This window comes from Rattus rattus, chromosome 2, assembly GCF_011064425.1.
Source record: "Rattus rattus isolate New Zealand chromosome 2, Rrattus_CSIRO_v1, whole genome shotgun sequence".
Taxonomy (NCBI): domain Eukaryota; kingdom Metazoa; phylum Chordata; class Mammalia; order Rodentia; family Muridae; genus Rattus; species Rattus rattus.
In genome coordinates this window covers 8,507,896-8,568,843 of record NC_046155.1, presented here as the reverse complement: position 1 = coordinate 8,568,843, position 60,948 = coordinate 8,507,896, and the positions used below count along the sequence as shown (strand labels likewise).

General features: G+C 48.5%; 5 protein-coding genes across 6 annotated transcripts; 3 read left to right on the top strand and 2 right to left on the bottom strand.

Moving 5' to 3' along the window:
- The first annotated feature begins 3,091 nt into the window (after positions 1-3,091).
- Nlrp6 (NLR family pyrin domain containing 6) lies at positions 3,092-10,438 on the top strand. Its single transcript, XM_032891511.1, is given in 9 exon segments — positions 3,092-3,316; positions 3,850-4,121; positions 4,340-4,375; positions 4,586-6,335; positions 7,077-7,169; positions 9,128-9,298; positions 9,374-9,541; positions 9,919-10,010; positions 10,013-10,438. Coding segments are annotated over 9 exon segments (2,703 nt in total). The 5' UTR covers positions 3,092-3,287; the 3' UTR covers positions 10,105-10,438.
- A 19,196-nt stretch (positions 10,439-29,634) lies between these two features.
- On the top strand, positions 29,635-34,944 carry Pgghg (protein-glucosylgalactosylhydroxylysine glucosidase). 2 transcript variants are annotated; one of them, XM_032891508.1, is made up of 13 exons: positions 29,635-29,923; positions 30,342-30,552; positions 30,624-31,059; positions 31,941-32,060; positions 32,241-32,372; positions 32,543-32,654; positions 32,740-32,812; positions 32,911-33,047; positions 33,170-33,303; positions 33,398-33,493; positions 33,622-33,719; positions 33,784-33,995; positions 34,076-34,944. In XM_032891508.1, the coding sequence occupies exons 1-13, from the start codon at positions 29,668-29,670 to the stop codon at positions 34,339-34,341; spliced, it is 2,283 nt and encodes a 760-aa protein (XP_032747399.1). In that variant the 5' UTR covers positions 29,635-29,667; the 3' UTR covers positions 34,342-34,944. The 2 variants fall into 2 exon arrangements, with proteins under 2 accessions (XP_032747399.1, XP_032747400.1); XM_032891509.1 differs by having other exon boundaries at positions 34,071-34,244.
- Positions 34,945-36,660: 1,716 nt separating this feature from the next.
- Ifitm5 (interferon induced transmembrane protein 5) lies at positions 36,661-37,723 on the bottom strand. Its single transcript, XM_032891507.1, has 2 exons — positions 37,429-37,723; positions 36,661-36,873 (listed from the first exon to the last, which is right to left on the bottom strand). Exons 1-2 carry the CDS (start codon positions 37,618-37,620, stop codon positions 36,661-36,663), a joined length of 405 nt encoding a protein of 134 aa, XP_032747398.1. The 5' UTR covers positions 37,621-37,723.
- A 4,360-nt stretch (positions 37,724-42,083) lies between these two features.
- LOC116890891 (interferon-induced transmembrane protein 2) lies at positions 42,084-43,346 on the bottom strand. Its single transcript, XM_032891506.1, has 2 exons — positions 43,010-43,346; positions 42,084-42,415 (listed from the first exon to the last, which is right to left on the bottom strand). The coding sequence occupies exons 1-2, from the start codon at positions 43,253-43,255 to the stop codon at positions 42,227-42,229; spliced, it is 435 nt and encodes a 144-aa protein (XP_032747397.1). The 5' UTR covers positions 43,256-43,346; the 3' UTR covers positions 42,084-42,226.
- A 14,894-nt stretch (positions 43,347-58,240) lies between these two features.
- LOC116893624 (interferon-induced transmembrane protein 1-like) lies at positions 58,241-59,540 on the top strand. Its single transcript, XM_032895337.1, has 2 exons — positions 58,241-58,622; positions 59,227-59,540. Exons 1-2 carry the CDS (start codon positions 58,437-58,439, stop codon positions 59,368-59,370), a joined length of 330 nt encoding a protein of 109 aa, XP_032751228.1. The 5' UTR covers positions 58,241-58,436; the 3' UTR covers positions 59,371-59,540.
- Positions 59,541-60,948: the final 1,408 nt, after the last annotated feature.

Genomic DNA, 60,948 nt, shown 5'->3' with positions numbered 1-60,948 from the left:
CTGAGTGCTGGGACTAAAGGCACATGCCTCCACACACACAGAATTTAGAACATTCTTATTCACTTCTTCAACTGTTTCACAGGATTCATCAGAAACAATAGCAGCCTATGCTTATGTTTGGAAAGTTACAAGATATTGACCAATTTTGTTTATCAATGGATAAAGCTATATTAGTAATCTGTCCACTGCTGTGATAAAACACCATGACCAAGGCAAGGATCCACGATGTTGGGGACAGCAGGTAGCAGACATGGCAGCTGAGGCTGGAAACGAAGAGCTCACATTTTAAACTGCAAGCACCAACCAGAGAGAGCCAACTTGAAATAGTTCTTAAACCATCCCCAGTGACATGCTTCTTCCCCCAAGCATCCTGCCTATACAGGGCTGCCAAAGGGGGGCTAAGCAGTCAAAACTAAAAACTATGGAGGACACCTTATTCAAACCACCACTTGTATGAGTTTAGAAGATTTTATTCTTCAAAAGAACTCGGGGCTGGAGAGATGGCTCAGCGGTTAAGAGCACTGACTGCTCTTCCAGAGGTCCTGAGTTCAATTCCCAGCAACCACATGGTGGCTCACAACCATCTGTAAGGGATCTGATGCCCTCTTGGGTGTGTCTGAAGACAGTGACAGTGTACTCATATAAAGTAAAATTTTAAAAAAGGCCTTATTTAGGGGTTGGGGATTTTGCTCAGTGGTAGAGCGCTTGCCTAGCAAGCACAAGGCCCTGGGTTTGGTCCTCAGCTCCGAAGAAAGAAAAAAACAAAACAAAACTGGTGCATAGCCAGGCTTGGTGGTACCTGTCTTTAGTTCCAGCACTTGGGAGGCAGAGGCAGGTGGATCTCTTGTGTTCAACACCAGTCTGATCTACATAGCAAGTTCCAGGTCAACCAGGGCTCATAGTGGACCCTGTCTCAAAACAAGAAGAAGGAGAAGACTGGCACATTTTGATAAATTTATAGACAGAGGTTGCCCACAGTGCTCCTTGAATAGTCTTTAGTTCATGGAATCAATTGTGATCAACTCTCTCCGGCTCGAATTCTGGTAACTTCTATCTGATCCCCTCTTTCTACCTTTGTTTGGATAGGATTTTATGATATTCTTCCCGAAGAACCAGCTTGATTTTTATTAATTTCTTATTGTCAGTTTCATTGATTTCTGCTCTGATATTTATTATTGTCTTTGGTCCCTAATTACTTTGAACTTAATTTGCCTTTGCTTTCCTAGTTTCTTTTTTAAATCACTATTATTTTATGTGTGTGGTCATATGTGTATGCCTGTGCCTGGTGTCCATGGAGATCAGGAGAACCGGCTGGTCCCCTGGAACTGGACTCCCACAGCCGTTATCAGCAATCCTGAGCGTGCATGGGACACAAAGTTCATAGGGCTCCTCTAAAGCAGGAGGGGTCTAGCCACAGTCTCGGGGTCCCGGGTCCCAGACATCCTGTGGCAGATGCCCAAGAGCCAAAGCAGGGCTGGTGTTCAGTCTCAGGCCCAGCCGTCTCCGTCTCTCCGACAACGGAAAGAACATTTGAAAGACAGCGCTAAGGGCTGGTGAAGTAGAATGAGAACTGAGTGAGGTTTAGAAACCCAGCGTTCTTGGTAGACCAGAAAACACAGCTTCTAAGGAACAGTGTGGGAGAGCCACCCAGAGACTGTCACTGTTATACTTCATATCTGGTGGCTACCATGCCTTTAAAAATGGGTTCTGGGGATTCAAACTCTGTTCCTCAAGCTTATGCCAGGCTTACAGTGAAGCTGCTTAACAGGCTGAGCCGTCTTCCCAGATCTTATACTTCAGACCATGTCATAGGAATACAGAAGCGTTTCTTTTCTTATTTTATATGTATGTGTTTCTTGTCACATGTACGTCTGTGCACCATGTGCATTCCTGGCATCTGCAGAGCCCAAAAGAAGGTGTCCAATCTACTGGAACTGGACTTACAGATAGTTATACACTGCCATGTGGGTGCTAGGAATTGAACCTGGGTCCCCTGGAAGAAAAGTCAATCTTTTAACAGCTGAGCCATTTCTCCAACCCCCTGTGAGTGAGTGTTTTACTTCCCAGAACAAGAAATAAAGGCATAGAGGTTAAACAAACTGTACAAGGTCACACATCTGTTGAGTGATATATTCGAGACCAGCTTGGCTTTGTATTTCTTCCTTTTTATTTAGACATGTGTGTTAGACACACACACACACACACACACACACACACACGAGTCCCTGGAGAGACAGTTGAATAACCTGAAGCTGAAGTCATAGGTGGTTGATAGCTACCTAATGTGGGTTCTCGAAACCAGAGTGTAGCTCTGCACGTGAGACAGATAATCTTAAGTGTTATCTATCTCTCCAGCCTCCCTCCATCACCCCGAAACATTTGTTGTTGGAGGGGAGGGTGCAATGCATTCCATGGTTAGGGTGTGGAGGTCAGAGGACAACTTTGTGGAGCTGGTTCTCTTTCCACCTTCATGTGGGTTCCAGAGATGGAACTCTGGTTGTCAGGCAAGCACCTTTAACCTACAAGCCGTCTCACAGGTCCTGGCTCTGCCTTTTCTACAATGATGACAAGGGGACAAAGCAAACTTGTTCTCGAGAATTTATAAAAAATAAATAAATAAATGTATGCGCTGCAGAGCAACACAGCCATGCCTGTGTGAACTGTGTCTCCACGGACTTTATTTAGTCTACTACAGCAGTCACTTAAGTACAAGGTTAACTTAGCCATGAGGGATATATATGCCTGCCTATATGCACGTCCCTGTCACCACAGTGGAACTCCATTTTCCTGCAGTCACTTGCAGGTCCTAGGGTCAGAAACATCCAGTCTCTGCCCTTTAGCTGGACATGGGAGGATTAACAGGTTACAGAGCTGAGGGCCTGATTCCCCTTCTCTATCCACCCTTATCCTGCCCACACACACACCTGCTCCCTTGAATTTCACACCCTGTCGGCAAATTTTAAGGCACCATAAGACCATTTCTGAAGACCCGGTTTTAAGTCAGCCACTCAGTCTGAATCATCTCACAGCTGCATGGGACGCCACACCCAGTGGGAGGAGTATTGATAGAATAAAATAGAAGAAAACCAAAGGTCACTAGTCCAGCACATATATGATGTTACAAACCGTGCTTGAGTGTGGGAGCCTCTTGACTGTCAGCAAGACGCCGCTGAGCTAGAATGAACAAGACTGAGAAACACCCCCACTCCCAGGATGAGACAATTTAGCCCAGGAAGGCCCACCTCTGTTCCCAGCCTCTGCATCTGAGAGCTAGATCCTGAGACTCCATGGATGCCGCTGGAGCCTCCTGCTCCAGGTGAGTGTGGTTTCCAGGGAGAGCTTTCAAGTTAAGTGGCCTCACCCCTGCAGCCTGTTTTGTGCTAGGATTTCAAGCCCATCTTTTATGCCCACCCTGCAAACGAAGGCATTTATGAGTCTGCTCCTCACAAGGTAGTCAGACTTAGCTCCTGCTGCAGGTGGTCCAGAAAGGACTCATTCAAGGGTGCTATGTATGAGCTTGGAGCAGAGAATTCAGGAACCTCACTAGGGCCTGGCCAGTGCTAGAGCCCTATCAGAGGATGTGACACGGGAGAGCACAGACAGGTAGGGACCTTAACTGGCTTTATCTGGTGTGGCCAGAAAGGAAAGATGCAGAAAAACCATTAGCCATGGAGTGTTCCCCTTCACCACAGTTAGTAATTTGAGGTGAAGCCTTGGAACACCCGGGTGGGTCTCTACAATATATTATTGTCCTGGGGCTCCGTGTGGAGAATGTGCGATGTGTGACCCGGGAGGTTCAGGGACAGGTCCCATTCAGGTCGCCTGAGTGATAACCCTGTCCATCCCCAGCTCGGAGGCCGTGGCAAGGGAACTGCTTCTGGCCGCACTGCAGGATCTGAGCCAGGAGCAGCTGAAGCGCTTTCGCCACAAGCTCCGGGATGCGCCCCTGGATGGCCGCAGCATCCCGTGGGGGCGACTGGAGCACTCAGACGCTGTGGACCTCACTGACAAGCTGATCGAGTTCTATGCGCCAGAGCCAGCCGTAGATGTGACCCGAAAGATCCTGAAGAAGGCGGATATTCGAGATGTGTCGTTGCGACTCAAGGAGCAGCAGCTGCAGAGTAAGCTGGGTAGAGGAGGATGGGGTCGAATCGGTGACTTGATCCTTCCTGCTCTCCTTGTGAAGATCAACTTTGTCCACATTACCACCTCCTGAGACTGTACCGCTCCCTCCCCTTCCCGGGTTTCATGCACAGGGGGATAGTTCCAGAAGCTCCCAGGCAAATTCCTTGCCACATCCCTCATGCTTAGAGGTCCTCATATCAGGTTTGCCTTCCAGGGCTCGGCTCCAGCTCGGCGCTTCTCACCGTGTCGGGTAAGTTCGTTGGGGCACACAAGGTCCTTACTGGGCTCCTCGTGGAGCCCAAGTTTCCTGGCGCAGCTTGGGAATCCTTGGGTGTGAGATGGCTGGAGGAGGAAGCTATGGCACAATAGAGGAAAGGAAGCCCAGATTTAGACCGGCAGGGCGTTGGTTCCAGAGTGGCGACAAGCCCATCCCTACCTTCCCCGGCCTTACACCTTACAGAGTACAAGAAGAAGTACCGCGAGCACGTGCTACGACAGCATGCTAAGGTGAAGGAGAGGAATGCCCGCTCCGTGAAGATCAACAAGCGCTTCACCAAGCTGCTCATTGCTCCGGGGAGCGGCGCCGGGGAGGACGAGCTGCTGGGAACGTCGGGGGAGCCAGAGCCCGAGCGCGCAAGGCGCTCGGACACACACACTTTCAATCGGCTCTTCCGAGGAAATGATGACGAGGGCCCGCGGCCGCTGACCGTGGTGCTGCAGGGCCCGGCAGGCATCGGCAAAACCATGGCCGCCAAGAAAATCCTCTACGACTGGGCAGGAGGCAAGCTATACCACAGCCAAGTGGACTTTGCCTTCTTCATGCCGTGCGGCGAGCTGCTGGAGCGGCCAGGTACGCGCAGCTTGGCGGACCTGATACTGGAACAGTGCCCGGACCGCACCGCGCCGGTGCGGCGGATACTAGCGCAACCGCATCGTCTACTGTTCATCCTGGACGGTGCAGACGAGTTGCCTACTTTAGCAGCCCCAGAAGCCACTCCCTGCAGAGACCCTTTCGAGGCTACGAGTGGCTTGAGAGTGCTGAGCGGGCTGCTGAGCCAGGAGCTGTTACCATCGGCTCGCTTGCTGGTGACTTCACGCAACGCCCCCCTCGGGAGGCTGCAGGGCAGACTTTGCTCGCCACAGTGCGCAGAAGTGCGCGGCTTCTCAGACAAAGACAAGAAAAAGTATTTCTTCAAGTTCTTCCGGGACGAGAGGAAGGCAGAGCGCGCTTACCGCTTCGTGAAAGAGAACGAGACGCTGTACGCACTGTGCTTTGTGCCGTTTGTGTGCTGGATCGTGTGCACGGTGCTGCTGCAGCAAATGGAGCTGGGCCGGGATCTGTCTCGTACCTCCAAGACCACTACATCTGTGTACCTGCTCTTCATCACCAGCATGCTGAAGTCTGCAGGCACCAATGGACCCCGGGTTCAGGGAGAGCTGCGAATGCTGTGCCGCCTGGCCCGGGAGGGCATCTTGAAGCATCAAGCACAGTTCTCAGAAAAGGACCTGGAGAGATTGAAGCTTCAGGGTTCCCAGGTTCAGACAATGTTTCTCAGCAAGAAGGAGCTGCCAGGAGTGCTAGAAACTGTGGTCACCTACCAGTTCATTGACCAGAGCTTCCAGGAGTTCTTGGCTGCGTTGTCATACCTACTAGACGCTGAGGGAGCTCCAGGGAACCCCGCAGGAAGTGTGCAGATGCTCCTGAACTCTGACGCGGGGCTGCGTGGTCATCTGGCACTCACCACTAGATTCCTCTTTGGACTGCTAAGTACAGAGAGGATTCGTGACATTGGAAACCATTTTGGCTGCGTGGTGCCAGGGCGTGTGAAACAGGACACCTTGCGCTGGGTACAAGGACAAAGCCAACCCAAGGTGGCGACAGTAGGAGCAGAAAAGAAGGATGAGCTGAAGGACAACGAGGAAGCAGAGGAGGAGGAGGAGGAAGAAGAGGAGGAGGAACTCAACTTTGGACTGGAGCTGTTGTACTGCCTGTATGAGACACAAGAGGATGATTTTGTTCGCCAGGCTCTCAGCAGCCTTCCAGAGATGGTACTGGAGCGAGTTAGGTTGACCCGCATGGACCTTGAGGTTCTAAGCTACTGCGTGCAGTGCTGCCCAGACGGCCAGGCTCTGAGACTGGTGAGCTGTGGACTGGTGGCGGCAAAGGAGAAGAAGAAGAAGAAGAAGAGCTTCATGAACCGGCTGAAGGGGTGAGTCTAGAGGGTGAGGTTGTCCTCGCCGGTGCTACCTGTGCCCACACGCCCATGCCCACTGGGTTGGGAAGCATTTTACATCTGGTAACCCAGATGGCAGAGCGGACCTCAGGACTGCTTTACCCATCCCTTGCAAGGCAGCTGTCTCTATTCCTCATCAAATGACCTCACCACGCGTACTCTCAGTCATGCAGATCAAGGCAACCCTCCAAGTTCAGCCAGCGTAGGTCCACGAAGCAACCTAGCCCCTCTCTGATGTGCTTTCTCATACATTCTGGAATATGCCATGTCCTCTGTGTGCTGAGCCTTGTACCTGCCACTCCCGCCATCCCAACACTCTTTGCTGTCTGTCTTCAATGCCTACTCTGGCCCCACCACTTGAGTCCAACTACTGGCCCCAAGGCACCCCCATTGACCACATTATTCTCATATCTTCTTCCTTGCCCATCGTCCACCTGATCCTAGGTTCACCAACATGGGCATTTGTTTTTCAGTTCAGCTCTACACAATGCTTGTCCCAAGACTCGCCCACTGTTGAGAGTATACACCAGGATAATGGCAGGACCTGGTCCTTGGGATCTGCAGCCCACACTTGGGTTTTGCTCAAATTGGTTGGGGGAGAGGATGCAAGGGATGTGAGATAAATGATGTTCTGGAACCTCAGGAAGATTGAGGCCTTTCCAGAAAGGCCTGGAAGGAGTGCTACGGACATCAACCTTGTTCTCTCTCTCCCTCCAGTTCGCAAAGCACCGTGAAACAACCCCCAGCCTCCTTGCTGCGTCCACTTTGTGAGGCAATGATTACCCAGCAATGTGGTCTGAGTATTCTGACGTGAGTCACCATGCTCTGGAGGGGATTTACACCTGGGTGGTCTGGACAGGGACAGAATTTGCCTTCTAGGGAAGGGTAAGGACATAGGCCTACCTGGCTTCCACCACTATTAGGGGCTGTCAGGCGAGGGCTGGTGTAAGACCTTGTGGGAATCAGAGAGCTGCAGTGCCTTTGGAGACGGGCAGAGAAAGCAACAGTGTTTTCCTTTTGAAGACAGCTCCTAAGTGCTGAAGGACACTGCAGGGCCACCCCTCTGCAGGAAAGTGTTGAGGGAGCTCAGAAGCTGGTGCACCCTGCCTCTCTGTGCCTTTCAGCAAGTCAGTCTGCCCGTGCACTGGTGTCCTCCCTGTTACATACCCAGCTGGTCCTAGCTCACAGGATTAGTGTAAGATTTACTGAGGCTCCACAAAGAGAGTTCTTAAAATATGCTAGGTTTTCTATTACTGTGAGCCATCCCCAGTGAGCGGCGAGTAAGGACAATTACAGGAACCAATAGAGGCAGGCCATGGCGAAGCAGACAGTCAGGCATGCATTGATAGAGGATGAAGAGGAAAACTGGCTCTGTGGGGATCAGGGTCCAGCAACGTGAAAATAAAACAAACGGAGCCGAAAAGGCAGTCGCATTGGGCTCAGGAATTCTACCAGAAAACCAAGTACACAGAGGTGCTCACTTCATAATTTGTAATGGGAAAGAATAAATAAATCAGAAATAGCAGAGCTGTTCAGCCACTGGGAATGACTGCTCAGCCACTGGGGATGACAGCTCAGCCACTGGGGAAGACAGCTCAGCCACTGGGGATGACTGCTCAGCCACTGGGGATGACTGACTGCTCAGCCACTGGGGATGACTGACTGCTCAGCCACTGGGGATGACTGCTCAGCCACTGGGGATGACTGACTGCTCAGCCACTGGGGATGACTGCTCAGCCACTGGGGATGACAGTTCAGCCACTGGGGATGACTGCTCAGCCATTGGGGATGACTGCTCAGCCATTGGGGATGACTGACTGCTCAGCCACTGGGGATGACTGCTCAGCCACTGGGGATGACTGCTCAGCCACTGGGGATGACTGACTGCTCAGCCACTGGGGATGACTGACTGCTCAGCCACTGGGGATGACTGACTGCTCAGCCACTGGGGATGACTGCTCAGCCACTGGGGATGACTGCTCAGCCACTGGGGATGACTGCTCAGCCACTGGGGATGACTGCTCAGCCACTGGGGATGACAGTTCAGCCACTGGGGATGACTGCTCAGCCACTGGGGATGACAGCTCAGCCATTGGGGATGACTGCTCAGCCACTGGGGATGACTGCTCAGCCACTGGGGATGACTGCTCAGCCTGGGGATGACTGCTCAGCCACTGGGGATGACTGTTCAGCCACTGGGGATGACTGCTCAGCCACTGGGGATGACAGCTCAGCCATTGGGGATGACTGCTCAGCCACTGGGATGACTGCTCAGCCACTAGAGATGACTGCTCAGCCACTGGGGATGACTGACTGCTCAGCCATTGGGGATGACTGCTCAGCCACTGGGAATGACTGCTCAGCCATTGGGGATGACTGACAGCCACTGGGGATGACTGCTCAGCCACTGGGGATGACTGCTCAGCCACTGGGGATGACTGCTCAGCCACTGGGGATGACTGCTCAGCCATTGGGGATGACTGCTCAGCCATTGGGGATGACTGTTCAGCCACTGGGGATGACTGCTCAGCCACTAGAGATGACTGCTCAGCCATTGGGGATGACTGCTCAGCCATTGGGGATGACTGCTCAGCCACTGGGGATGACTGACAGCCATTGGGGATGACTGACAGCCCATCCGAACCAAATTATGAAGAACTGTAGATTTCTTGACGAACATCAGTCTGCCAGTGAATAGCTAGTTTGTTCAGCTGGAGGTAGAGAAGTGGCCAGTCTTACAGACCAATCTCCATGCTTCTTGACCACAGCTTGTCACACTGCAAACTCCCTGATGCAGTTTGTCGAGACCTTTCTGAGGCCCTGAAGGTAGCTCCTTCCCTAAGGGAGCTGGGCCTCCTCCAGAACCGACTCACTGAGGCAGGCCTGCGTTTACTAAGCCAAGGCCTGGCTTGGCCCAAATGCAAGGTGCAGACACTCAGGTAAGGCCTGATTTTGGAAGGATGGGGGTAGGGAACCATCCCAACAGCAACCCCTGAGTTTGGCTTTCCCCACAGGATACAGATGCCTGGCCTCCAAGAGGTGATCCACTACCTGGTCATTGTGCTCCAGCAGAGCCCAGTCCTGACCACTCTGGACCTCAGTGGCTGTCAGCTGCCTGGCACTGTGGTGGAACCTCTGTGTTCAGCCCTGAAGCACCCTAAATGTGGCCTAAAGACCCTCAGGTAAAGGCAGGGGGAGGCATGGTCCTGAGGACAGAGCCTATGAACCCTGGGTGGGAGTAGGTGCTTTGGTGTCCTCTCTGAGACCTCACATGATTGAGCTCACACAGCTCTGGGTGACCAGCCCATAAAGACCTACCTTCTGCAGGCCCTATCCAAAGCTCCGGCTCTCAAACAAAGGGCCCTAAGCTGTGGACACAGTCTGAGCATAGCTCTCTTCTGTATCCCCTCATAGGGCCTCAGCTTTTAATAGATTCCAACCGACTGCCTCCTTGTACTTGTTATATCCTAAGCAAGCAGTGCCAACCACCCCGCTCTCACCAGTCGGCCTTTGCCCCTGACTGACCCTTGTTCCCCCTGTCTTACACATGTGGCTGCAGTCTGACTTCTGTGGAGCTGACTGAGAATCCGCTGAGAGAGCTTCAAGCTGTGAAGACATTAAAGCCAGATCTGGCCATCATACATTCAAAATTGGGCACACATCCTCAGCCTCTGAAGGGATGAAACAGTGTCTTCTGAGCCCCGGAGTCCAGAACAGGATATTGCTGAAGCCACCGTTCTTCTGAATATGTCTCCCCATTCAAAAGCAAGTAGATGCCAGCTTCTCCCTCCAGGCAAGTCTTTCAAGCCAAGAAGCCACAGAAGGGCAAGCAAAAGACCCAGGTAGATATAGGCACTTAAGAGCCCCTGGATATAGACCTGGCACATGCCCTGCCCCAGACACTCGGAGGTTAGTCTTCCCTCAGCCCCATAACCGCCAATACCTCCCTTTCTGGGCCCACCAATCTGTCCCTTGAAGATAATCCCAACAGTAACAGAAGTATTTGTTGTGGTTTGCCCTGGAGTTATCTGTATTTTGATGCTACTTCCACTGCCCCAAGGACGGCTGCCTAGTCTGTACTCAGGACTCAGGTGACTTCACCAGAACCTTCTCCCTATTTAATTTGTAAAATACCGGTGAGGGCAGGTACAGGATAGAAAGGAGGCCTGTCATTGGATGAGAAGAAAAGATGGGTGGGAGAAACGTTTGAAGGAAGAGGAGGAGACTGGAATGGAAAGGAGAAAGAGACAGGAGGGACAGAGAAAGTAGCCATGGCGGGACAATATGGAAGCTGATGTTAAGATTCCAATAAGATTCCACGCTGTACCTTTACAGGTTGTTATGAATGTTCTTAAGGGATGGATGTGTACAGGGCTTTGTATGTTTAGGTGGGCAAATATATCTTATCAATTGGATCAAAGGTTATTGTGTTGTGTGCTCTTTTATGTAGCGATTTAAATGTAAGAAAGTGTGCAGCGGGCTAGAGACGCTGGGCTACCACAGAATTGGGATGTGCGTTTCTGGCATGGAAACCTGCCTTAGGAACTAGATGGGTAGAGAGATTGCTGCCAGACTCAGAGACAGGACTTCAGCAGTGTGATATGGGATGGAGCAGAGTGGGTGAGAGGCTTTGCTGACTGAGAATTTTACAGTTTTACAACCACAAGTATTCAGTAACTGAGCATGTTGTTTAATGATGTCACTCGTCTGTGATCCGGCACCCAGCTGTCTTATGGGTAGATGTGGTCCCCCACCCCTGCACCCCAGAGTTCTACCCTCTATATGCAGAAGATAGGTAGATCACCATTCCAGTGTGGAATTTTGGGTATTGGCTTTTGGAAGAATGCCATCCCTGAAACCTTAGGGCTCTAGCCCAGAGGAACCCACTTGCTGCCTGAGAGATACAGGAAAGGAGCCAGAAGAATAATAGCTTCCATGATGGTGGGAGCTGGCACAACACAGTGGATCTCTCCCAACATAATAAATTTTCTCTTGGATTCCCTTTTGTTGGTCTCTGCAATGCTTGTCAAGGTGTCAAAGTAGGTGTTAACATGGTCTTTCCTATACACAAATACAGGCCAAGGTCTAATCCACAGTCCACCACTGAAGAAATGGGTTTGGCATCTGACCTGACTGCAGAAAGTCTGTAAGAAAGGCTTAGCCTTCAGAGCTAGGGCAAGCCATGGATACCTCAAAACTGAATCTTCTCTGCCCAGCACTGCTGGGCTCAGAGCACTCTGCAGTGAGCCCCTTTACTTTTCAGGGGACATTTCCTCCACAATCCCTTCATAAATTCATCCCTTCATCTCCAAAATGAAAAACACAAAACCCTGCTGCTTTAGTTAGTTTCCCGTTACTGTGATAAGATACCGTGACCAGAAGCAACGCACAGAATACAGAGTCTACTTTAGCTTACAGTTCAGAGGGCTAAGGGGCCAGCACAGCTGAGAAGTATGGCAACAAGACAATTGGAGCAGAAGATGAGAGTTCGCATCTTGAATCTCAGGCACAGAGCCAAGAGTGAACTGGAAATGGACAAGTCTATAAATGCTCTAAGCCCACCTCCAGTGACATATTTTCTCTAAGCAGGCCATACCCCTTAAAATTCCCCCAAACAGTGCGATCAACTGAAAATCAAGTGTGAAAATATTTTGGGAGTTGGAATGAGAAGCCCTCAGAGGCTTATATTCGAATGTCTAGTTCCCATGGTGGAACTGTTTGAGAAGGATCAGAAAGTGTGGTGTTGGAGGAGACACGTCATTGGAACTGAGGCAGGGGTTGAGGTGTCAGAAGCCCATGCCAGGCCCACCCTTGCTCTCTGTCTACCTCCAACTTGCAGATCAGAAGCAAGGTCCCAGCTACTGCTGCAGCACCGTGCCTGCTGCTTTCCTACTCACCATGATGATCACGGGCTAATCCTCAGAAACCCCAAGCAAAGCCCGATCACAGCTCTTCTTCTGTAACCTGTCTTGATCATGGTGCTTCTTTCACTGCAGTAGACCAGCAACTAAGACAAATACCCAAGCCCACATGGGACATTTATAATTGAAATCACTGCATGGTTCCAGAAGGAGACGAATCCCTGACAGGAGAGCATGGCAACAGTTGGCAGGCATGGCCGCAGGAACGGGAAGCTGGGAGCCCACATCTTCCAAGGCAAGCATGAAGCAGAGAGAAGAAACTGGAAATAGAGAAAGAACTCAAGCTCCCGAAGCCGCCTTCTGTGCTGTTTCAAGGAGGCACCCCCTAAACCCCCTCAGACAGCACTCACGGCCAGCTGGGACCAAGTGATCAAATGCCTAAGCCTGTGGGGGACATTCTCCATTCAAGCCACGCGGCACCACTCCCTGACCCTCTTAAGCTCCAGGTCACATGATAATTCGAAATACATTTAGTCCAACTTCAAGAGACTCCATAGTCCTTCATTGTCTTACCACTGTCTAAAAGTCCAAATTCTGTCAAGGCAACTTTTTAGTCCCCTGCAAAATCAAAAGGCAAATTACAAACTTCTGACATACAATGGCACAGAATACACCTTACTACTGCAAAAGGGAAGAATTTGGCATAGTGACAGAATATTAGGCCAAAGCAAAACCATCGCTCAGCAGAGAAAACATTCAATCTTGTAACCCAATATGAAATGTCTGGGACTAAAGTTTTAAAGAGCGTAGATTGTTTTGCCCCTCCAGTTTTTGTTGCCTGAAACATGTGTCTCCTGTTGGGCTGGTTAGACTTCCTGTATGCAGCTCTCCTTGGCAAATGTCTCACAACTCTGGATCTCCAACATCGTTAGGTCTCCCCTGAAACCCAGGCTTCACTTTCATAGCTTCACACAATGGTCTCTCACTGTCCCTTTGTAGAGAATGCCTTGCCACATGTTGCCCGGCCACAGCGTCTCTCTGAAACTACCAAGTAAGAATTCATGATCCCGGGGTTGGGGATTTAGCTCAGTGGTAGAGCACTTGCCTAGGAAGTGCAAGGCCCTGGGTTCGGTCCCCAAAAAAAAAAAAAAAAAAAAAAAAAAAAAAAAAAAAAAAAAAAAAAAAAAAAAAGAATTCATGATCCCGGGGACTAGAGAGATGGCTCAGCAGTCAGGTCTGCTGTTCCAGAGGACCCAGATTCAATCCTCAGCACCTATAAGATATTTCACAACTGTCTGTAGCTCTTTCCATGGGATCCAGGATTCCCTCTGGATTCTGTAGGCACCAGGCACACGTGTGGTGCACAGACATATGTGCAGGCAAAACATCCATTCATACTAAATAAAAATTTAAAAAAAGAATTCACGACTTTACACTTATGTCCTTCATACTCTAAGAGTAGTGAGTTCCACAGGGACAACTGCCAGGACCGGCATGGATCACATTAGCAGACGCTTTTTGTTTGTTTGTTTTAAATTGCTTTTTAGGAACAGACAACTGATTAGTTGGAAGTTTAGCTGGGTAAGGTCTTGTCCTAAGGGCACCCCTCTCTTTGTTCCAGGGCAGAGTGGTCCACTCCTTAACTGTCTCCGTAGCACACACCTTTAATCTCAGCACTCAGGAGACAGAAGGAAGCAAATATGAGTTGGATATTAGCCTGATCCAAACAGTGAGTTCCAGAATAGCCAGGGCTACACAGAGAAACCCTATCTTAAAAAACCAAAACCAGCCAAACAAACAAAAACCAACTGAAAGATAAAAGTTTTAAAGTTGCCCCCCTAGACACAAAGATTAGAGCAAAAAACAAAAAAAAAAAAAAAAAAAAACAGGTTAGGCCCCAGAATTGTATGTTCCAAAAAGCCTCTCCTAGGGCTATAGAATGGATAATTACATTGGCCAGCTCAACAGCTTTCTCCCAGAAACTAGCTGACCATAAATCTTAGAGAACAATCTTGAGAAGCAGGAAACAACTTCTCCTAGGAACTAGCGGACCATGAAGTTAAACAATCTGAGAAGTAGGAGACAGCTTCTCCTAGGAAACAATCTTGGGGGACAGAGAGTTCTTCCTTGTGATTTTTCACTGTTATTCTACACACTTTCCAATGACACCATCCCTGCCCCTTCGGGTTGTGGTTTCTCCCTTTAAATACCTCTTCTCCCAGCCTCTCGGGGTCGAACTCCACTGCCCCTGTGTGGGATACGAGTCTCGACCCCAGTGCACTGGTTGCTATCGATAAACCTCATGTGATTACAACAAGGACGGTCTTGTGTGAGTTCTTGGGGGGTTGCGTCATCCCGAGACTTGAGTGAGGGTCTCCCCACTCCGGGGGTCTTTCACCAACTACAGTCTCTCTTCTAGCACAAACCTGGGCTACATTAGATTTCTCAGTGTCCCTGTCTAAACTCTGCATTTTGTAATTATTTTTGCCCTACTTGCTCTTTATCACTGTAGATATCTGCATAAGTGTCATCAGTAACAACCATGCACAGTTCAATATTATCTTGTCTCATCATTTTCTCCACTAGAAAAATGAGCCCATTACTTTAAAATTTAACCTCAGACAAGTTCTTAGGACAAGGGCAGAAGGCAGTTAGATTCTTTGCCAAAATATTACAAAAGTTCTTCTGCCCAGTTGGCAACATTGTTCCCCTCTGAAATCTCTTGAGCTGGGCCTCTACAATCTAAACTGTTCTCAGTACTGCTGTCTTACAGGATCTGACTAGAACAGCTCTTTTTTTTTTTTTTTAAGATTTATTTATTATATATAAGCACACTGTAGCTGTCTTCAGACACACCAGAAGAGGGCACAAGATCTCATTACAGATGGTTGTGAGCCACCATGTGGTTGCTGGAAGTTGAACTCAGGACCTCTGGAAGAGCAGTCAGTGCTCTTAACCACTGAGCCATCTCTCCAGCCCTAGAACAGCTCTTTAAGTGCCACTTAGAGCATTCAACCACTTTTCTAGGCCAAAGTTCCAAAGTCTTCCACATTCCAGAACCCATCATGGTCAGGTTCTTTGAAGAAAAAACCCATTCCTGGTACCAACTTTTCTGTTGCTGTGATTAAGCAAAAGAATAAAAAACAACAACAACAAAAACATAATCAAAGGCGACTGAAGGAGGGCAGTGCTTATTTTTGTTTATTGTTCCCGAGGAATAAGAGTCCATCGTGGCAGGACAGCGGAGCAGCAACTGGCAGACACAGTGGTGGGAACAGGATGCTAAGAACTCACTTCTTCTGTGGCAAGCATGAATCAGAGAGCGCAAATTGGAAATGGTGCAAAGATAGAATCTTTCAGAGCCCATCCCCAGTGACACATTTCTTCCAGCAAGGCTGCACCTCCTACACCTTCTCAGTGCCACTAACTGGGGACCAAGTGTTCAAATACCTGAATCTATGATGGAAATTTCTAATTAAAACCACCACACGTGTCTTTCTAGGCCTGGTGTTCTAGACCTAGAATAGAGACAGACAAAAAGTACATAGAAGATATTATGAATACCATTCAGTAAAGATGTGATACATAAATATATAATATGTAAATGTATATGATGTATAATCATAGATACATGTGATATACAAAATATGGTAAATGTCTATATGATACAATGTTGTCATAGATGGTATTTATTAACTCTATCAGTTCTTAATAGGACCCGGCCAGCCCCCCAGTAATCAACACTGAGTCCTACTAGATTTATTTAATCAGCCTTAGCACAGTTACTGGGTGGCTAGTCTAGTCTAGTCTAGTCTAGTCTTCTATGCTACACTGTCTATTTCTCAGCTGTGCTCCCCAGTCATTGTTGTTTCAGTCTCGCCTGGGTTATTTCTGTCCCCCCAGTTTGTCCTCAGGGGGCATTTCACACGGCCACATTCTCCTGGTGCACAATGTGTAATGGAGACCTCCTGTTCAATCTGTCTTCTTCCTCCTTCTCCCTCCTTTTTCTTTTCCTTGTGATCCCTACCTTCAACCCCCATCCAGGTGACTGAAACATAGCAGCCCTAGACCCAACAATACAAAAACAAAATGCAGTAAATATATAGGACATCATACACTAAATGTATGTATGAAGCACAAAATAAATAGGTGTGTGATATATCAAGTGCATGTGCAATACACAAGCAAGTTACAGTGTGACACGCAGACACATGTGATAGATTAACACACAGTATAAGTGTATGCAAGAAGACTGGGAAAATTGAGAAGACACAGAATGTTGTAGGATATTTGATCACACTGTGAACCCCAAGATCGTGTTATTTACTGGGAAAAAAAACTGTTTTAATTGTGGTGTGGCTCAGTCTTAGCATACACCTTTAATCCCTCTGGAATGCATATGTGCCCTTAGTATACACCTGTAACCCCAAACAATGAGGATAAAGTTAGTTTGTAGAAGGAAACACTCAAGTTTGAAAGTGATGTCTAATTGAGTGGCAGACAAAGTGATGGATAGGAGAAAGATTTGACAGAATAGGATATGCCCCAACACTCACAGGAAGACAGAGGAAAGAGAAGCTACTTAAGAGGCAGTACATAAGAGAGAGGGCAATTTTACTGAAACAGTTGTACAGAGACAGGCGCAGAGAGAGAACAAGCAGGTAAAGACAGAGTCAGAGAATGAGAAGGAGACAGAAGATTAGAACATATTGTCATAGTTATTATAGGGCCATGGCAAGTAACTCAGGAGAGGCCAAGTGAGAAGCCAGACTGAATCAGTCAGTTTGTTGAAAAATGAGTCAGAACAGTTGAGTTGAACCAGCCAGCCAGAGTCAGAAAGAACCAGGAAAGGGGTTAGTCTCAGCAGCAAGTCTCAGAGGCTGAAAACATTCTAGGCCTAGAATAGACTGTATGGAGGCTAGAAGATTCCAGGACTAGGCCTGGGTTAACAGACAGAGGGAGTGAGCCTTGTAGAAAACAAATATATCAGAGGAGATAAAAGTTACTTTTACAATGAAAAGGGAAAGGGGGGGTTGGGGATTTAGCTCAGTGGTAGAGCACTTGCCTAGCAAGCTCAAGGCCCTGGGTTCAGTCTCCAGCTCTGAAAAAAAGAAAAAAAAAAAAAAAAAAAGAAAAGGGAAAGAGAATTCAAGGTCTAGTTTGTATTTTTTATGTGTTGAGAGTTAAGTCTTGGGGCTGGAGAGATGGCTCAGTGGTTAAGAGTCAAGTCTTTCCTCTTTTTGGTTTTTTGAGACAGGGTCTATGTGACCTTGGCTGTCCTCGAATTCATGATGTAGATCAGGGTGGTCTTGAACTCACAGAGATTCACCAGCTTCTGCCTCCCAAGTGCTGAGATAAAAGGGGTGAGCCACCACCTCCTAGCTTTGTTTTTTTGTTTTTAAAGCAGGATATCATATAACCCCAAGTTGACTTCCAAATCACTTTGTAGATGACCTTAAACTTCTGATCTTCCTCTACCTCTTCAGCATTGTGATTACAAAGTGTCATGGTGGGTTGGGGATTTACCTCAGTGGTAGAGCGCTTGCCTAGCAAGCGCAAGGCCCTGGGTTAGGTTCCCAGCTCCGAAAAAAAAGAAAAAAAAAAAAAAAAAAAAAACAACTAAGTGTCATGGTGTGGTTTATACAGTGCTGTAGAGCAAACCCATGGTTTTCCACATGCTATGTAACCAGCCTGTTTGTGGTCCCTTGTTTTGTTTGGAAGACAAGTCCTCACTATGTGGCTCTGGTTGTCCTAGAACTCATTCTGTAGACCAGGCTGGCCTGAAACTCACATAGATCTAGCAGCCTCTGCCTCCCTAGTGCTGGGATTAAAGGTGTGGCCTGGGACACTATGCCAGGCTCCTGTGACTTTCGAATTTAACTGTGTTAAAATTCATCTCTCATCCATAAATCTGAACAGCATACCTCATAAAACAACTTAAAAACTCATTTACAAAAGGAAATTCTTTGAGAGAATTAGTAAACCAACTCATGCCATTTTATTTAATGTTTAAACTTTATTTAATCTTTAACTTTTGTTTTCAGCCTGGCTGTATCCTTTGAGCATTGTAATTTCAAAAGCTACAAAATCATACATAGCTAATGTGAGTGCTAACTGAGAATTTGGAGTTCCTGTTTCTGGGTTCTTTTTTTTTTTTCTCCATCTTTATTAAATTGGGTATTTCTTATTTACATTTCGATTGTTATTCCCTTTCCCGGTTTCCAGGCCAACATCCCCCTAACCCTCCCTTTCCCCTTCTATATAGGTGTTCCCCTCCCCATCCTCCCCCCATTACCGCCCTCCCCACAACAATCACATTCACTGGGGGTTCAGTCTTGGCAGGACCAAGGGCTTCCCCTTCCACTGGTGCTCTTACTAGGCTATTCATTGCTACCTATGTAGTTGGACCCAGGGTCAGTCCATGTATAGTCTTTGGATAGTGGCTTAGTCCCTGGAAGCTCTGGTTGGTTGGCATTGTTGTTCATATGGGGTCTCAAGCCCCCTGTTTCTGGGTTCTTAGCCTCCTTAAAAATAGACTCTGAAGGGAGCTAGAGAACAATTTGGCATGGAATTTTGAGAGAAAGTCAACAGAGGAAGTGTATTAGTCAGGGTTCTTCAGAGGAACAGCATATATAGAATGATATTAGAATTAATATATAATGAATACACTCATTATATATTCTAGATAGAATATAATGTATCATTGTTATAATTATTGTTTATTTATTTATTTATTTATTTATTTATTTGAGTAGCCACCTATCCATACCTTCCTAAATAGTTGCACCAACTGGGATTCAAGTGTTCAAATATCCAAGTTTATGAGGCATACATTCCTCATTAAAACCACCACACCTCCCTCCTGGAGATAATATAGATGATATACAAACATCATCCAGTAAATATGTGATACATAAATATATAGTATGCAAATGTATGTGATGTTTATGAATGATTCCTGTACCTGTAGGTGTTCACCACGTGTTATGTATCATGACCATGTTCAACAATGGTTCTCTTCTAACGGAGAGGCCAAGAATCTCCTAACTGTTCGGTCCTTGAGGCTGCATGTCCCAGCTGGTTTTTCAGTCCATGTTGGAATCCCAAAGAAGCAGGATCTAATACCAACTAATTGCCAGGTCCTTTGGAGGCTGCCGTCAGAAGGAGTGCTTCAGATTTAAAGTGGGTCTTCTTACCTCAAATATCCCAGATTCAGGATGGGTCTCCCACTTCGAAGGATTCAGTCTGGAAAACCCTTCACAGTCATACCCAATTGCTTGGGTTTTAGTTGATTCCAGATTGACCAAACTGGCAACCAAGATTAGCTATCACAATGGGCAAGCTGTAAATCTTACAAGAAAACAGAGATGGAGAAAAGGAGAATAAGTTGATCCTTTTTGTCTTAGGGTCTAAGAAAGCTGGCAGGTTCAGTAATGGAGGTCAGACAAGTAAGCTAAGGGGATTCGAATAGGGGCAGATGGGAGGTGCATGACTTCAGCAAAAGAGTGGGCACATCCAGAGAGGCAAACGAGGAGAGTGTTCACTTAAATGGAAGGCCAATGAGACTACTTGGTGGGAAAAGCACTTGCTGCCAAGTCTTCCCATCTGAGTTAGATCCCTGGAACCCACATGGTGGCAGAATTAAACCAACCCCCACCGGTTGTCTTCCGTGTTATGAAAGCACATAAGTGCTTACCCTAGCCCAAAACACACTAAACAAATGTAGCTAAGAAGTTTGGTTTCTTTAAAAACCCAGTTATGTTACATGAATATAGTTTTGTTTTAATCCCAGGTGTGGGATAATAAGCTACTTTACAGCAGGCGACTATGATTTGTCTCATGCACTAGGAGGAGCATGATTTTTTTCTTCCCCAGCTGCAGAGTTTATGTTTGAATTCTGGGAACTCTTGAGAGGGTACCAATGCCTGAGCCAGGGGCCGGGGAGTGCTCTGGGGAGAATCTGGTTCCTGTTGTTGTGGATTGGCAAGTGATCATGACCAAAGATGAGAGGAGGAAGTTGGAGGTATCCTGACACGAAGACTAGGCTTGCCCCAAGGAACCTGACACCCCCTTTAACCTTTTTCTCCTACCTGGTGTTGGGGGTTGGAAGGATTAGGGTGGAACAAGAGTCGAAAGGGTGGAAGATATAAGAACCCAATAAAGTAGCCAAAAACCAGTGCCAACGAATAAATAACTGTAGTAAAAATATTTAAAAAATCCCGTGTGGGGTTCCCACACACCTTTGACCATTTATATTCCCAGATGAAAGACACACACAGCCTTTATTTTTTTTTTTTTTTTTTCGGAGCTGAGGACCAACTTTATAGTTTTAATATGCCCTAGGCAGCACAGTAGCCGGCAGCTGCCTGCCCTCCATGCTGTTAGACTCTGCCTTCCTATCAATAACCCCAAATTATCACTTCCTGCACTTCGTTGTTCCATCTGGACTACTCTTAGCTCCAATCGGCCAGCCCACATGGCCACTTTCTCTTGGCCTTTAGCCCATGGCGGCTCAGGTTCTCCCCCTGCAGGTTCTTCTTCTTCCATGGCTACTTCCTCCTTTTCTCTCTTCTCCCCTCCTCATGGTCTCCTCTCTCTAAGCCGGAGAAAACCCCAACCCCACCTACTACTCTTCTTCCTAGCTATTGGCTACCAGCATCTTTATTCACCAATCAGAATTAACTTGGGGGTAGTGTCCCAGGGGCTACATGCAAACTCCAGGTTTTGGGGGGAACCACACTTAGTATTACAATAGACAGTAAAAAACAAAACCTCAACAAATAAATAAACAAATTTTTAATAAAAACGGGGCCAGCAAAATGACTCAGTGGGTAAAGGAGCTTGCTACCAAGACTGGTGCTCTGAGTTTGATCCCTGGGATCCACACAGTGGAAGGAAAGAACTGACCCATGAAAGTTGTCCTCTTGTTAGAAATAACAACTTCCTGGTCAAAAGGATAGAACCTACAGTCATGGTGGAGACAAAGCATTGTGGCTGAGTGTGTCATTCTTCTGTCAGACCCGGGAACAGCAGGCTCACCTTAAGCTAGGAGACTGGATAAATAAGTCACGTAATGGTGTCTCAGTTAGGGTTTTATTGCTGTGAATGGACACCATGACCAATGTAAGTTTTATAAAGGGTAACATTTAATTGGGGCTGGCTTACAGGTTCAGAGGTTCAGTCCATTATCATCAAGGGAGGAGCATGGCAGTGTCCAGGCAGGAATGGTGCAGGAGGAGCTGAGTTCTACATCTTCACCCAAAGAAGCCAGGAACAGACTGAGCATCCCCAGGCAGCTAGGAGGAGGGTCTCCAAGCCCACCCCCACAGTGACTTTTTCGGGGCTCCAACAGGAAGCAAGCGCTCTACCACTGAGCCAAATCCACCCCTTCATTAATAGTGCCATTTATAAACTATTTTTTTTTTTTTTTTTTTTTTTTTTTTTTTTTTTTTTTTCCCTGGGCCAGGCAGCTCTACCACTGATAAATCCCCCAACCCGAAGTCACACCTTCTAAAACCATGGGCCAACATGCAAACCATCACATTCTCCCAGGCCTCCTTTGCCTTGTTTAAACACAAGAGTCTATGAAGGCCATACCTAAACTTAGCATAATAAAAAAGTACATTTAGTTCAACTTCCAAAGTCCCCTTAGTCTATAGCAGTATCAACAATGTTAAAAGTCTAAAGTTCAAAGTCTCTTCCAAGATCCATCCATTCACTTAACTGTAATCCCTGAATTAAGACAGGCAACCAGCTGGGCAGACTCCGGACTCTGCACCTTCATGTCTGATGTCAAAGCGTTCTTCAGATCTCCAACTTCTTTATCATCTTTGTTGACTGCAACAAACTTCTTTCTCCTGGGCTGGTTCCACTCCCTGTCAGCAGCTTTCCTCAGCAGATAGGCGGTGACTCTGGCATCTTTAGTATCTTTGGGTCTCCAAGGCAGCTTCAATATTATTGTTTCAATGTCTGGGATCCACGCATGATCCTCCAAAGGGCTGGCTTTGAAAGATCCCCGTTTGATATTAGTGCAGCCATTTCTTAAGAATGAGAATCTTTAAAGCTGGCCCTTGCTTAGCCCCTAGATGTTAGACAATAGACCAGAAAGTACAGAAAGCACATTCCCACCCACTCTCTAGGAAGCTGCTGGACCATAAGAACAGATGGTATAGAATATATTTACTCCAGGACAATTACAAGACAAGAAACATCTCTGAGAAGCTAACTGACCACTATAGAAGTGAGATGTCCTTGGTACTGAATGCAGCTGTGCTGACATAGCTATAGCTTTGTCCTAGGAACTCCAGAAGAGAAACACCTGCCAAGACAGATATCCTTGGTCCTTGTCCTGGGAACCCCAGGATAAGAAAACATATATCAAGCCAGACGTCCTTGGTACTGAAATAGTTGCATTGACGTGGTTACGGCCTTATCCCAGGAATTCCAGGACGAGAAACATCTGCCTAGTTATCCTTGGCACCGAAATAGCTGAGCTAATGAAACTGTGTAACCTTAAATGACTACTTAACTGTACATTTCCGTTGTCTCTTCACATCCCTCCTGCGTGAGGACCATGTTGAGCCCCAATGCATTGGTATCCCAAGTAAACCTCTTGTTTTTACATCAGGATTGAGTCCCGTGTGTTCGTGGGGTGGTAAGTGTCCTCAGGACTGGAGCGAGAGTCTCCTCTGTCTGAGAGTCTTTCAGCTTCACTTCTCCAGCTCTGCCCTCTGTAGCAGTTTAACTCCAGGTTGGTCCACACTCCACTGTTGCTGTTGTTCTTGGTGGTCATCCCATGGTACTGGCGTCTCCAGTACATTGGGGTCTTCCTTTGCATCTAGGCTTCACCAATAGCCTGTCCTAGGCTCTCTTCATGGTGCGAAGCCTCAACTCCTTTGCCTGACCCCTTCAGTCCTGGGCCATCAATTGCAACTGAGGGTACACCTTCACCAGGGGCCTTCTACAGCTTCCCACAGTGCCCAGCCTCAGCTGCTCTTCATGACCCCTTCATGCCTTCAAAACCAGTACCACCTGGGTGATGCTTACACATTACCAAGTCCAGCCACAGCACGAGGTACAACATCTCTGAAACACAGCTCTTAAAAACATTTCCCAGAAGATTTCACCTCAGTGATGCTCATCTTTCTTAGCTCCAGCTAACCAGCATCAATGGTCCCAGGAGTCTCCTTCTCTTGCATATAAAGCCAGAGGCAAACGACGGAACCTGCTGAGTTCTGCGGCTTGCAGGAGCTGGAACATGGCCCCCTTGTTCGATTACGTTATCACTAGCTTCCTCTTTTCTAATTCTCTCACTGCCTAAGCTTGGCTGTCCTGGATCTTGCTCTGTAGATTGACCTTGAATTTAGAGATCTGTACGCCTGTCTCCTGGGATTAAAGGTTTGTACTAAGTTGCCTACAGCTAATTTAGCTGGGTGGGATCTTGCCCCAAGGTCATTACTCCCTTAATTCAATTCAATATCCTTGAACACAGAATTCAGCACCATTTCATTTCCCGGTGTCCCTTTAATACTGGAACCATATATTTTCTATTTTTCTGTTTTCAACTTCCCCTTTTTCATTAAAATGCTCTTCATGAGACTTAACCAAAGAACGAAATCTACGATGGGCTTTTCTGAGACTTCCTTTGTCAATTTAATTAGTCTGAGTCTTTTCACCTTAGCCTCAGGCTGACTCTTCAGACAAGGGCAAAAAGCAGTCACGTTCTTCACCAAAACACCACAAAAGCAGTCTCTACAGCACATACGAAAATTCTTCTCCTCTGAAACCTCTTGGGCTAGGCCTGCACAATTCAAATCACTCTCAGTAACAAAGACTTCCGAGTTCCTACTAAAATAGCCCACGAAGCCCCATTTAAAGCATTCTACTGCTTTCCAAATCCAAAGTCCCAACATCCACATTCTTCCAAACAAAAGGCCTTCCAGCAAAACCCCAGTCCCTGGTACTAACTTCTGTCTTATTGCTGTGAACAGACACCATGACCAATGTAAGCTTTATAAAGGACAACATTTAATTGGGCTGGCTTACAGGTTCAGAGATTCAGTCCATTATCATCAATCATCAATTATCATGGCAGCATCACAGCATCCAAGCAGGCATGGTGCAGGAGGAGCTGAGTTCTACATCTTCACCCAAAGGAAGCCAGGAACAGACTGAGCATCCCCAGGCAGCTAGAAGGAGGGTCTCCAAGCCCACCCCCACAGTGACACACTTCCTCCAACAAAGCTACACCTTCTAATAGTGCCACTCCCTGGGCCAAGCATATGCAAACCATCACAATGGGATACTGTACTTTTCCTCCACAGAATCCCTATCCCCAGTGCCATAACTTAGAGTCATGTCAGTCCAATCTTCTGAATTATTGAGAAAAGCACAGCGACTTTCCTTTTTCTTTCTTCTATCTCTATTTTTGTTTGTCTTTTGAGACAGAGGTTCTCTGTATAGCCCCTGGTTGTTCTAGAACTTGCTCTGTGGATGAGGCCAGCCTTTAACTCACAAAGATTTACCTGCCTCTGCATCCCAAGTGCCAGGATAAAAGGCACGCGCCACCACTGCCTGGTTCCTTCTCTTTTATAAGCATATTTTCCTTAATACTTTGGGCTTCCAACACAAACACGCAACATTTTGGACTTTCTCTAAAGCCTCCTACCCTGCCCCATGGCTGCTCGTTACCATGGCTTTCTTCCCTTCTCTCCGCCAACCTCCTCCTTTGATAGCTGCTACGGTTTGCAGCTGGCCTGACCTGGGGTGTTCTCTTCAATTCTAGTCAAAGTGTCTTCAAGCTTCCATTTCTGTCTATTTTTAGATTCTTTTATTACTGAGACCAAGAAAGACAAAAGCTGGAGAGTTGGCAGAGTGTAACCACAGTGTAATGTAAGGATCCATGGTATTCTGGCAGAGGACCTAGGTTCAGTTTCCAGAACCCACCTGGTGACTCAAAAGCATCTGTGACTCAAGTTCCAGAGGATTCAACGTCCTCTCCTGGCCTCCTCAGGCACCAGGCATGAAAGCGGTGCACAGACACACGTGCAGGCAAAACACTCAGACACATAAAGTAAACTGGAAATAAAACTTTAAAAAATGTTTAAAAAAAAAAAAAGAACCCCAAAGGGACCCTGACTCCCCTGTATCACTCTGACCTCTACTTTAGCACTGTGGCACATACATGTCGGTGCCAGCACCGACACAGTACCGAGAATCGGGCGAAAGCCTACGGGATGAAAGAAACACACATACACACACACAGGTTATCGTGTCAAGCCAGGAGAGGAAGAGAAGAAGAGAGGAAGAGAGGAAGAGAGGAAGAGAGAGAGAGAGAGAGAGAGAGAGAGAGAGTGTGTGTGTGAGAGAGAGAGAGAGAGGAGCGGAAGAGGAAGAGTGAGAGTCTTCTGTAGCTTTATTCACCACTTATATACCCAAGTCTCCAGGTAGAACATATCTGGGAAGCACAGTGGGAAACCCTGGCTCGTGACTAATGACTTCGGTAACAAAAGACCGGCTAGGAGACCTGAATTAATTAGGGAGAAATCCGAGAAGACCAGCCTAAATCTCAAGGATAAAGGCTGAGGAAGCAAAAGGCAGAAGTAAATTGAGCACCACCCAGGTGTGGTCCAGGTGTGTCAGTTCCACATGCATCAGCCCGGCTCAGCAGAGATCATGCAGTGGAGACACCGGTGGTCTTTTCTTCCTGTGCCGTATAGAGGCCTCTGTCCAACAATCCCATGACTTTAACTGTGGCCATGCAGTTACAAAGCGGCCAGGCCCAAATCCAATATGGCTCACTACACATACACATAATAAATAAAAGTAAAATCAGGCAAGAGACGACCCAGGAGACAAGAGCACTTGCTGCTCTTCCAGAAGATCTGGTTTGGTTTGATTCCCAGCATCTTCAGTGTGGCTAACAAGCATCTATTTCTCCAGTCCCAGAGAATCTGATGCCTTCTTCTGACCTTCATGGGTACTGAACACACGCAGGGCACAGACATACATGTAGTCGAAACATTCATACCCATAAAATAAAATCTCAGACAGAAATAGAAATCTCTCCCTACCAGGGATACCACAGCTACTACAAGTAGCACGGACCCAAGGTAAGAGTAGATCTCATCCCTCTTCGAATGTGAGGGTGCAGTAAAGAGACTGTAAGTAAAGCTACATGCTTGAAAGGGGGAAAGTTTGTTCCACGGTGCCAAGGCTATCTCTTGGGAAAGCAGAGAGGATGGGGTAAGGGGAGGCATACATCTCGAGGGTTATAAGAAAATGCATACCTTTGAGGAAGGGAGCCTGTGAGCTCAGGTGACTGAAATATATAACAAGTACTTTGTGAGTAGGGATTGAGGGACCCTAGAAGCTAGCATAGTCCTTAATATACTAATAGGGACCACAAGCATATGTTAATGGAAGAGTTGTAGGTTCTTTTTATCCAAGTAAGGAGTGCCTTTTAGCAAGCAAGAGCTGTCTTCTCAAGTCCCTGAGAGAATACTAGTTTTTGTCTAAATGGTCAGACTTTGGGAAAAGGAATTTCTTGGCACCTGACAGGAGGAGGACATTGCAGAAAGTCACGACTAGTCAAGATGCAGAGTATAACTGTTGGATACACAGTTCTGACTGCACTTAAGGCTCAGGATACATCAAGGAACAGGGCCTGGGAGGGGTTTGTAAGAGCCTGAAGACCAAGGCGTCTGCTGTGAAATTGTACATTCTTGCTGGTTTGGGGGAGCTACACCCAGGAAATCTCAGCCTAAAGACCCGCACAATTTCAACCATTTGCTATGAAGGATAACACCAGGAAGTGGGCCCATGCCATGGTATGCATGCCCCTGTGTAATTATGCCACGCAACAGATCTGGTATAAAGGAAGTTTATTGGGAGAAGGGAGAGGAGTGAAGACCTGGAGCAGGGGTAGAGGCAGACAAGTGGGCAGGCAGGCAGACATACAGACATGGAGGGGCAGGCAGAGAAGGACAGAAAGGTGAAGAGAGAGAGACTGTCAAGGAACACATGGGAACAGAAAGGTGGGAAGGAACACACACACACACACACACACACACACACACACAGAGAGAGAGAGAGAGAGAGAGAGAGAGAGAGAGAGAGAGAGAAATACACACACACACACACACACACACACATGGGGTTGGGGGGAGGAAGTCTATCACCTGGCAGTGCTGGCCTTTGCTAGGTCCCTGGGAGGAGCCTAGTGGAAGCTAACACAGTTGACATCCAAATGTAGCTAGAGAAAGCTCATGGGGCCCCTCCCCTAGAGGAGAGCTACAATCAGTTAACTATTGCAGAAGGAGGGAGAATTGGTCTCCCCAAGGGATGAGCCTCTTTTAGACCTGAGCGGGGGCAGGGGCAGGGGGTGAGGGGACAAACAATTCCTGAGTGTCCAATTAAAGCAAGCTGTATTTACAACTGGCCAGCTGGCTGTCTCTCCTGAAGTCAGGATTTCAGAGAGCAGCCCCTTACTGGCTTTTGAGGTTCCTTTTATGGAGAAGGGTTACTGTTGATGGAAAACAGATGTCGGGATAATTGGCTGTTAGAAAGGAGGCCATAAAAACAAATACAAGAAAACATCATGTGGAAAGAGAGTCATCAAGGTATCTAGGAAGACATTCTTGTAAGGCAAAAGGACAGTCATATCATAGCCAGGCAAAGGAGCGGGCCATGGTTTGCAGGATACATTCGACTTAAGAAACAGAAACTATTCTTGTGAAATACTTAATGACAATGTATAATGTGGCTCTTTGACATCAGTGTGGCATTTGTTTTGGTTTTACAGCTCCTAGTGGTGTTTCAATACCAAGTGGTCAGACCCACAAACATATACTCAAATGCAACACTGAACAGACTCAAAGATTGTGTATTTATTCATTTATATGTATATGTAACAACAAGGGTTAAAGGGGGCCCTGGGGCTGGAGGGATGGCTCAGCAGTTAAGAGCACTGGCCGTTCTTCTTCTGGAGGTCCCGAATTCAATTCTCAGCAACCACATGGCAGCTCACAACCATTTACAGTAAGCTCTGATGCTCTCGTCCAGCATGGAGGTGCACATACAGATAGAGCAGTCATATACAAATTAAAAAACTCTTTTAAAAGAGAGGTCCTGTGAATGTGGACGGGACTAATATGGGAGGAGTAGGAAGGAATGATGTAATTCTGTCTTAATTAAATCAAAATAAACAGTGCCCAGTGTAGTGTGCACATCTTTAACCCCAGCACTGAGGAGGCAGAAGTAGGTCGGATCTCTGTGAGTTTGTGGCCAGCTTGGTTTGCATAGCAAGTTCCGGGCCAACCACTCAAAAGTAAGATAAAACATAAAGACAGAATCATTTCCCTAACTAGGAAAGGTCCGTGAGCTGAGGAAAAGTCTAAAGAGCATTCGGCTGTAGGCCTTTACACAGCACCCACCTCTCTCCTGTTTGTATGAGGTAGGCTTTTCTTACCGGTGTTCTGATCCTTAAATGCCCAGTGTCCTTTCTAGTCACTAAACGTCACTATAGAGTGGGATCTCAGGTCTCTCCCACCCTTGCATACATCTTAGACCCAAAGTTCAACCAACCCCTATTCCTATTGCGTGGTCTCTTCCCCAGAGACCTTGACAGTTTCCCAGGTTCCGCTGGACTCAGCCCCGCCCACCTGCCACGCGGCGGGGCCACTTCTTCTTCCTCCCGCCGGGGGCAGCTCGCACCCACAGAACTTCCTTACACCCGGGCCTGGTTTTGGAGAAGGCAGAGGTGAGCTACAAAAACATCCCGTACCCTCTTCCCCAACCCGGCCTCACCCTCTTTCTTCACCAAGTACTCTGAACTCCTTTTCGTCCCTTTATTCTCTAGCCTCTCATCCTGACAACCCGCCACCCTCCTCTCCGGGCCTACCCCCTCCACCCCCGCCATCCCCGCCACCCCCACCCCCAAACCCCACCCCCGCCCACACACAGGCTTCCTCTTTCCATTTCCTGAGAAGTTCTGCTCCTCCCCTGTTACGACTTCTTCCCGCCCCCCTCCCCTATCGTCGTCCTCTCCTCCCCAATCCCAACAGCTCTCCTTGCTGTCCCTCTCCAAATCTCCGGGTTCTTCTTCCTCCACCATCTGGTCCCAAACCTCCCTGAGGATTTAGGGCCAGCACAGAACTCCCTGTTTCTCTCTCAGTTCTTCTTACTTCAGGAAGCCGGGTCAGGACTTCACAGGAGGGAGGTCTGCTGCGGGTGTTGAGAGAACTTGTTTACAGAGTTCCTGGCAGCCTTCTTGATTTAGGAATGTTCTTGGCACAACCCTTTGGGTAGCTACCCAGCTAGCCCCTCACTCCCCCTCATCGTCTGTGGGGATTGGCCAAGTTTGAGGGTTTACTGTCAGTCTGCAGAGGGAAGTCCCCGCTAGTCACTGTTAACTCATCTCCAGGCCACCTGAACTGTGACAACTTACCATGGACTGCTCTGAAGATGATCCCACCAGATTCAGTGCCGACTGTTTGCCCAGTGACCCCAGGCTCTGGGCCACTGTAACGAACTCATACCTAGGTACACGTATATATCATGACACCATCCATATAAACGGCGTGTACAATGGAGCTGGAGGGGACACTCACCGGGCAATTCTGCCCAGCCCCCTCAATGTCCATCTGGAAGCCCCTGCAGGAACAGAGCAGCTGACAGAGACCTTTACCCTGGACACCAACACAGGTTAGCTGTCACCGGTCCGTGCCAAGCTATTGCTCTGAGCAAGAGAGACTCCTCGCTTGTCCATGAAGTAGAGAAAGGGGCCACAAACGCCAGTATATGACTCAGGCCTGTAACCTTGCAACGGGTACTCGGAAGGTTGGGGCAGGAAGATGGAGAGTCGGAGCTCGGCCTCCAGTACACACCAAGAGCCATCTCAAAAATAAGTAAAACAAATGAGCTTTAATTTAAGGAAGAAAAAAAAAAACCATGAAAAAGCTGCCTCCCAAGATGAGGCCTCCGTGGTTGGTCTTGCTTTCTTTTTATCTGGGTGGGCTCACTACATGCAGCCTGAGATCTGGAAGACCCCGCTCCCAGCCCAGGAAGGTTGTGGTCTCTGTGGTATTGAGAATCTATCTGATTTTCCCCAACCCTCCCCTAGGTTCCTTCCTCCACACCCTGGAAAGCTCCAGCTTTCGGGCTTCGCAATGCATCTATGCTCACCGTGTATTACCCCATGTACTGGTCTTCAGTGTGTCCATCGCACGCTTGACCACAGGGAACGAGCCCATCACAGTGCCGCTACGAGCAGACTTCTCTCCAGAAAGCCCAGACCTGGACCTACATGTGGGGCCTGACTTCCAGGGACTCCGGTAAGGAATACCTGGGTAAATCTATGTAGCCCAGAGAGAGGGTCCTTTAAGACTCAGCTATACCTTTGCAGGTACCTGCATGGCCACACACTCATCCCTGAGCACCCTGGAGAGCCACGGCAGGAAGTGCACATGCTATGGGTGCCAGTTCCCCCAGCCTTGACCCTTGGAGAAGATGAGAAAGACAGGACCTGGGAGTTTGTGACCGTTGTGGGCAGCAGCCAGGCTGAAGCCCAGGGCTGCTATGCTGAGGCCCTACAGCTGCAGACCAGGGGCGTTCTGTATACAATCCACGCAGACACCTGGGGCCAGCTCTGGGCAGGCTGTGGCCTGGATGTAGCTGGGCCCCTGGCCCTGCGCCAGGCCCTTCGTGGGTCTCTCTACTACCTGTTCAGTGAGCTTCCCCAGCCTGGCACTCAAGGATCCATCAGCCATGGGCTTAGCCCTGGAGGCCTCTCCAATGGGAGTCAGGAGGAATGCTACTGGGGCCATATCTTCTGGGATCAGGTACATCCTACCCTGCACTGGTTACACGGGGAGAGCTGCGTGCAAAGATTGTGGGTATTGCCTTTGCACTAGCTGAGATCAAGACCAAACATGGGAGCTCTAGATGGGAGGGCTTCCTGGAAGAGATGGTTTCTCAGAAGGGTGTGTGGGAATGTGGTAGAAAAGAGTGGTCCAGTTTAGAGCAACAGACGGTGCAAAGACAGAAGGTATATGCAACATGTGAAGGCAGAGAAGGAGCATCACAGGAGGCCAAGACCAGAGCCTCAGAGTGAGCCAGGTGCAAGCCTGGAGCTTGTTAAAGGACTGAAAACCGCCATAGAGACTTTGTAGAGGAATGATACAAGTAGAGATACAGACTGGAAAGGTCTGTGACTGCCTGCCAGGAGTAGCTGGGTGCAGGGAAGCAAGTGCTGAAGCATATGGAGTTCAGTGGCCACTGCCCAAGGGAGTAGTGAAAGAGACTCAAGGACACTCCCACATCTGACACCCTGTGATGTGTGCACAGTGGCCCATTCGACAGATGAAACCAAAGAAAGCTGAGGTCAGGCAGCCACAGAGCAGGCTCTCTCTAGAGGCCTGATGCAAACTAGTGCCCATGAGCGTCTCCTGATTCTGCCTGGACTGAGGAGCAGAACTCCTGGGCTGTCTAGGCTGGAAAGATAACACTGGAGTGGACAAGCTAGGGAGGCCCCAGGTGGATCTGAGTGAGCATGAAATGAGGGACTGAGAGAGGCGAAGGGATGGCCAGAGGGTAGGAAGGAGGAAGCCCCTAGCTGCCTGCTTTGCTGTATATTGGTTAGAAGCCTTGGCAGGGTAGAACAAGGGAATAAGGGAGGGAGAAGGTATGGACTTCTGTTTACCCCAAACGGTTCATCTCTCAGGACCTCTGGATGTTCCCAAATATTTTGATGTTCCACCCAGAGGCTGCCAGGGCCATCCTAGAGTACCGAATCCGTACGTTGGGAGGAGCTCTGAAGAATGCCCAAAACCTGGGCTACCAGGTAATGAATGGGGCCTGAGTACCACCCCATAAGCCCTCACCCCAAAGTCTCCCAGTGCCATTCAGTGGCCGCAAGAGCCCCATACCTCCTCTTCCCCCCATAAAGGATTGCCCCTCTGGTAGGGCCAGACTGCCCTCTCCCCAGATCAAGACCTGACCATCCCATCTTCTTTCCTCACAGGGAGCCAAGTTTGCCTGGGAGAGTGCAGGCACTGGCCTGGAAGTTTGCCCGGAGGACATTTATGGGACCCAGGAGATCCACATCAATGGAGCTGTGGTGTTGGCCTTTCAGCTGTACTACTATTACACTCAGGTGAGGCACTGTCCGATGTGTGCCCCTGCACCTCATGGGATCACACTCCACCCCAAGGCCCTAGGAAGCTGTGTGAAGAGGGACTTTAGAAGCCAGGCATGGCTTTCTCTGTGTCCCTGCATAGCGGCTCTCTCCTATGCCTGGTCTTTTGCACTGTTCTCACTCTACAGGACCTGCAGCTCTTCCAAGAGGATGGTGGCTGGGATGTGGTCAGTTCTGTGGCTGAGTTTTGGTGCAGCCGTGTAGAATGGAGCTCCCAGGACAAGATGTACCACTTGAAAGGTGAGGACAGGCTCACCATGGGCTTACCGTGGAAGGGCGTGTCCTGAGCTCCCACACTAACTCTCATGTGGCCCCGTGTGCCCAGGAGTCATGCCCCCTGATGAGTACCATTCAGGAGTCAACAACTCTGTGTACACCAATGTCCTGGTCCAGAACAGGTCAGACATAAAACGTCCCCTTTCACTTACCCTTAGCCCCCGCACAGCAGTGAGGGCCCAGTCAGAAGCCATGCAACTGTGGTTTGTTCCCCCTCCAGCCTGCGCTTTGCTGCTGCTTTGGCCGAGGACTTGGGTTTGCCTGTCCCCAAACAGTGGCTGGAGGTAGCCGATAGGATCAAGATACCATTTGACTCTGAGAAGAAGTTCCACCCCGAGTTTGATGGCTATGAGCGTGGTGAGTGCTGCTGAATCCTCCAAAGGCCCTCTGCTTGGTCAAACCCCCACACTCACCCTGACACGCTCTCATCTCTGACCCACAACCCTATCCTTAGCCTGCTGCCCCTTCCCCCAAATCAGGAGAAGAAGTGAAGCAGGCAGATGTTGTGCTCCTGGGATACCCAGTCCCCTTTCCCCTGAGACCTGACATTCGAAGGAAAAACTTGGAGACTTACGAGGCTGTGACATCGCCCCGGGGCCCTGCCATGACCTGGGTGAGGAGCCTGAAGGGGGAGTCTCGCCCCACAGTCCTCACCTTCCTTCCCACATAGCGAGTCTGACTGCTTCCTATTTGAATTCTGACCTCAGAGCATGTTTGCTGTGGGCTGGATGGAACTGAAGGACCCCTCAAGGGCTCAGGTCCACCTGAACAGGAGTTTCGCCAATGTCACTGAGCCCTTCAAGGTCAGCCTGGCTCCTACCCTCCACCCACTGCCTCAATCTTCTCCCGCTGTGGTAGTCTCAGCAGGGTAAGGGTCTTGCCTGACCCTAGGGTAATAGCCTCAGGTGACAGCCGCTCTTGCTGCCTGTAGGTGTGGACGGAGAATGCAGATGGGTCCGGTGCAGTGAACTTCTTAACAGGCATGGGGGGCTTCCTGCAGGCAGCACTCTTCGGGTGCACAGGATTCAGGTGAGTACAGTGACCAGACTCGGATTCCCACTTGTCCCAGCCTCTTTACACGCTCTCCCCACAGGATCACTGCGGCAGGTGTGACCTTTGACCCCCTGTGTCCCGACCTGGTCTCCAAAGTCTCTGTCTCTGGTGTCTCCTACCTGGGGAACAAGCTCAACTTCGCCTTTTCCAAGGACTTGGTGATACTTGAGGTCACAGCCCATGCAGAGCCCGGAGCGCCCCTGCTCGAAGCTGAGCTGTGGCCGTCGCTGGCCCGGCTTACCCTGTCACCAGGTAGGAAGAAGCCTTTGGGCATGTGATCCAGGTGTCTTGGTCCATGCCCTCAAGGATTAACCCTCTCTCTTGCAGGACAGAAGGTCTCTTTTCCCCATACAGCTGGCCGGATACAGAGGTCAACCTCCATAGCTGCCCAGAAATTCATCTGAGTTTCCTGATAGGAGTTTTGACATTAGAATTCTTTCCGTACCTCTGGGACACTTTCCTGCCCTCAGCTGCATCCCCAATCCCACAGTCTTTCAATCTGGATCCTGCCCTCATCCAGCAAGTTTACAGTGTGTTCCCTCTGTCCCTTCCCCTCCCCACTTCCTCTTCTCACCCTCTCCAATCCTGGGCTATCTAGAGCCTCATACATCCTTTGCTTTGGGCTGACCCTAGCACCCTACCCCTTAGCACCCCCACCTTCCTGTCTCTCTAGGCCTTAACTTCCTTGTTCACACCTCTGGTCTCTGGAATATTCTGGTCAATGGGCTGGGTTTCCACCCAGCATCACCAGCAAGCGAGTGAGTCATGGAGCCAGGGGCTTAGCTACACTAACCAAGAGCTTCCTGTGACGGGGAGTTGGCACCAGGTATGGCTAGCCAAGTGCTCAAGGGCTTGTGGCTTTGAACTTCCTAGTTTCTGATTTCTCTTCACGTCAGATGTATCTAGCGTAGTGGGCTAGGGTAAGAACTGTCCCTAAGCACGCAGCCTGTGAGAAGGAAGGGAGTGTTATCAGAGAACAGAGTAGATGAACATCAGAGTGGCGGCCAGAGGAACTGGGGTTACATGGACAGGGTTCCAGGCCCGAGTCCTGGCCATCAGTGCCGAGAAGCAGGCTTCACTCCTGGTTCTTAGTCTTTCTCCAGAACAAGGTTCATAGCCTAGGACCATGATCCTGGTAAAAACCTGTGCCCCGATACCAAGCCAACTTGGCTAATTAAAGTCAGTGCTGGCAAAGGCTGAAGTCAGAATGTGTGATGGATTTATGGACCTTTGCACCGGGGGCTGAGTGCTGATGTGATTTCAAAGCCTAGGGGCAAGGTGGGGCCCTGGTGTCTCCCTCCACCTTCTTTAGGGTGGGCCATGAGCTACCCAGGCAAAAGCGAATGCTCATCTGTTGCCTCAGACAGGAGGACATGAGCATTGGCAGGTTGCCTGGTGGCACTGCACTTAAAGAATAGAAGTAGCCCGGTGCCTGTGTGCGCATACCATCTGTGTGTGTGTGGTCACTTCTGTGCATGTAGTATGGTAAGCTTCTAGGGCCGTGGAGGGTGACAGAGCCTGCAGGCTGGCATAACTGATCGGGTCGGTCTAGCCTAGCAGCCTGAAGCAAGGGAAGCTGCTGCCCCACTGACTGGCCACACACTCTGTTCTTAGCACTGAGGCACAAACTAGACAATCCCTCATTCTATGTGGTGGCTGGCAAAATATCCCATGTTTGGGGACATCTACTCAGGAACACAGACGTTCCTGTAGCCAGTGGGAATTGACCTTGTGACCTAGACCAGCGGCTCATGCAGCATACTATTTCCATCTTTTTCTTAGCACAGCTACACACTGTCCCTGTCTCTGGTCCATAATAGGTCTAGTGACCAGCACTAGCTTCCTCCCCAGCTCCAAACACACACAGGGCAGCAAAAGGCCTTATCTCCTAGGGTTGGCTTGGACACTGTCAGTAGCTAGGAGCTCCTGAGGGCCAGCTGTTGGCTACAGGCATGGAACAGGATGAGGGACTACCTAAAGTCTCCAAGTAGGGCAGCTAGGCAGAGACCTCCGTGGAAGCCAGGGCATGTGACACACAGAGGGAAGTGACGTGAGAGCATTCACTTAGTACCACTGCCTTTCTGCCTCTGACCATGTGTGAGTGAAAGAAAATGTGGGAATCAGGCTGTAAACGTCTGTGTGGGTGATGTTTCTGTCCTCTTCGAGTCCAGTATCCAGTCCCACATAGGAAATGGATCCTGCCTACCTCCCCCCACAGTCCTTACTGACCTGGGAGGGAAGAAGACCACTGTGGCATATGAGGAGTCAGGGCACACCCTCACATGTTCTGGGACACAGCCCATCAAACCACAGGGCAGTCGCAATCAAAGGCCCAAGTTCCCGAACTTCATCCTAAAATACTTAGGCTCCCCCACCCCAGAAGCCACAGGCTGCTAAGCAAAAGCAGTAATCGGGCAGCAAGCAGACGGGATAAGATGACTGGGGTTGGTTGGGGATTTAGCTCAGTGGTAGAGCGCTTGCCTAGGGCGCAAGGCCCTGGGTTGGGTCCCCAGCTCCGGAAAAAAAAAAAAAAAAAAAAAAAAAAAAAAAAAAAAAAAAAGATGACTGGGGTTTGGCCAGATGATTTGGTGCTGGGGCTCCCTACACAACTACCACCAGGAAGGAGGAGCCCACACGTTTCTGGAATCTGCCACTTTTAATCGTGAACGGAGGCTCGGCCTGGTAAGTGGGGAAAAGGGGCAAAGCCAGGCACCGAGGACCCTCCAAGTTAGAGGTTTAAGTCTGAGGGATCTGAGTGGGTCAGCATCGAATACACATGGTGGACAAAGAGGGTGGCCTCTGAGGTTATGGTTGGGCAGGGATCGAGGTGCTATAGTAAGCTGTAACTCCCAAGAGCTGGTGTTGGGCACAGCTGACCTGGCATGGTTGTCGTTGGTTCAGGACAGGCTCAGAACTCTCAGTTATAGTCCTCCTCATCAAACTTGGTGCTGAAGAAAGCCGCAGAGTCTTTGGCTAGCCGGGACAGGTGCAAGGCGCCAGTCACCACCAGTCCCAGGAGCAGCAATGGGGGCACCAGTGTCCACATTGCAGCCAGGATGTTGTAGCACTTGGCTTTGGAGCCATACTGCTTTGCAGCCTCCAGGTCCCCGGCTACCTTCTTGTCTCGGGCCTGCAGGGTAGCACCAGAACCAAGATGTTAACATGTTCCTGGTGTCTGGGGGACCACCCAGAGCAACTGTAGGGCACAGGCTGAACTCTTAATCTTGAGGGAGGGTTATGTCTTAAGGAGACATTCCCCTGGACTTGGCCCAGTTCCTTCATGATCTCCAACATGCAACAGTTTGGCCCTTGGCAGGGTCCCGAACCATGATAGTCTCAGCCTAAATAAAGGCTGCAGACAATAAGATTCAGTGGCCATTCTGGTCAGCAGCACTGTTTGAGAGCCTTCTGTGGGAGAGGAGTCCTATGGGAAACCAAGAACTCAGTTCTACTCAGGAACTACAGTGGGAATTCCTCTTTGGGCAACCTTTAAGGTCTTTGCCCTTTGAGGAGTCAGGTCTTCTTTCCTGTGAACGTACACACACCCCTTAATGGTCCCCAAACTTGGTGAGGTATTGTAGCTATGCCAACAGACACCCTCATATACTTTTCTCTTGAATCCCCCACCACCACATCGCCTCCCACCCCACACTCATTCTCCCTTCCCACAAGCCTTGAAGCCAACCTTGACAGAGTGGACCAGCGCCAGGAAACCAAGGCAGCACAGATTCAGGTACAGCGTGCTGAAGACAGACCAGAGCATATGGTCTCGTGGCGTAGGGCCGGGTGTCCCCACAGAGAGGGCCGTGTGGGCTGCAGCATCAGCCTTGCGGGATGATGGGGCCCGGGGGTCCTCACGGGGATATGAAGTGTCCATGGGTTCCAGCGCCGTGTCTTCCTAGCTGAGACTTGTGCTCTCTGAGCACCAGGCCCGCTTATAGCCCCTCACTACCCTCCCTGGCTGACCAGCTCCACCCGCTATATATATCACAAATTACAGCCTTGGCCTGCCAAATAGAGTGGCACACCCTTGCAGCCGAGCATCCCCCACCCCTCTCGAAAGACCCCATCAAAGGCCACTGCGCCACATGTTCGGTGGCTGTAGACCACCCACCAGAGTCCCCCTGCTGTCTTGACTGTTCACAAAAGGCTGCCCCAAGGACACTGGCTGCAAACAGTTCCATGGTGGGCCCTAGGGCTGAGTGAGCATGAGGCTGCCTCAGTTTCAGGGAACACCCAGGCCCTCTCCTCAAGCCCAGAGCTACATATCCCATGGCCCTCCAGAACGCAGGATCCAGGCTTTGATCATGGCATCCGCTGACATACACAGACGGAAGAGCAAACGCACACCTGCTAGAGACGAATGCTAAGAAGAATAGAGCAGGCAGGAAGGAACAATGAAGGAGTCTGCCCCCTTCCCACCACAAACTGTAGGCAGCTCCTCCCCTTTCCCTGTGATGGGCATTTCTCCAGCTCCCAGGCAGGAAGACCCTCTTCAGTCTCCTTGGCCTGTTGCCCTGCCCTTCCCAGTCCTAAAACTGGGTGTGGAATAGTTCCCTTGAGACTTCAGATACCTGTGTGTGCCAAGAACTCAGTGCATGTCCGGCAGGAAGTCTGACTCCAGGCTCGCACGCCAAGAGCCTCCTTGGTAAAGGGGACCTCAGTGTCTTCCCAGCTCAAATCCTTAGCAAGACCTAAATCCTCCTTCACATCAGCACTGCCCAGTCTCCCTCAGCTGTTCAGGCCCAAAGCCTTGGCTTTTCCTGCTCATACCCACTCTGATCGCTAGACATCAAGCAAGCAGTTTTGGGCCCTCCAGGACAGTACATGAGAAGGGAGAGAGGGTCCCTGACCATCACGATGTAGAGAGGCTGCAGTGACCAGAGAGGATGACAGGGAACTAGTCAGAGCATCTGGCTCCCAGATGACTTTCTCCAAGATCCCTTGTCATCTAGTCTCCTCCAGCCTGGGGACAGGAGAACGGTGGGTAATATTTGGAGCCCAGGCCTATACCTGTGCCCTGCCAAGTGCTTGTACATCAGTGCCTTGGCATCCTCACCATCAGTGTAGGTGCTGTTTCTGCCAGCTCTGTTCATCTCAGAGACCTCTTTTTAAAAATATTTATTTTCATTATTTTTAATTATATATACGAGGGGGTGTGTGTGTGTACACGTGAGTGCAGGTGCCCACGGAGGCCAGTAGTGTTGAATTTCTAGAGCTGGAGTGTAGGTGAGTCACCTGAAGTGGATGCTTGGAATCAGCCTGGGTCCTCTGTCAGGGCAGCGTATGCTCTTAATTGCTGGGCCATCTGTCCAGCCCTCACAGACCTCTTTACAGAAGACGGGTCTGCCTTCTGTCCTGCCATGTCTTCCTCGTGAGGTGAGCTAGAGAAGATACAAGGAAAGCAAGAGGCAAGCTGCAGTGGTAGGGCTGGTGCAAACTCAGACCTGCGTTCCCCGGGACATGGGACTTCTCAGAGAAAAACAGTCCCAAACTGAGCAGATGAGCTCTACCCTCCCCCTTCCCTCCATTACAGCATCTTCATAAGGTCAGAATTCCAAAATCTCTTGCTCCCATTATGCATGAGGACAAAGGAGAGAAGGGAATGTATTCGAGAAAAAACCCTGACATGCCAGGGATTTCCCTCCTTTCGTCCCACTTTAACTCATGACTAACCAGTTCGTTCCCCAGTAAAAGTTTAGCCATAGGCCAGGAATGGTGGCACACAACTTTAATCCCAGCACCCAGAGGCACAGCAGGTGGATCTCTGTGAGATCCTGGCCAGCCTGGTCCACAGAGTTCTAGACTAGACTCCTGCCTTGAGGGGGTTGAGGAGGTAGAGGGAAAGAATGGATTTCCCAAACCCCAGCGGTGAAACCATCCAGAAGCACGCTTCCAGCCTTTGAGTACATCCCTCTACCCGAAGTCAAACTTTTCCCAGTGTTCCTCTGGCTTCTGACAGTGCCAAGAACCTAGAAACACTGAGGTCTCAGCTCTGTATCTCTGAGAGCTCCCCAGTCTTCACTCACCAGCGGTAGATGCTCCTTAGCTGCACCACGCCCCGACACCTAGACCCTTACTACATCAGATATTTTACTTACACATCTGTCCAGTGGGACTTTGTAAAATACGTCTGGTTCTAAGTATTCTACGATACCTTTACTGTTACCTCCACCCTGGTCCTGTTCTGGGCCCACCCTCTCCCTTGCTGTCTAAGGCAGGGGAACAGAACCCATCCTCACCCTCCTTGTCTGAGGGGAGGAGTAAACATTTTTGGGCCTCCTGCTTGAGGCAAGTGGAATCACAGTAAGAGTTTCCGGAGCACTGAGGCCTACTTTAAGAATGCCCTGTCTAAATGTTCTCAGCTCAAGAACACCCTGTCTGACTTGTGGGAAATGAAAACAGAGCTGGCTAGGAGAGGTGGATGGGCCCTGGCACCTTCAGAAGCAGGCGATGACACCCTAGGCCTGGCCGATGACATGACTTCTAGTTCCGCCTTGCACGATGCTTTCTGTCCAGTGAGCATTGCCCACTGTTCTATGGGGCTGGCTGTGTAGATATCCAGTAACAGGTTGGCAGGGCAATGTCCTTAGCTCTAGGTCCACTGCAGAAGCCAAATATCAGACTTGTGACCTCCTGGTGATAGATAGGACAGACCCCGAAATCTCAGGACCAAATTCCTGAACCTGAGTAGTTGTTATCCCTCATGGTGGGGGAACTGCCCTGGGCCCAAGAAAGTTCCTAGCCCTTTGGGCACCCAGAGTATTGGGTGTAGTTTGTTTTCCCTGATGGCTATGAACTAAGCAGATGAGTTCTCTTCACACAATGTTTACAGAGCTTCAGGAAGGTCTCGAGGTCATGTTCTGTTTAATTCCTCCCTGTGGACCGTAACCCTCAGTCTGAACTCACAGCCTGTCCTAAGTCTTCCTGCTGATCCACCACCCAACTCCCCTCGTCCCTTCCTGCCAGGTACCCATGGGAAGGAAAAGCATTCCTCATCCTGGAAATTCTCACCAACTTGGAGTCAAGAATCCCAACCTAATTATCATTTTCTGAGGCTCTTCTCCTTTCCCAACTATAAACCTGCCATTTTCCAGAGATCTCACCAGAGACTCCCTGTAAAGCCCTAGCAGCTCCTGGTTTTACCTTATCAGTGTGGCCCCATCAAAGTCCCTGCACTCACTGTATAGCCTCATTACAGAGGGGAGAATAGTTTCTTAGAACCCTGTTAAGCAATGACATTCCAAAAGCTTCCCCAAATCCTTTAAAACACTTAGCAGTGACCCCTCAGAAGCCCACATTCCTACTTCTGGGAATGCTTTATATTTTGCCATGGGCAATATTTTGAATAAACTCCAACTTCTTCCTACTGTCTTATGAAATTCTCTTACGTCACTTTAAGATTTCTAAAAGATTAAAGGAATTCCCCAAACTGGCATGTCACGGCAGGGAGCTGACCCCCTCAGCACCCCCTTAGTGGCAGCTGTTCCTACTTCCTGTTAAAAGCCATACTTCTTACTTAAAAAAAAAAAACCAGGCCTTCCCCTTGCTGAAACCTCACAGGTCCTTCTCATTTGCACCTCTACCCTAGGGCTCACTGTGCCACTCCTGGAATTTTGGATACATGCAAATCATCATGGTGGCTAGGGAAGCAAGGAACTTTTGGACAGGGCTCAAGTCCTGCAGATACTGGAAACCCGGTCTGAGTCTTTGGTGCCAGGCTTGAGTAAATAGAAGATTCCTGTAAAGGAACTCCTGAGATGCCGCATGTTAGCAGGGTGCCGAGGGAGACAGTCTCACCTCCAGATGAGGTGGAGCATGGGAGTTGTGAGCCCAGTAGAACTCCCTCATTTGGTCCTTCCTACTTTTCAGAGACGGCGAGAGACATTCTTCAATCCCCACCCACTCCAGTTCCCTATAAAAACCTGAGTGCTGTGGGGGGAGGGGAGGAAGGAAAGAGTGAGGGTAGCAAACTTCACAGCACCCTACTTCTGTGTACAGGTCAGCCCAGGAGCCTGAAGTCATATCCAAGAGGCTGCCATGAAATGAGGAGACATCTTGGCCACGGGATTCTTTTCCCTTAAGGCAAAGGACTCTGGGTGTCCTTCACTCCTAAACCAAGCCTCCTTTGCTGGAAGTTCTGCACCCTTCCTGGGCATCCTGGGAGCATGGCATCGGCATTAGCTGATGCGCGGATGCCCTTTGCCTGGATCAGTCAAAAACCCACAGGTAGGGCTGCTGCCTCTACCAGGAGACCAGAAGCCTGACAAGCTAAGGATGCTCACTCTCCTCAGACAAGAAGGATGCTGGGCGAGCTCAGTACAGAACAGGAGTCACAGCCAGAGTTGCCACCAAGTGTACTTTATTGACTCCACTGTGGACAGATATACGAAGGTAACATTTGCATACACATAGGGTAAAGGGTCAAGGCCTCCGCCTCGGGCAGGGGGAGGGCCAGATGTGGACCGTGGGATGCAGGGCAGCTAGAATCCAGAATGTGGCGTTCTTTGTGAAAGCGACTGAAAGACTACCGCAGAGGTGGTAGAGAAAATGATGATGCAGATAATGACCATGAGGACACTGAAGATCAGGGAGCTGATGTTCAGGCACTTGGCAGTGGAGGCGTAGGCCTGGGCTCCAATCACATCGCCCACCATCTTCCTGTCCCTGGACTGGAAGAAACCAGATGGTAAGGGGGCCCTGGAGCGAGCCAGCTGAGAGCCAGGTGCTCTGGCTCTATTTCCCCATGTCCTCCCTGCCTACTGCCTCACTCCCTCAGGCCAGGAAATCCTCCCCTCTTTAGACACACACATACACGCACGCACACACACACACACACACACACGCACGCACGCACACACACATACACACACACACACACACACACATACACACACACACTCACACACACACACACACACACTGTACAGTAGGCCCCAGCATTGGCCGCATACCCCACTTTCCACACAGAGTAGAGCTCCAGTCTAAAGGGTGAAAGGACATTCCAGGAATGGAGTGGGGGAAAATCTGGCCCCAGAAACACCAGGCAGCTTCATCCTGTGACTATCAGAAAGTCTCCAACACTGACAGAGACAAACAGACAGGCACGCACACACATACGCAAATAGGAAGGGTGCACACACACTCTCTTACACGAAGGGCCCTCCCTCCCCCGCCCCCGCACACACATGGGGCCATCTGGGTTGATGGACTTCAGGCTCACACACACCTCCTTACACCATCACCCCCACGTCTAGCACACTCACCTTCACAGAGTAGGCATAGGCAATGAAGCCCAGGCAGCAGGCATTGAAGAAGAGCGTATTGAACAGGGACCAGACCACATGGTCAGGCACAGAGACCTCTCTGGGCATGTTGATCACGGTGGTCCTCACAACAGCTGAGTTGTTGGGTTCCCCCAGCTCAGTCACCCCGTACTCCTCTTTGATTGTCTCATAGCTTGGAGGAAGCCCGGCATTGGTGGGCATGAAGGCTTGGGAATTGTGGCTCATGGTACTGACTCTGGAACAATCGCACCGTCTGGAGGATGGCTGCTGCTACCCTGGTTCTGTAGGCCCGCCCTTTCTCTAGCAGTTTCCTTTTCCTGTTGGTGGGTTAGTCTCCAGAGGGCCTTACTGTGGGGAATTGGCTGAATACTGAAGTGGGCGGTACTTAAGCCTTAAGGATCAAATTACTTCAGGGCTAGTTGACTGTTAAGGTACGGAGACAAGTATAAACTTCCAGGGTCAAGACTTGTCCCAAGGCTAAAACTTGTCTCAAGGTCTCCACCTCCTGCTTAGAGTAGGCATACTGGAATTTCCCCAGATCTACTGACTTCCCAGCCCCTCCTCTTGTACATCCCTAAACCCAGCCTCATTGTGAGGGCCTCCTCTAAAGAGCCCCATGCACAACACCCCCCCCACCCCAAACTAATCTGTTGCAGGTGGGGACTGGGGAGATCTGCAATTCAAGGTTTCTTTGGCTGTCAGTCGGGAGGGAGGAGCCTTCCAGCCAGCCCGGGCCTGGATGCTCCTGGCTAGCTAAAGAAGGAAAATTCCAGTCACTTGGCTGCAGCCTGGGAGCTTATGGGAGGCAGATGTTTCCCTGCCAGTTGCGAAACAGCCATTGCTAAAATGAAGCCTGTAGGAGAACAGCAGCACAGAGAACTCCATGTCTTTCCTGGCAGAAGCAATGAGGAAGCTGAGCATCTGTCAGAAACGAGGAAAGTTCCCTCGTGGTGAAGGACACACAAATCATTTGACACTTTAACCCATTCTGTACCTCACATCCCCACCCCCAACACCCAAATTTCATCCTACAGGGCAGAATGGATCAAGGAAGAGATCGTTAAGTCTGACTTCAGAGCCCCTGTTCACCTCTAGATGTACAACCTTCGCCATCGACCAGAGCCTCAAAAGCTGGAGCAGGTCACACGTCCGTAATGCCGGCACTTGGGAACCGTAAGCAGGAGGATCCGTTCAAGGTCCAGCCTGGACTACGTGAGATCTTGTCTCAAATAAATGAATAACAAGTAGCAAGTGCATTTCCTTTTAGAAGATGCGCGATGGGCAACAGCTCTGCATTCTTGGTCATTAGCGAAATGCAGATCAAAGCCCTGTTGGCACACTGCTCCTACCCATGAGGTTTGCTAGGGAAAAACAGATAAGCTCTGTAGTTTATTTGGGAGCAAAGAAGCTATAACCCTGGTGCTGCAGGCTTTGCAGGCAGCGGGCAGATCTCAGCTACAACCCAGGATCCCACTTCCTGTGTGGGTGAGAATGAGCACATGTCTATATGTATTCCGTATGCCTATAGCTATCTCAGGTCTGCAGCAGCGTTCGTAACGACAGGCAACAGATGGACGTTAGATGTCTGTCAACCGACGGACAAAACAAATGGGCAACTCCAGAAACACGAGTGGGCCTTATGAACAGCTCTCAGGGCAGTAGATGAGCAGCCTCTAGGGCCTAAGAGGGAAAGAGGATGGGGTTAGGCGTCTTTGTTACTGTTTTGGTTTTGGGGGGGAGTTGTTCTTGGTGTTTTGGTTTTGGGGTGTGTGTGTGTGTGTGTGTGTGTGTGTGTGTGTGTGTGTGTGTGTGTGTGTGTGTGTGTGTATTTGATGAAAATCTTTTTAGGGGAAAAGTCAGAGATGGTAAGACTTGGCTTTTGTTCCTGGTGGGCCCTGTGCGTGTGCTCTCTCTCTCTCATCTCTGACTGAATCTCACTTTTTGAATGAAAGTGCCCCATAGATGCTTCTTCTCCAGTTAGTAGAACTGTTTGAGAAAGATCAGGAGGTGTGGCAACCTTGTTGGGGAAGGTGTGTCACTAGGGATGGGCTTTGAGGTTTCAAAAGCCTGTGTCAGGCCCAGTCCCCCTCCCCCACTTTGTGTGTCTGTGTGTCTGTGAGTCTCTGTGAGTGTCTGTGTGTCTGTGTCTATGTGTGTCTGTGTTCTGTGTGTGGATCACAATATAAGCTCTCCAGCTACTGCTCCCATACCATGTCTGCCTGCTTCCTGCCATGATGATCATGGGCCAACCCGCTAAGACTGTAAGCAAGCCTCCAATTAAATTTTTTTTTTTATGAGAGTTGCCTTGGTCATGGTGTTTTTTCACAGCAATAGAACCATGACGAAGACACTGGTCTTTCCCAAATGCAATCTAAACTAGGCTAATTTAGTTAGGATCTCTTCCACCCTCATTAAAGAATTCAAAAGTCTCACCGTGGCATTTGACCTAACCTAGAAAAAGTATCCATTATCATTCTCACCATTAGGGAACGTCTCATACCTGGGTTTTAGTACCATCCCTGAGCTAATGCATCTCACCCTCAGAATTCCGTTATAGCTGGGCTAACTCCTGTGGCACAGCCAGGTGGGACTCTTTGCACTTGTAAGAGTAGGAAAGAGTAGAGGAAGGAGCTGCTGGTGACTGTATGAATAGGTATGCCATATGTCCACCTTTTATTAGAGAGAATACCTCAAACAGTGAGGTAATCCTATAGGAGGGATAAAAGGACCATAAGTATGACAAGCTGTGGCGGATAGATAGCATTGATGGCTTCTGAGAACCCTCTTTGGAGCTGAAACCATAGGCAAGTATATATCTGGACATAGAGAGTCAGAAAGACCAAGCCGTCCTGGTTGTACATTTTATTAGACAAGCCTCTCTAGGTATTGGACAAAAACTAGGACATGAACCTCCAATGACATTCTATACTTTAAGGTCTCAACTTGAAGGCCTTCCACTGCTCGGTCTCAGAAAAGAGAATTAACAAGTACCAGTGTTGGTGTTCTGGGTTACACAAGGGGATTGATCAAAGAAAGAGACGCTGTGGGAAGAATTCAGGCTTCTCAGTAGCTGGGGGATCAGCCTCTCAGGGACTGAACCTCAGACCCTTTTTGCCAAGCCTCTTAATTGTTACATAAAAGACCCCTTTTGCGAGTCAGTTTCTGCACACCAAAACTTCTCATCTGATCCGGGGGTTTTCTTGAACGAACCATCGCCTCAAGCAATTCTGAGCCATATGAGACTGGTTTGCCTGGCAAATTGGACACCAAGTTATGCAAAGGCTCTGAGAATCCTTCAAAGGAAGAACCCCATAAAAATCTCGGATAACAGTCACTTTTAATTCTACTCCCTCTGCCAGATCCCAACACCGGGGCTTCTCCTGTGTATAAAGCACTAAGCTTTACCTGCTGGGCCACACCAGTAAGTTTCCACACTTTCCCAGTCCGAAGCTGCGTGGCTCCCAGACAGTAGCAGTTTGATCTGGACAGGACACAAGATTTAAGAGTATGCTATAATGAGATTCACTGAGGTCACAGAGGCTGAGCCACATCCAAGTAATTGATTCCAAGTTAACCCCCCAAAGCGGAATTCATTGTCCTAACGAGAGTTCTCCAGCTGGGGGCAGGAGTGACTTAAAATTTACAGAGTCTGAAGGATTCAGAGAAAGGACTGAAAGAGCTTGAAGGGACTTGAGACCCCATATTAACAATAATGCCAACCAACCAGAGCTTCCAGGGACTAAGCCACCACCCAAAGACTATACATGGACTGACCCTGGGCTCCAGCTGCATCTATGCAATGAATAGCCTAGTGAGGGCACCAGTGGAAGGGGAAGCCCTTGGTCCTGCCAAGACTGAACCCCCAGTGAACGGGATTGTTGGAGGGAGGGCGGTAATGGGGTGAGGATGGGGAGGGGAACACCCATATAGAAGGGGGGGAGGGGTTAGGGGGAATGTTTGCCTGGAAACCGGGAAAAGGAATAACAATTGAAATGTAAATAAATAGCCAATTTAATAAAGATGGAGAAAAAATTTACAGAGTCAGCCTGGGCTTTCCATGGGATCTGTGTGTGAGCTTGCAGGGATCTAGAGAGAAGGGAGCTGATGAAGATGCCCCTGAGATGCTGGCCTTAATATTCATCATCTTGACTCCAACATAGTCCATTATACTCCAACTTGAGGGTTATACATTGCAAGACCAATTTTAAAACAGAACCAGGAATGTTCTGCCAGTTTTTGTGGTAACGATCACAACAGATTTATAGATTGAATAGGTAACTTACCTTCTAACCCCACCCACCACAGCCACAATATACTCCTCAGGAAACCCAACAGGCTTTAGATTAGGACTTTTAATCAACCCAAAGCATCCCCAAAAAGCTATTGTTTCCTGACTCCTTCCAATAGGCGGAGAGGCTCTGCTTATGAAAGAAACCAAACACAGGATGTTAATTAAGCAGGGCAGAGCATAATTAAAGTAACAAGAAAGAGTTTCAGGTGCTAAGAGAGTTTAAACCTATTTAGAAAAGCTACCTAGAAATTCCAGCCAGGTCTGTACTATATTTTGGTTAAGACTCCAGGGTTTTGATAGTTACTCTGGTTTAAGAGAGACTTTTCTCTACATCTCTATACTGACTAGTTTTTAATATCAATTTGAAACAAGCTAGGGCTATCTGCAGAGAAGAAAAAAAATTTTAAATGCTTGCATAGGATTGGCTAGTGGGCAAGTCCGTGAGGTGTTTTCTTGGTTGATGAGTGAAGTGGGAGGGCCCAGTTCTTTGTGGTCAATGTCACCCCTGAGAAGGTGGGCCTAGACGGTATAAGATAGCAGGCTGAGCAAGCCATGGGAAGCAAGCCAGTGAGCAGCCATCCTCCATGACCTCTGCATCAGCCCCAGCCTCCTGCCTTGAGTTCCTGTTCTGACTCCTGGATGAGGACAACAAGCAGCAAGCAAAATTAACCCTTTCCTCGCAAAGTTGCTTTTGGCCATGGTGTTTGACTGTAGCAATAGAAACTCTAAGACAATCTTATAAGGTAATTTATAAGGAATGATGATTATTTAGGAAGATCAATTATCTCAAGGTGAGATTGTGAGGGTCTTCAACCCTATAAAGGTAAGAGAAGCATTTTTCTGGGGAAACTCAAGATGGATCATGAGGAACATGACAATGAACACAGTAGACCCACCTGGCACAGCAGCACCACCCATGTTTCCTGTAGGGAAAGCAGAACTCTAGTATACGTGAGCTTCAAGATCCCTTAGAGGTTACTATGAGAAACTATGGTCCTCACGTCATAATAGTACTAAAGCTAGGCATAGCAACAGCAGAGGCAGGCAGATCTCTGTGAGTTCAAGGTCAACCTGGTCTACACAGTGTGTTCCAGGATAGCCAGGACTGTAGAGAGATACTTCTGTTTGTTTGTTTGTTTGTTTGTTTGTTTGTTTGTTTGAGACACAGTTTCAATGTGTAGCCCTGGCTGTCCTGGTATTTGATTTGTAGACCAGGCTGGCCTCAAATTCACAGAGATCTGCCTGCTTCAGCTTCCCAAGTGCTGGAATTAAATGAGTGCACCACCAAACCAGGCTGAGAGACCCTGTCTAAAAGAGTCAAAGTAGTTAAAATGAAGCAGTTTATCTTAAGACCTCTTGCAAGGTCGGTCTTCAACCTAGAGTGACAGGCACACTGATTGAGTACAGAGAACATCAACCTAGAATGTCAGGTACACTGAGTACAGAGAACATCAGCCTAGAGTGACAGACACACTGAGTGAGTACAGAGAACATCAACCTCGAGTGACAGGCACACTGATTGAGTACAGAGAACATCAACCTCGAGTGACAGGCACACTGAGTACAGAGAACATCAACCTAGAATGTCAGACACACTGACTGAGTACAGAGAACATCAACCTAGAGTGACAGGCACACTGACTGAGTACAGAGAGCATCAACCTAGAATGTCAGGCACACTGAGTACAGAGAACAACTTACAGCTATAATGCATGACCCTCCCTTTCTTTTATGAATGATCAGGAGAGAACAATCTTATATATCATTAGGTCTTAGCCTTCCCTCTCCTGTGTATGTTTGTCTTTTTCTCAACAAAAGTGTGTGAGGGTTCTTCTTTACATTTTACATCCTATTTTATTCATTTATTCATTTTAGCTTATATATAGACAGGGTCTCACTATGTAGCCCTGGCTGGCCTTAAAAGCACGGGGATTCCCTTGCCTCCTTCTCCTGAGTTCTGGGTTAAAGACATGTTCACCATTCCCAGTGAGCCTGTTTTTCATTTCATTTTATTTTATTTACTTTTAAAGGCATTGATTTGTATTTTCTGTACATGAGTGTACTGCCTGAATGTATGCACCACATGTGTGCCTGGTGCTCACAGAGGCCAGAGGAAGGTGGCAGGTTTCCGAGAACCTGAGTTACAGATGATTCTGAGCTGTCATGTGGATGCTCGGAAGTGAAGCTGGGCTTCTTCAGAGCAGCAAGGGCTCTTAGCACCTGAGACATCTGTCTTAGTCAGGTTGTTACTGTGTGGAAGAACACCATTGTCGAGGCAATAGTTGAAAAGGAAAACATTTCGTTGGGGCAGGCTAACAATTTCAGAGGTTTGGTCCGTTGCCGTCATGGTGGGACGCATGGCAGCACGCAGGCAGACATGTGCTGCTGGAGGAGGCGCTGAGAGTTCTGCAACCTGATCTGCAGGCAACAGGAGACTGTGACACCAGGTGTGGCTTGAGCATCTATGAGACCTCAAAGCCTGCCCCCACAGTGACACACTGTCCTCTAACAAGGCCATACCTCCTCCTCCAAGGCCAAACCTCCTAATAGTGCCATTCCTATGAGCCTATGGGTGTCAATTATATTCAAACTGCCACACTGTTTCTTCCACCTCTACCTTGTTTATTGACACTTGGCAGCTGCATGACTCTGCAGGGAAACTTGGCTGGCGGTTCGTCTGCTCTAAACTCCTAGATGGTGTGAATGGGCTAGCTTAGTACACTTTGGATATATTGGATCATGGGGCAAGAATAACTAAATTAGCAAGCATTAGCCAGGGTCTAGTGTTTTCTGTTCAGTTGTAGCTGGACCTAAGATGGCTCCAGGCACCTTTGGAAATGAACCTTTCAGATCCTATTTCTAATGGTCTGTTAGTCCTCCTTAGCTTTGGAGAAGATGGAGGATTTTAGGTAGCATGGAGATAAAGCTTAATTTTGAGAGGTTCACCCATTCACTAAGAGACAGAGTAGAAATGGAAGTCAGGCACTATCAGACTGTAGAAAGCAGGCGAGCCCAAAGAGGAATAGTGCATTCTAGAAAAAAATGGGGGCTACCTCTGACGTTCTTCCTGTTTTAGTGGGAAATGCCTCTATCTGTCTAGTGAAGGTGGCCACTAGAACCCGGTGGTTTTTATAATGGATTAACAGGGATTCGTCTGGAGGACTTAAAGGTTAGGACTGAAACTGAGTAGAGATAGGTCAAGCCTCAGGATGAGTATGATGGGGAGTCGGCTGTGAAGGAGAATTTTAGCAATAATGGTTAGAGATGTTGAACAGATTGCATTTATATTTACTCAGAGCCAAAATAGTAAATAAAGTGTGTGTGTGTGTGTGTGTGTGTGTGTGTGTGTGTGTGTGTGTGTGTGTGTGTAAGATAGGGATATTGGTGCATGTACAGATATGTGTGCACATGTACATGTGTGTAGAGAACAAGAGAGAATGTTGGGTGCCCCGTCATTCTCTACCTTACGTGTGTGAGTCAGGGTCTCTTACTGAACTTGGAGTTTGCCATTTTCCAGTGAGGCTGGCTAACCAGTTAATCCAAACAATCCTCCTGTTTCTGCACTTTCCCCAAGTGCTGAGATTATAGGTATGCATGGCCCTGTGTTGTGGATGCTTTTCTATTGCTGTGACGAACACAGTGACCAAGGCATTACAGAAGGAAGAGTTTATTTAGGGCTTATGGTTCTGGATGGATGAGAGTCCATCACCATCACTGTGGAGAAGCAAGACATCAGACATGGGGCAGTAAAGACAACAAAGTTCACCTTATGTCATTCAAACACCATGCTTAACTTTAAAGAAATATTTCCTTTTTGTGTGTTATAAACTATGGCCTCATGACTGCACCCTGAGTACTCTTAGCTGTAGAACTCTCCAGTGCTTGGTGGCTTTTGAGAAAAGAAATGTTAAGTCTTCCATTGGTTTGCTGTTTCTGAGAGCTCTCTTGTCTTTTACTTTGAATGCTTGTTGGAAAGTTGGATCTTATCACAATAAGGGAGTATATTTAGTAATTTCCTATGGTTTAACCGTTGTTGGAACACTTAATAACACCTGAAAGCTTTTCAGGTTGGCCAAAAAAGTTCATCTGAATGAGGGACCCTATCTAAACCAGTTCATGATGAGACATCTGGGCAATAACTGATAAAAATTTATACAATATTATCAATTATTTTGATTTTTTATACTCCCCATCTAGGGGTTTAAAACTAAGAAGGGGCTAGGTGCGATGGCATACACTTTCAACCTCAGCACTGGGGAGGCAGAGGGAGACAAAGCTCTATGAGTTCGAGGCCAGCCTGCTCTATATATCGAATTCCAGGACAGCCAGGTCTACATAAAACAGTGGTTCTCAAATGCTCCAACTCTTATACAGTTCCTCAGGCTGTGGTAGTACCCAACCATAAAATTATTTTTATTGTTATTTCATAACAATAATTTTCCTACTTATGAATTGTAATGTAAATATCTGACATTAAAGTGGCCTTAGGAGATGCCTGTGAAAGGGTCCTTTGATACCACAAGGGATCACAACCCACAGGTTGAGAACTGCTGACATAGAGAGACCCTGTCTCAAAAAAAAAAAATCTAAATAAATAAAGTCCAAATGGGGGACCAAAATTGAACTCATATTGTAGTCAGTTGAGGCTCTGTGAACTATGCTAGGGACGTAAGAGGACCCCTTTCGCCTTCATTTCCCCTCTCCCAGCCATCTGTGGTCTGGGTCAGGCTCTTGCTGACTGTGTGAATTTCCTCCAGTACAAAGAAGACCTTTCCCCTTCCAATGACCTCGCAGCAGGGACATGAGTTAAAGTACAACCCCCTGGTGTTCCGTGGCCTTTCTGAATGAGACCACAGGTGACTTACCAGAGTTGTAGGACCTTTTACAGGGATCCCAATGTCCCCTTGGTCCTGCTTGACCTTGGGCAGTCTGTTTCGTTCCTATATCCTCATTGGCTTTGGCCTGTATGTTTTGTTGGTTGAACGCCCAGAAGAATGGTTTTAGCAGTTATAAGGAGGAAGTAATAAATTTTAGTTTTAATTTTTCATGTAACGGACAAAGCTTAGATAATAACCCAACTTTTTAAGTAAGTTCTGGCTTTGCTTTTACTCAATTCCAACTTTTACTTCAACTTCTGACAAGCTTAGCAGAAAACACAATTGTCGGCGCCTGTACCAACACGGTACCGAGAATCGGGCGAAAGCCTGTGGGATGAAAGAAACACACACACACACAGAGAGAGACACACACACACACACACACACACACACACACGTTATCGTGTCAAGCCACACAGGGGAGAGAGAGAGAGAGAGAGAGAGAGAGAGAGAGAGAGAGAGAGAGAGAGAGAGAGAGAAAGGAAGAGAGAGGAAGAGGAAGAAGAGACTCCTGTAGCTTTATTCACCACTTATATACCCAAGTCTCCAGGTAGAAAATATCTGGGAAGCACAGTGGGAAACCCTGGCTTGTGACTTGGTAACAAAAGACTGTGAGACCGGAATTAATTAGGGAGAAATCTGAGAAGATCAGCCTAAATCTCAAGGATAAAGGCTGAGGAAGCAAAAGGCAGAAGTAAATTGACCACCACCCAGGTGTGGCCCTGGTGTGTCGGTTCCACAAGCATCAGCCGGGCTCAGCAGAGGTCTTGCAGTGGAGACACCCGCTGTTTACTAGGGAGATACTTGGTCTTTTCTTCCTGTGCCGTAAATTCATGGGAGAGGCTTTTGTCTCATGACTTTATGGCTGTAATCTTAACTGTGGCCATACAGTCACAAAGTGGCCAGGCCCAAATCCAATACGGTTCCCTACACACAATTATTATGTCACCAAGAACAAATCAATATTTTCAAGAACCCCAATTATTTTAAATAGAGAACGAGGTTTTTAGCGTTAGACCAGTGCACTGGATTTTAGTCGCACTCACAATATAGTGTGATGTTAGAGGGACTCGTTTTGTGCTACGTGCCCACTTTCATGACCTAATAACCACTTGTCTCGGATTCCGTTTCTGGAGAATAAGTTCCCAGCAACCCTGACTCCTCAATCCGCACCCAGAAATGTGCCACCATGACCATCTGCTTTGTTATAAGCTATGGTTAACCACGGACTCAGGCTTCTGTAACCTACTTAGGCAGATGTTCAAGGACTATTTTATGGTCACTTTGACCGCCTCATCTTGGCAGAGGTGAACAGCTCTTGGGTTTTTGTGACTCGTTTGTACAGATACTCATGGACTTCTCGCAGTTTTTGCCCTCAAAAGCCCTTCCCTCACCAGCCTCTTGGCGGCACATCTCTGATTTGGCTAGAGACTACCTGTCAGCTGCTTTCAGGAATTTGGCTAACTGTAATCTAGATTGAAGCCGAGGGTCTTTTCCCTGTGGTCTTGAGCCCCATAACAAAGTAATTACCTAATTACCTGTCAACATGTAGTTAAGACTGTAAAGTCCTTATCTGTCAAAGGTTCCAGGCCAGCATTATTGCTGCTTGGAACTTTTTCTTTAAGGTACTTTTATGTGTTTCCCTCTTTGGTCCCCCAAGAGTCTGTTACACTCCAGCAAGAGACGGCCAAGATAGTTAAGTTTCCAATGACCTCAGATGCTGAACGTAGAACTTAGTGATAAAGGCAGGACAGAAACTACAGAATGCCAATTTTTTTTTTACATGTTAACTTGGTAATTATAACTAAGAATGCAGAAGACATCTGTTCCCCTTGAAGAATTGGGGCACAAAAAACAGCTTTTGCCTGGAGGGTCAAATGGTAAGGAGAACGAGAGGTGATGTTCGATGTACGACATGAACACAAATACTTGCCACTGGAACCCGTGGCGGCAGGCTAGAGCCTGTATCAGGATAGGGGGTATAAAGAAAAGGCCACAGAGTAGATAGCAATAAGGTCTTCATTGCCACCTCAGGAAGGGAAAGCATGTTTTCAGAGAGAAGGGGGTGCTTTTACTTGTTCCTGGAGTTGCCTAACATGAATGTCCCAAACAAGGATGTGAGAGAGAATGCGAGTGTGAGTGTGTGGGCAAGGACGGGGAGCGGCAGGTGGGAGGGAAGGAGGGAGAACCGGAAGACAGAAAGGTCAAGGTGAAGCAGAAGGAGCAGAGTTGCAAGGTAGAGGGATGGCTGGTAGTAGACCAGCTGGAAGGTGTCCAAAGGAAGAGTCGTCATGGTGGCCATATTGGGTTCACGTGAGAAGAATGGGTAAGTGTCAGAGAACCCAACTGTTGCAGGATATTTGTTCACACTGTGAACCCTGAGGTTGTGTTGTTTCCTGGAAAGACTTGTTTCAAGTTTTTGGTGTGCCTCAGCCCTCACACGTACCTTTCATCCAATAGCTTGAATATTGCAAACAGGATTAAATAAAGTCAACCATTGGTCAACAGGCAGAGCAAGCAACCAGTTGACAGGATGTGAGCATAGGGGACAAAAAAAAAAAAAAAAAAAAACAGACTAAGAGAAAGTCAGGAGGACAAATAGAGAGACACACAGGAAGCAGAAGGGAAGGACATTCAGTTTGAGGATTTGAGGTGGGGGGGTGTTGTTGTTGTTGAGATGTGGGGAAAGAACAGGCCCTTTTGGGATGTTGGCTGAGGAGAAGGTCAGCCGGGTGCTTTCTCTGCCTCTCTGAGTTAGCAGGCTTTCTCCCCTGCGTCTGGCTCCTGAGTCTTTATTGGTAAAATTGAAAAATTGAGGTTTTGTTAAAAAAATTAAAATTAAAAAACACCCAATAAGGTAGAAATGGCATCCCTGTCACGGGTGGGGATCTGAAGATCAAATCTAGATCAGTTATTGCATCCTAGAGGTGAGTTGAGGAAACGTAGTAGGATCCATCGATGTCCACCACCTCCTGATGCTTTCCGTGGCGAGAAACCTCTCGATGCATTGACGTGGCTGTGAAGTGTCTCCTGATGAGCATCATCTCTCTAAAGGACACCCAGAAATTCAAGTTACCACATATCAATTGTGAGAGAGGAAGTAAAAGTTTGGTTCTTGCACATCAGGAGGCCTGATGGGAAACATCACGCGGGGCATGATGTCACGAGTCAAATGATCTGTTCCTCTTCCTCGGGAGAGCAGCAACAACAGCAGCAACGGCGACGAAGGCCAGAGCGTGGACGCCGATATGGAGGCAAGAGCCCTCACGATGTCCGTGGGTTCACCTGCCTGAACCACCATGGCCAGCCCCACATCACTTCGTCGACTTTTAGGAAAGTTAGGAGAGCATCCCCGGGGTTGGGGATTTACCTCAGTGGTAGAGCGCTTGCCTAGCAAGCACAAGGCCCTGGGTTGGGTCCCCAGCTCAAAAAAAAAAAAAAAAAAAAAAAGGAAGGGGCAAGCCTCTGAGAATTCACCTGCTGTGCTTCTGCAACATTTTTGCAGAATATTTTCTTTCTTTAAAACATTACATTTAAGAGAAAAGATTTTTATTTTTCAATTTTTAAACTTTTTTTTTTTTAATGAAAATGGGTGTCTTGCCTGCACGTGGCCTGTGTTAACACTTGTCTACCTGGCGCACCCAGAGGCCAGAAAGGTGTTAGATCTCATGGAACTGAAGCTACAAACAGCAGCTACGCACATGCTGGGACTTCACACCAGGTCCGCTGGAAGAGCAGCCGGCAGAACTATTAAACCCTAAGCATCTCTCCAGACTTAAAGATTTTATTTTCATCTTTAAGTGTGTGTGTGTGTGTGTGTGTGTGTGTGTGTGTGTGTGTGTGTGTGTTTGCACGAGTGCAGTACTCAAGAGGGTCAGAAGAGAGCATCAGGCCTCGGGATCTGGACATACAGATTGTTCTGAGCTGCTTGATGTGGGTACAGGAGCCAGACTCAGGTCCTCTGTAGGACCAGGAAGGGGATTTAACTGCGGAGCCTTCTCTCTGACCCCAGTATCTTTTCTCTATAAGTACACTGTAGCTGTCTTCAGACACACCAGAAGAGGGCATCAGATCTCTTTACAGATGGTTGTGAGCCACCATGTGGTTGCTGGGAATTGAACTCAGGACCTCTGGAAGAGCAGTCAGTGCTCTTAACCACTGAGCCATCTCTCCAGCCCCCCCATCTCTTCATTCTTGATAGACGATCAAACCTAAACAAAGGTGGTGGCATCGCCTAGAGGGTTCTGCCTGTTGCTTTGCCTCTCGCAGCCCTCTCCCTTCTCTGGCCTGGCCTGGGTGCTCTGTTGTCCTCCATAGCATGTTTCCTTACTTAAAGGCTTTAAGCGGCTTCTCCTAGATGTCTGCAGCTTTTACGTAGGTATGGCTTCCCAAAAGGTGATATTAAATCTACTCTAGTCAATCTCTTTCCTCCGAAATGCCAACTGTGACTAAAATTAAGCGCTAATGGCTTGGAAAAGTTTAAACCAGATGGCTGCAAACCCCAAGATCTTCAGGTCTCTTCGAGGTAGAAGTGGGGTCGAAGCAAATTCCCAGGCAAGCTTTTTATTAGGGGCTTTTACTTCAGGAGAAAAAGGGAAGAGGCGTGGAGGTTTGGGAAAATGGAGGATGGGCATGGCTCTGTGGCTTCCTGGCTTTTAGGGGCATTACAAGGCAAAGGAATGTGACATTTAGCACACACTGTGTTGGTATTCCGTGTAAGCTCCACCTCCACAGCTACCTGGCAACCGTCAGGTATGCTCCACCGCACAGTTGTCTGGCAACAGCCAGCTGTGGCTGACACTATATAAGGGGCTGCTTGGCCCCTCCTCTTTCTCTTTGTTCCCTGCTCTTCCCCTTTGTCCCTGACCCTTCTTTCCCCAGCCCCCTCCCCCCACAGCTTCCCTCCACGTGCCAATGGCCCGCCTTTCCTATCCTCTCCTCTTCCTCTCTCATTAAACCTCTCCACGTGGAACCATGATGGCTGTGTGTGGACCAAGATTTAAACAACAGCACAGTGAGGACTTCAGACAATGGGGCAGTCTTGATTATATATATATATATATATTCAATATATGCTGTGATGGCTTTTGTTGTTTACCAACTTGACTTCACCTAGAATCAACTGTAACACACGCAGCTGGGTGTACCTGAGAGGGAGGGTTTTTTGTTTTGTTTTGTTTTTTCCTGGTTGGATGATTTGAGTTCAGAAGGCCCACCCTAAATCTGGGCCACACCTCCTGGTGGCTCCCCAGATAAAGGGACACAGAGGAAGGAAGTTACAGCCCGCCCCCACTCTCACTGGCTAGTTTATCTCTGCTGCTCCAGAGATACTGGTGCCTACTTCTTCAGGATCCCAGCGCACCTTCTAGAACCTCCCTGGGACCCTAGCACCAAATTGAGACAGCTGATTTTAGTCTTGTGGACGACTCCTAGATCCTGGGCCTTTCTATCAGGAGACAGCCGTTGTAGGGCTCCACGGACCAAGCCTGTATGTAAGTCATTCGAATAAATCCCCTTTTAACGACACAGCAGTTTGGGTCAGGATTTGGGGTATAGTTATCTCTGGGGAATTTCCATCTTATAGGCCTTTGTTTTTCCTTCAACGTCAGCTTTTAGAATGAGTATCTTACAAAGGCAAAAGCAAATTAAATAAAAATATAGAATCCTGAACTCTCGGGCCTGTTTGTACAGAAGGTAGACGTTAGACTCTATGACAAGTTGTGCGCTCCTGTTATCAGTCACAACGAAGGGAGTACAGTTAGAAAGAATGTACAAAAAAGGTCATCACTCCTCAAAGCAGACTACAGGGTGACCGTGTTGTTCCCTTCTACTTACTGTAACCTATGCACTTGGGATCGCTGCTGTCATTTCTTCTCCCCAGGGGAGGGGGTGAGCTGCTGCACAGCTCTTCAAACTCCAGCCTCTGGGGATTAGGACAGTTTGAAAAGGGGTAGGAGTGGCTCTCACTGCGCGCTTGCGCGCGCGCGCACGCACACACACACACACACACACACACACACACACACACACACACGTAACTTGAAACCATTATTTGCTCTTGCCTCACAGCCCCTAGAAAACACACCAAATTATAAACATAAGGCAGCAGGTTTCCGAGAAACAGACCCTGTTGGGGAAAAGGCGGGCCCACTGCGCTGCAGGCTCCGGGCTTCTCAGCTTGAGACATATTTCTCATTCCTTCCTTATTCACTATTCTTCCAGCCTCAAAAGCCAAGAGATGCCCAAGGAACAGCAAGAGGTGGTTATCCTGGGAGGACCCCACACCTCGACTTCTGCGACTACCACCACAATCAACATGCCTGCTGAGATCTCCACGCCTGACCACGTGGTCTGGTCCCTGTTCAATACGCTCTTCATGAACTTCTGCTGCCTGGGCTTCATAGCGTATTCCTACTCTGTGAAGGTATTGTAGGGGCCTCAACCTTGAATTACCCAGGTGGCAGCTGGTGGGAGAGGGGGCAGAGGATGGTCTGTGTGTGTGTGTGGGGAGCCTGCACCCATATGTGAGTATATATACATCTGTGTGTATGCGCGCATGTGTGTGCATGTGTGTTTTGAGGGAATCCAAGGAGCTGCCTGGGGATCCCCTATCATAGCCTAGAGTTTGTTTTTTTTCTTTTTTTTTTTTTTTTTTTTCCGGAGCTGGGGACCGAACCCAGGGCCTTGCGCTTGTTAGGCAAGCGCCTACCACTGAGCTAAATCCCCAACCTCTAGCCTAGAGTTTGAAGAAAATCTCCTTTCTTCCCAATTCCTGGAATGCTCCTTAACTCTGAAGATTAGGACTCCAGGCTGGGTGGAGATTTCTCTAGGAACCAACGGGGAACAGTAGAATGAGAGGCTAGTGCTGGGTGTTTCTGGATAGTGGTGAGCGTGGGAAAGTGGAAGACGGTCCCTGCCCTGAAAAGTAAGAGGAACTAAGTGGGCTGGAAGGATGATGGGGGAACCGAGTCGGAGCTTGTCTTTTGGTTGACCAGCTCCAAGGCCACTGACCATCCCGTTTCTTCCAGTCTAGGGACAGGAAGATGGTGGGTGATGTGACTGGGGCCAAGACCTACGCCTCCACTGCCAAGTGCCTGAACATCAGCTCCGTGATCTTTACCATCCTCATGGCTATCCTCACGATCATTCTTTACGCCACTAAAAGAGCATAGCCATCTTGCAGCACCTCACGGTAGATAACAGATTCTGGGGCCTTCCAGTCTGCCCCAAACTCTAGTCTTAGTCCTGCCTGTTTACCCCACACATATGCAAATGTTATACTCACATGGCTGTTCACAGTGGATTCAATAAAATACATGTGCTGCGACCTTCTGTCCCTGGACTAACCCTGTATTGAGTTCATCCTGCATCTTCTTAGTCTGACGGTAGCAGGGTGTCCTCAGATTGGCAGGTTTCTGGCCACTTGCACTGGGCCTGAGTTCTTTGTGTGAGGTGTGTGTATGGGGATGGGGGACAGGGTATGAGCTTTGCCTCCTGGTTTCATGTCCCCAGAGTGCCCAGAAATGACATAGAATAATAATCGGAGAAGGGTTCAGTCCACTGATGTCTCACCCTTTAAGGTTCTGGTACACCTTCTATCCAGACAAATCACTTACCAGGGCTCTGTGAGGACCTCGGAGCCTAGGCACAACACCAGGTTCTGCGGTGGGAGCTTGTTATCTCTTTCACCTCTCTAACCTTCCACTTGTAGTGTTTACTTCAGATCCAAGGGTGAGCAGTTTGGGATGAGGGCCACACAATGCCCTTGTTACTCACCATGGTGAGCAGCAGGCAGCAAACCCAAAGGAAGGGAAGTCCTGCCAGCTTCTGGGGAGTCTGGACATCCTGGGTACTCTAACCTTGGCTGTGCAGCACCGTCCTTATGCAGAGGGCCTCTTGCCCTCCCCTAGCTCATCTTAGCACCGAGGAGACCCAGGTGTGGTGGCAGCCACAGCCATGCTCGAACCTCAAGTTTGCAAGTCTCTTGGAGTCCCCAGGGCATCAAGATGCTGTTTCAAGATGTCTGGTTCTTCATCTCAGTGGTGCCTTCAAAGGAGTATGTACTGTGGTTCCCAAGGTCAGTCTCTCAGAGTCCACCCAGCCTTTCCCACTGTGTCTGTGGAACTTGCCACCCACCCTACCCCCTTCAGTTCCTTTCCTCGTCAGCCACCGCAGTGGCTTTGATCCAGAATCCCTAGGGTAGCTAAAGGGTCTGGCCTTGGTACCAATGCAGGAAGTGCTGCAGTGGATTCAGTCAGGGAGCAGGCCAGAGCTTAGCGGGAAGGGGTGGGGATGCTTGGTACAAAGTGATAGAACCCCTTACACAGTAGTGACCCAGGACCCACGTGTCTTCTGCCCGTGACTGTAGCACAGTAGAACAGCCCAGCCGGAGCATAGCCATCCAGGAGGGAGGGATCTACTGGGTGTTGACAGCTGCCATCTAATTCCCAACTTCCCTTGATGTCTAGCATGGTGAGAGAGAAAGCAGAAGGAAATATTCAAAAGTGTACTCATGCACCTCCGAGTGTGCATAAGGCCTCCCTCCCTCACCACTGCCCCAGTACTTTTTAATGTCCCAGACGTTTTCTGTTCCTCTATTCTGGTTTTATAGAAAATAGCTAAATACTGAGGGGAGACAGAACTAAATAAACGGAGGGCCAAATTATTCCACAGCAGAAGAGCAGGAAGTGGAAAGGATCTGGGAACTTTCAGCCCTGGAACTCAAATCAGATTTTGTCCCAGCCTGACTC

Excerpts from the sequence above, each read along its gene's own strand:
- Pgghg (XM_032891508.1), top strand. The coding sequence starts at position 29,668 with ATGGACTGCTCTGAAGATGATCCCACCAGATTCAGTGCCGACTGTTTG. Across the intron at positions 33,304-33,397 it reads GGGGCCCTGCCATGACCTGG|AGCATGTTTGCTGTGGGCTG; the intron begins GTGAGGAGCCTG and ends TTCTGACCTCAG. Across the intron at positions 33,720-33,783 it reads TTCGGGTGCACAGGATTCAG|GATCACTGCGGCAGGTGTGA; the intron begins GTGAGTACAGTG and ends CTCTCCCCACAG.
- Ifitm5 (XM_032891507.1), bottom strand. The coding sequence starts at position 37,620 with ATGGACACTTCATATCCCCGTGAGGACCCCCGGGCCCCATCATCCCGC. Across the intron at positions 36,874-37,428 it reads CGCTGGTCCACTCTGTCAAG|GCCCGAGACAAGAAGGTAGC; the intron begins GTTGGCTTCAAG and ends GCTACCCTGCAG.
- LOC116890891 (XM_032891506.1), bottom strand. The coding sequence starts at position 43,255 with ATGAGCCACAATTCCCAAGCCTTCATGCCCACCAATGCCGGGCTTCCT. Across the intron at positions 42,416-43,009 it reads CCTATGCCTACTCTGTGAAG|TCCAGGGACAGGAAGATGGT; the intron begins GTGAGTGTGCTA and ends GGTTTCTTCCAG.
- LOC116893624 (XM_032895337.1), top strand. The coding sequence starts at position 58,437 with ATGCCCAAGGAACAGCAAGAGGTGGTTATCCTGGGAGGACCCCACACC. Across the intron at positions 58,623-59,226 it reads CGTATTCCTACTCTGTGAAG|TCTAGGGACAGGAAGATGGT; the intron begins GTATTGTAGGGG and ends CGTTTCTTCCAG.